The sequence below is a fragment of the Bos indicus genome, chromosome 11 (genome assembly GCF_029378745.1).
Source record: "Bos indicus isolate NIAB-ARS_2022 breed Sahiwal x Tharparkar chromosome 11, NIAB-ARS_B.indTharparkar_mat_pri_1.0, whole genome shotgun sequence".
NCBI classification, from domain to species: domain Eukaryota; kingdom Metazoa; phylum Chordata; class Mammalia; order Artiodactyla; family Bovidae; genus Bos; species Bos indicus.
In genome coordinates, this window is record NC_091770.1 from 48,789,296 (window position 1) to 48,850,243 (window position 60,948).

The following is a 60,948-nucleotide window of genomic DNA, read 5'->3' on the forward strand; positions in this document are numbered from 1 at the left end:
AATTAAAGCAACAAGCATGTATTATCTCAGTTTCAGCAAGTCAGATCAGAGGATGCAGTCGAGGCACTGGCCAAGACCAAGGTCCTCCGAATGCCAGCTAGACCGAGGCTTAAGGATTCACTTCCAAAACGGTTCCGGCATATGACTGTTGGCAGGAAGCCTCTGGTGCTTGCCACATGGGCCACTCCATAGGGCTTCTTTTTCTAAAATTGATTTTTGGCTATACTGAGTCTTCATCGTTGCGTATGGGCATTCTCTGGTTGCAGCAAGTGGGGGCCACTCTCTAGTTGCGGTGCGCAGGGTTCTCATTGTGGTGGTTTCTCTTGTTACAGAGCACGGTCTGTAGGGTGCATAGGCTCAGCAGTTGTTGCAATGCGAGCTTTCTAGAGTGCGGGCTTAGCTGCCCTGAGCATGTGGGGACCAGGGATGGAACTCATGCCCCTTGCATTGGAAGGCAGATTCTTAACTATTAGACCACCAGGAAAGTTCCATAGTGCTTCTTGATTGTCCTCACGATTTGGCAGTTGGCTTCCCCATTGCACTTATTACAAGAGAGAACAAGGAGGAAGCCCTCTGCCTCCTCAACTCATATGTCACACACAACAACTTCTGCCATATTCTACCCTTTAGAAGCAAGTCACTAATTCAAAAAGATATCTGCCCCCCATTATTCATAGAAGCAATACTTACAATTGCCAAGGTGTGGAAGCAATCCAAATGTCCATCAACAGATGAATGGATAAAGAAGATGTGGTACATGTGTACAATAGATTGTTGAAAGTGAAATTATTAGTTGCTCAGTCGTGTCCAACTCTTTGCCACCCAGGCTTTGTAGCTCACCAGGCTCCTCTGTCCATGGGATTCTCCAGGCAAGAATATTGGGGTGGGTTGCCATTCCATTCTGCAGGGAATTCTCCCAACCCAGGGATTGGACACAGGTTTCCTGCATTGTAGGTGGATTCTTTTCTGTTTGAGCCACCAGGGAACTCAGCCATAAAAAAAAAAGAAGAGCAAATGCCATTTGCAGCAATGTGGACGGACCCAGAGATTACCATACTCAGTGAATTAAGTCAGAAAGAGCAAGACAAACACTATATCACATCACACATACGTGGAATCTAAACTATGGCGCAAGTGAACCTATCTACAAAACAGAAACAAACACACAGAGATCAGATTTGTGGTTGCCAAGGGGGAGCGGGGGGAGGGAGAAGGAGGGACTGGGAGTTTGGGGTTGGTAGATGTTTATTATTACATTTAGAATAGATAAACAACCAGGTCCTACCGTATAGCACAGGGAGCTATATCAAAGTCTCCGGAGATAAACCACATGGAAAAGAATATTAAGAAAAGAACATCTGTAAGTGTATAACTGAGTCAATTTGCAGTACAGCAGAGACTGGGACATTATAAATCAATAAAGAAATTTCTTTATTGTACTTCAATAACAAAAAATAAAATAAATCTAAAATGCAGTGAATATATATGTGTGTGTTATATATATATATATATATATATATATATATGCACACACAGATAGGACACACACTCAACCATAAAAAAAGGATGAAATTTTGCCATTTGCAGCAACACAGATGGACTTGGAAGGCCTTTTGCTAAGTGCAACAAGTCAGACACAGAAAGACATGAATACTATATGATATTGCTTATATGTAGAAACTAAAAAATACGACAAACTGATAAATATAACAAAAAGGAAGCAGACTCACAAATGTAGAGAACAAATTAGTGGTTACCAGTGGGGAAAAGAAGAGGGGAAGGGCAGTATAGGGGTAGGGGGAAAAAGGGTTATTATGGGATTATATGAAATCATGTGTGTGAAACTTTTGAAAATTGTAAAGCACTATAGAATTCAAACAATCTTCCATTCAATTAAAAATTTTTTAGGGAAAAAAAGACACAAGTTCCTAAGTGTAGCATATATCTAAGGGAGGGGTGGGAATTAGGCTTCACCTTAATGAAATGAATGTGAAAGAATTTGTGAACACATGTAAAACTGCCACAGGACACATCCAGAAAGTTGCACATACTCCTCTTCTCCTCACCCCCTGTTGGCTAGAACTCAGTCACATGACCACACACAGTCAAGGGGAGCTGGGATGTATCGTTTTTGTTGTAGTGGCTGGACATCCAACCAAAAATGGGTGGTCTGTTACTATGGGAGGGAAATGGTGCAGGAGTAAAGTTTCTGCCTCCAAAGAAGCAAATGCGCAGATACGCTGGTGGGGGAAAAAAGAACGCTGTGGAATATAATTTACGTTCTTGGAAAAAGGAAAACATGTTTCTCATCATTGGCATCCTTGAAAATGCTCATGACAGATGGATGAGTGAAAAACACAGGTCGAATAACAGCATGAATTCATTCAAGACAGTTGATAGACGCAGATCTTAATGGGCGCGGAGGCTGAGAGGTGATTGAAAGGATATTTGCCAGCCCAGTCATTGTGGTTTTCTCCAGGTGATTGAATTACTGGTAGTCATTTCATACATTTCTGTCATTTTTCTATATCATTTACTGTTTTTCCCCAAACAGAAAAAGGAAAAAAAAAAAACCATACACAGTATTTCTTGCTATCCTTTCTAATCAACTCACCTCCCCAAGCTGGTCTAGAAAGAATGTTGGTGAGAAATTCCTGGGTGTCCTGCAATGAGACTTGCTGGGTAATCTATCAGATCAGAGGCAAGCCAAGCACAGGGTAGCAGGAGGGCAGGGCCAGAGGTCTGGTTAGACAGTGAGGATGGGCCAGTCGTCATAGTACCAGGGCTGGAAATCGCAGCTGAGTAGGGGGTGGGGGGCATGCCTTTAGAACAGAAGTCAAAACAAAGAGTCAGTCCAAAAGTGGAAACAGCCAAGGTGTGGTGCCCAAGGGGATGTGCCAGGATGTGGGCAAAGCATCTAAGTGTCCATGCTGAGGACAGTGTTCACAGTTCCAATGAGTCCAAGGGAACAAGGGGAAAAGAGATTTCAGAAAGTGATGCTTGGTATCAGTGATGGGTTGAAAACCAATTCAAGTTGTAAAGACCCCAGGAACCTCATTCAGGACATTTTTGAAGAGGTACAGCCAACCAGACTGCAGCCATGATGGAACCAGGAGGACACGGGGGAGCATGTTACTGCCCCAGCAAGAGTGCCTTTGCAGGGCTGATGCTGACGGCACTGGACAAGGATGGGCAAGTGGGTGTAATCTGCCTGCAAGCTCTGATCTACGACTAGTCCCTCCCTGGACTCTTGCATTGAGAAAAGTTCTAAGGCTGAGTCTGGGCTTGGGAGGAACCACTGAAGCAATGATTAGTGATGTCTCCCAAGGCCCAGGGGAGAGTGCTGTAAACCAAGTACCATGATTTCAACAGCTTATTCTTCTCCGCTAGGGACTCACTACCACCCCGTTTCCCCTCACTTGCCTGTCTCCCATAGTAGGGAAAAATTATTCATAATCCCACCCTTTTCACTTTGGCTGATTCACTGCTACAGTTTCTATATACAGAGAGCCTTTTTTTGTAGCTGCCATCAAAAGTACATCCTAATTGTAAATGTTTTTTCCACTTGGCATTACAACACAAGGATTTTCCTATGATCCTTTGTTAATATCTTTTTTTAAACTAACACAAGTACATTGTAGAAGAGACAAAAAAAAATCAACAAGAAAAAAAAAAATCTTTAAAACATCTTTAATTCCAAAATGCACAGGGGAACTGTGCTGTGTGTCAGGGAGTGGCAAACCAGGAGGATGGTCACTCTAGAACAATTGCTCCAACACTTCCATAAGTATCAGAATTGTATGGGATTTTCTTTTAAGAAATGAGAGTTCCCTCTGCAAACTCATTAGAAAAGGTAAATCTCCCCCACCTCCAACAACAACAACAAAACAAGGGCAAAGGTTATAAACAAGAAAAGTCACAAGTAAATAATTAAGAAGCATGTTCTTCTCTAATCAGTCAGGAAAATGAAAATTAAAACAATGAGGTGATTTTCCCCTCCCTCAGCATACTGGCATGAAGTCAAGTGCAATGGGCTTAAACTGCTATAGCCTCTTGGGAAAGTAATCTAGAGTTGTTTATGAAAATTAAAAATACTCTGTGTGTACATTTGTCAGAACAACCCTACTTCCAGGACCTTCTCTATAAAAGTTTAAAAAAAAACAAAACACAGAACACGAAGACATACATACAAGGACATCTAATGAAATACCCACTCATTTATTCAATGAATATTTGTTGATTAACTACTATGTGCCAAACACAGGAATATAGTGACTAAAACAAAAAAAATCCCTGATTCCATGGAGTTTACCTTTCAGAGGGAGGAGATAATAAAAAACAAAGGAAACCAACCCCCCCCCCCCAGATACACTTAAAAGACGTAGCATGGAGAAAAACACAACAGGGAAGAAAGACGGAGAAAATGCCAGGGGAAGTAGAGTGTGTGGGGGGTGGGGGAAGGGTTCTATTTCACTTTGAATTAGAACAATCAGGGAAGGCCTCACTGAGAAGGTGGCATTTGATCAAAGAACTGAAGAAGGGGAGGAAACAAGTCATGGGGCTATTTAGGAGTGGAGCATTCCAGGTAAGGAAACAGCTGATGCCAAGGCCAAGGGGCAGACAGGGTCCGTTGTGTCAGAGAAGCAGAGTGAAGTCAGGGAGGTAATGGGGCAGGTGGGCCAGTTGGAGGTCACTGCAAGGACCTGGCTTCACTCTGAGTGGGATCTTGCCATCTCGGGGATGCAAACAAGAATTAGGAAGTCAACAACCTACAAGGGTCATGCAGTCTTGAGGGTGGGAGGGAGGGAGATAACAGGAACTGAGGACCAGACCCCAGGGCATCCCAACCAGCAAAGGAGGCTAAGGAGGAGTAGCCAGAGAGGTAGGGGGCAACCCAGGGAGATTTGGCTGTGTTTCACAGGGGGACGGATGGGCTGTGTCCAGTGTGCTGGCTGACAGGTCAAGTCTGATGAGAACTAAGGACCAACATCCTGAAGGAGATGGGTTGGCCCAACCCTGGCCGAGGACTTCTGTCACGGAGGGTGGGCACTCGTACAAGCCCCTCGGGCAGGGAAGTGGAAAGAACCACAAGAGCAAAGAGAACCCGGAGGACAGCAGCTGATGAGCCCGACAAGCCGTTGCATGGAGCAGCTGGCTGTCTCTGGAGAACAATAGAGGGCCCTGTGTCCTTGAGTTCCAAGGAGGCCGCCTCTCACCCAGGGCTGGGCGGCTAGGAGGAAAGCGGATCCCTGCGTTAATTAAGTCCCATCAACAGCAAGTCGGTGCTTGCCAAGCTGCCGGGTGGGGCCTGATCTCAGTCCTGCCTCTGAGGAAGCTTCCAGGACGCTGGGACTGGTGTTGGCTCCTCGGAAAAGTGCTAAGGCAGGGAGGAGGAAATGAGTCCCTGACGAGGGCCAGGCCAGAGGAAGGCCACAGCCCTGTGAGGAGCCGGGGTGGTGGGGGTGGGTGGGACGGGGGTTGCTGGGGAGAGGCCAGCGGAGGTCTGTCCTGAGTGAGAAAAGCAGATGCTATGAAATGCCTCTTCCTTCCTGCTGTGGGTGATGCCTGGAGGGACAGGGCAGGCTAAAAATGGTGAATTTCAAACAGAAATGAAACAGATTTTCAGCTCACCCTGGGGCTGAGTGACATTTTCTGGACAGAGAATTATCTAGCTGGAAGAGGCCTAAGTCATCATGTCCATGAACCACGTATTTTATAAATGGAGGAACTGAGGCTCAGACAGTGGGAGGTGTTTGCCATGGGTCAAGCATCCAGTGAGCAGCAGGGCTGAGAAGTAGCATCAGGACCCCTGGCACCTGTGCGTGCCGAGGGGGTGCCTGGGAAACGGCGCTGCCTCCTGAATCCACGGACTGAGGAAACCAGGCTGGGGAGGGGAAAGCAGGAGACACCAGAAGCCAGTGGGCTCTCACAGGAGAGAGAGGCCTGGCTTCTGGCAGAGTAGACTCCTCCTGATCATGAGGAGGGGCCTTGAGGTCTGAGAGCGTGGGTCTCAGTGGGCTCAGGACCTGGAGGAAGCGGCACACAGGCCCTGGGAGGAACGAAAGCCCGCACCTTGGCCTGTGGGTGTGACCATTTCACTTAAACCCTCTGAACTGAACTCAGATCCTCAGTTTCCCTTCCCTGTGGGTTCCATCCGGCTCCCGCTCATTATTCATTTCCTGCTAAGAACTCGCACGGTGTTAAGACTTCCTCCCTGGCCTGCATCTCTGTGGGGGTCTGCCAGACATCCTGGGCTGGAGTGGAATGGGCAGGGCCCTTGGGGCTCACCCGGTAGCTTCTCACCAGGGCAAAGAGACCCCAAGGAGCCCTCCCAACCCAGGCTGTACATTGAGGCCTCAGGGCCTAGGACTGTCCTGCAATGTGGTGACAGACAGACCTATTCTCTGCCTTCCAGGAGCCCACAGTCGAGCCAGCAAGATGGTTGGAGGGACAAGCCACAGAGCCACGAGGGGACAAGGAGGTGTCCCAACAGGCCCAAGGCAAGGCATGTGGAATCTGGATAAAGGTGAAAGGACCTTTCGCTGAGGGGCAGGTCAAGAGTCAGGGGAGGTGACCTCTACTCAGATCAAAAGGACAGCCACTCATTTATTTGTAATTTCTCTAAAGATGCTCTGTTGGTGTTTGTTTTGATTAATGACTGTGGAAGCTATCGGCTTCTTCCAGTTATTCCCTGGTTCAAAAGAATCCCTCAGGAGGAGAAATAAAGCTTTTCTAGCAAGAAGGAGGCAAGACCTCAGGCTCCATGTGGTGGGAAAGCCCATGTGGGCTGTAATCTGAGCCTTGAATTCAGGCATGCAGGCAGTTTGGGACCCAGGTTGGAAATGGGCTGCGAGCAACCTTGGAGGTCACAGAGCCACTGTCTACTTGTACTCAAGACGGGTCACTCAGGGAGCTGAGGGTCTGGCCAAGCTGGACCCCAGGCCTCTGGGTTCCCAGAGGGCCATGTTCTCCCTCAGTTATAGGGCACTTGGTTCTGGGCAGTTCCTTACTTGCTTTTCCCACATCCCTGTGCTTGGGAGAGGAGAGCACAGGAGAAAGCCCACTGGAAAGGGGGGTTGAGCCCAGCGGGTCTGCCTGTGGGAAGTGCTGACGAGAGGGGCAATGGTTCGGAACAGTCCGTCCAAGCTCCCTGAGGAGCAGGACAGGGTGCACCTATGAGGCTGCCAAAAGGGGGCTGGGGCCTCTCAGGCAACTGCTCCCCTCAAGCTTGGCTCCCATCCAGTCCTGTCATCAAAGCCAAGGGAGGCCGCCCTGACAGATGTCACCAGCACGGAGCTGTCAGTCATCCCAGCAGGTCCCCACAGCACCCCCTCCACCGTCCTGTGAGGGCTGGAGAACAAGGCTCTCCAGTGTGTAACCCCCTGAGAGCTGACGGCTGAGCCCCCTCTCCTAAGTCCTCTCATGGCTGTAGCCTCTGCCTTCAGTTTGGAGACTCAGCTGGTCAGAGACCCTCTGGCAGTGCCTGGGGCAACCACATGGGTAAGCAAATCCTAGCTTATCCCAAAGCCGAACGTTCTAGTGGCCCTGATACCAGCAGTCTCCAAACTGTGTTCCATGGCCCTCGGCCTGCCGGTGGTGTCCAGTGAGATGCGTGTGTGAGTGCTCAGTCGTGTCCAGTGCTTTGTGAACCCATGGACAGTAGCCCGCCAGGCTCCTCTGTCCATGGGATTTCCCAGGCAAGAATACTGGAGTGGGTTGCCATTTCCTTTTCCAGGGGATCTTCCAGATCCAGGGATCAAACCTGCATCTCTTGTGTCTCCTGCATTGCAGGCAGATTCTTTACCACTGAGCCACTGGGGGCAGAGCAGGGGGAAGCTCATCCTGTGAGAGGGGCATGAAATAAAGAATAAATGCAGTCTATCAGCAGATGAACGGAGAAACGAAATGTAGCATACATGTATAGTGGAACATTATATAGCCATAAATAGGAACATGCTCAACATGGATAGATCTGGTTTTTAATATTTATTTTTATTTATTTGACTGCACCAGGTCTTAGTTGTAGCATGTAGGATCTTTGATCTTCATTGTGGCATGCAGGATCTAATTCCTTAATCAGTGATCAAACCTGGGTCCCCTGCATTGGGAGCGCAGAGTCTCAGCCATTGGACTACTAGGGAAGTCCCAATATGGACAGACTTTGAAAATTTATGTTTATTGAAATAAGCCCAACCAGAAAGGACAAATATTGTATTCCACTTAAATGAGGAATAGGCAAATTTATAGAGATAGAAAGTAGGATAGAGGTTGCAAGGGGTGGGGGTCAGAGGAGGTGGGAAGAGGGAAGTTATTATTTAATGGGTACAGAGTTTTTCTTAGAGATGATGAAAAAATCTGCAATACAGTTAGTGGTTACGGTTTCACAGCATCATATCTTATTTAGGGCACTTCAAATGATTTAAATGATAAATATTATGTTATACATATTTTATGGCAATAAAATTTTTTTTTAATGTACTGCTCAAACAAGTTTGGGAGACACTGAGTTCTCAAATTTAAATGCAGGGGACAAAAAAGAAAAAAAAAAACAAATAAATAGAAGGGCAGTATAGGGGTGTGGGATTAAATTTTTAAATTAAAAACCTTTTAAATTTAAATTTTTATTTATTTTTAAATAAAAATTTAATTAAATTATTTTTAAAGGGTTCGTATGGGATTAATGAAATCATGTATGTAAAACTTCTGAAAATTGTAATGTGCTATAGAATTTAAAGAATATTTCATTCAATAAAAATAAATTTAGGACTCCCTGGTGGCTCAGTGGTAAAGAATCCACCTGCCAACAGAGACACATGTTTGATCATTGGTCCAGGAAGATCGCACGTGCCACAGAGCAACTAAGCCAATGGGGCACAACTACTGAGCCTGGGAGCTACAACTACTGAGCCCACATGCCGAAACTACTGAAGCCTGCGTGCCCTAGAACCCGTGCTCCCAACAGGAGAAGCCACCACAATGAGACGCCCATGCGCAACTGAAGAGTAGCCCCTACTCATTGCAAAAGCCTGCACAGCACCAAAGACTCAGCAGAGCAAAAAAAAAAAAAAAAAAAATTTTTTTTTTTAATGGGACCTCGCAGGACTTTTCAGAGCCTTTATGATGGGGAAATATTAGCTACAGTTCCCAGTGGAGAGGATCATTGAACTCTTTGTTCTTAAAAATCCTAGTCCTGTTCATCTTGGGGCTGACCCCAAATTATAGCATTTGACTTCCTTGGCTGCCTCTCACACCTGGAAGAGGCACTAAAGTTTTTGTTAAACCCCTTACCCTGATTTTTATTTAGAAAATAAAGGTCAGCATAGCTATCCCACTGTGTACCAAACTTTCTTCTATTTTCTCCAAAAATGGTGATTTATTTCCTGGGACTTGGAAGGATTTTGAGTTCTTTACTTAAAATTAAAAAAAAAAGGGGGGGGTGTGAGTTGCATACATATGTGTGCATGCAAGAGGAAAATTCTAGAAACTTCTGGTTGTGGAAATGAAATCCCAGAGGAGGAACGCATGTTGTCTGTGGACCAGATGTCTTTGAAGGTGGTTTGGGGTATAGCCTTGGCACCCGGCTAAACTCAGGGCTCCACTTGCCTCTTGGGGCAGGGGCAGGCTCTGTCCTGTCCCCTCCTCCCCATGGTGCTGCCAGTCAGCTGCCTCTGGACAAGCCTCGGTTATAGGAGAGCCTAGGGAGAGGAATGTGGCTGGTCTAGGCCCTGCATCACTTCTCCCAGAGGCAAGACCTGGATGCCTGCTCAGCTGAGTGTGGGTGAGAGGCCCGGCCAGCTGTCGTATTTGCGTATGACCTTTCCACTGGGCATCGTATTTTATAGTCTCCTGTTTTCAGGCTGGGATTTGGTGGTGACCTGGGGTCGGGTAGGGAGATGTTAAATTGAAGAAAAAAGACTGGATTCAAGCCCCAGCTGTGGGACAACTTCAGTGAGTCACAGAGCAGAAATGTGGTGTCAGAGAGAGAAGCCAGAGGGGAAAATATTTATAACTGCTGGAAACATGATGAACCTGTCAAAAATACATGCAATCAGCTAAAGAAATTGGGGAGAAATAGGCAAGGTCTTGTTTGGTTTTCTGGGAGTGTAAACATTTTTTAAAAAATCATCAGGAGAGAGAAAAATATTAATAATTCCTCTATACACAACTGCCTTGTGTGAGTGATGTTTTGGGGAGATCAAGGGAAAGTGCCTGAGTTCCCTAAACTGAAGCAGTATAGAGAGAAGGGATCAGCCATAGGAAGTGATTGAGAGAGAGATAATTAGATTGGAGAGACAGAAACATGGGTTTCCCTAGTGGCTCAGTTGGTGAAGAATCTGCCTGCAATGCAGGAGACCTGGGTTCGATCTCTGGGACGATCCCCTGGAGAAGGACATGGCTACCCACTCCAGTATTCTTGCCTGGAGAATTCCACAGACAGAGGAGCCTGGCAGGCTACAATCCATGGGGGTCACAAAGAGTCAGACACAACTGGGCAAGTAACAAAGATAACTCTCAGTTCTCAAGAGATAACCATGGGGATGTAAGCTCTTTGAGAATCCTCAGAGATCTGGAGCAATAATGGGCTTCTTAATATAGATGGAGCAAAGCAATGTTCTGATTTACATATGAACAGGAAAGATGAGCCTTAGGATGGGGGGACACGAACCCAGGCCATTGCTGTTGGGTTAAGCAGGGCCTCTCTGTCTGCCCAGGTTCTGGAGTTGAGAGAATTAGACTTCCTTCTGGGGAATCAGGGGTCTTGATGGATTAGATACAGAAGAAAGTTAGATTAAAAAAGAACTGTCTCTGGGACTTCCCCAGCTGTTCAGTGGTTAAAACTGCATTTCCACTTCAGGAAGCATGAGTTCAATCCGTGGTTGGGGAACTAAGGTCCTGCATGCTGCGAGGTACGGCCAAAACAAACAAAAAGGAACAGTTTCCAGAGCAGTAAACAGCAGCGTCCAGAAAGAATCGTGTTTTGGGGGCAGCCAGAAGAAAGGGCACTGAGGCATGGCTAAGAAAGAGGGGCTGTTAACACCTGGGGACGGGATTCAGCCACGTTCCCAGATGACCAAACTATGTGTCACTGAGTCTAGGGAGACACTGGAGTCACTGGAGGAGGGGATGGGACCATCTGTGACAAGTCCTATGGGCCACTAAGGAGACTGGACTTTGCCTAGAGGTGACGGGACCAGGGGAGGAACTTTAGCAACACACCTCCAGTTAGCAGTAGTGGAGTAAGGGTCAGCAAAGAACAGATCAGAGAGAGGAGGCCAGTCATGGAGTGGCCACATAGCCCCGTGGACATAACCAAGGTGACCTTCTAACATGTCCTCCATCATGTCATCCCAATGGTACCCCAGGAGCCTGGCCTGAGGGGTTCCCACCCATAGTTCACTCCAGAATGGCCCTAAGACTGGGATGACCAAGAAAGCACATCTCTCCAATTGGTTAATAGTGACTGCCTGGAGCACTGTCTTGAACTCGGACAGCTTCAGACCGCCCCACCAGACAAAGAGCCACAGTTGATTAGTGATATCTGAGGAGGGGTGTGGGGGTGGGGCTGCATTCATTCATTCATCCACACACCTTGATAAACATTTATTCAGCACCTCCTGAGGGCCAGGCACATGTGCAATGAAGCTCTCCTCTTTGTAGGAGTGTGCAAAGGCTCAGCCACAGAAAGAGTAAAAAGCCTCAAGTCTGGGCTCCCCTCTGCTCTGGAGCTTCTCCCTTTGAGCCTGTTTAAAAGTGAAAGTGTTAGTCGCTCAGTCGAGTCCTGTTCTTTGCTACTGCATGGACTGTAGCCCGCCAGCCTCCTCTGTCCATGGAATTTCCCAGGCAAGAATAGTGGAGTGTGTTGCCATATCCTTCTCCAGGGCCAACCTAGGGATTGAACCAGGGTCTCCTCTACTGCAGCAGATTCTTTACCATCTGAGCCACCAGGGAAGCTTCCTGAGCTTCTTTGAGTCCTTGGTAAAGGCCTGTGCCCTGTTCTCTTGGGTCTTAACAAATTAGCTGCTTGGTAGTTATTTGTGGAAGGAGGAAAATAAACGCGTGAATTACCATATTTTTCATATTTTATCCATTCATTCAACAAAGAAACCAATATATACATTGTACAAAGCCTTTTCAAGGATTTGGAGACGTGATTGACCTAATCTCTGCCCTCTAGGAATTCACAGTGCCATGTGGAGATTAGACATATGCCCAAATAGTTGCAAAACAAAGTCGTTATTTATTAAGCCAGGTTCCTTGGGGTCCCTGGCTTCAGGGAGGCAGACACAGCTTGTCTGGGGTCCAGGAGACCAGAGGAGACTGTGAGAAGGTAGGATCCTTGGGGCAAAGGGCAAAGCCAGCCACTCCCTCCCCTCCCCACCTCGCTCAGGTGGGGCCCCCTCCAGCCTCCCTGTCCTCCTGGAGCCTGAAAACAGCAAGCATCTGTGTAGGTGGCAGAGAGTCAGAAGGCTACATGAATCTGCTGAAAGACACACTTGGAGATGTCAGAGTCTTGCTTTGAGAGGGCTAGGTTATTTGTCACTTGGGCTGCTTGGCAATAGCCACTTTGTAGCTCAGGAAGCCAAGTGGAAGGTGGGAGGCAAGTGTAACCCCTACTCTAGCTCCCTAGTGGGCCCCCCGACTGACCCCCCCCCACCCAGTACAGCCCTTGTGGTGTTGTGTGTTAGCCACTCAGTTGTGTCTGACTAAGTGGACACAAAGTCACTCTTTCTGACCCCATGGAGTATATCCTGCCAGGCTCCTCTGTCCATGGGATTCTCTGGGCAAAAATGCCAGAGTGGGTTGCCATTCCATTCTCCAGGGGATCTTCCTGACCCAGGAATCAAATCCAGGTCTCTCGCATTGGAGGCAGATTCTTTACTGTCTGAGGCACCAGGGAAGCCCCAGTATAGCCCCAGCTCAGCCCAGTTAGTAGTACCCAACTCTCTGCCCCGTATCTTGGGCACAAAGGAGCCCTGTCTGCACCTTTGCTCCCTAGGCAGTCCCTGCTCATAGCTCTGCTACCCAGTTCCCTGCCCCTGGGACCTACTAGCTCTTGTATCTCACTGACTTGTGAGGAAGGGGAGACGAGTGGGAGGGTTAATCAGGAAAAGAAATGGGACATGATGAAGTGGAGGGGATTTGGGGAGGTCCAGGACCACGTGGTGGGCCATAGGGATGGGAGGAAGGACGGTGTGGGGAGATGGAATCCACAGGGGCCCTGGCCATGCTATGACCCCAGAAAGTGGCCCAGGGACTTGTAGAACCCTTCCCCAGAATTTACACCTCTCTTCTGGGACCATCTGAGGTCGGAACCAAGAAGGAGCATGCAGCCTGTGTGCATGTTGTTTTTGAAGAGCCTGCTGACGCTCAGCCTTGAGCTTGGGGGGATCTCCGACTTCCAGAGCTCTTCTTTGTGGTTTTGCCCTTTGGAGAGCAAGAAGCACGTGTGCTGCAGGAACCAAGCATGAACCAGAGGTACACACATGGACATGGTGTGTACACACATGGCCTCCTACATGGGTACACGCCCGCCGTGACTGAGCCACCCCCAGTGTGTGGAGCCAGGACCCAGAGCAAACAACGGAGCATGGAGGGTATGTGTGTAAACGAATCTGCAGGGGCCCTGTGACCACACTCTCAGCTGAAACAGGACAAGTGCTCTCAAGGCTCCAGGAAGGCGGCTCTTTATCACTTTTATTTTGGTGAGGGTCTTTTTGCACGGTTATTTACACAAACTGTTGAGAAGGCTGCCAATGAAATGTGAATCCATGGGAAATGGATTTTTCTTCCCTGGGGATGTACACGGTGGATATCTGGGCATGCATGTGCGTTCAAGAAGGAGTGTGTGTGTGTGTGTGTGTGTGTGCGCGCGTGCATGCAAAAGAATCAAAGCTGCTGTATTGGGAGAGAAGCTAGAAAAGAAAAACATGGAACTTCTTGTCACTCATATGTGTGTATACATTCATACAGTCATCTGATGGTATCACAATTATTTGCTTGTATATTTACACACACACACACACGTCCACATTTTTAGCACAGCCTGTATTTCACATCAGTGATTTTAAATCACTTTTTTTGTCAGTGATCTAACCCCACTTAATCCAGTAACTCTCAACCATACCTACACATTGGAATCACTTGGGGAGCTTTTAAAAGTTCCAAGTGCCCAGACCAATACAGCAGAATTTCTGAAGATGGAACTTTGGCATTAACACTTTATGTCAATATTTAATAACCTCCTTAGGTGATTCTAATCTCTTTTGAGGGCTGAAGACTTCTCTGCATAGAAAGTTCTTCTTCCATTCCTCTGCTCAGAAAACTCCTATTCATCCTTCAAGACCTCTGCCCCTCCTACAGCCCTCCACACTGACATTCCTTTCAGAGTTCTTTTCTTATTACCCCTCCCCCATCCCCAGGAGGGCTTCCCTGGTGACTCAGTTTGTAAACAATCCAATCCACCTGCAATGCAGGAGACCACCTGCAGCACAGGAGACCAGGGTTTGATCCCTAGGTCGGGAAGTTCCCCTGGAGAAGGAAATGGCAACCCACTCTAGTATTCTTGCCTGGAGAGAGGAGCAAGAGAGAAAGGAGCAATTCCATGGAGAGAGGAGCCTGGTGAGCTAGAGCCCATGGGGTCACAAGAATTGGAAACGTCTGAGCAACTAAACCACAACCCAACCACCCCTGCTGGGCTATTCTGTCCCATTCAAGGCCCACTGCAGCGCACGGATGGGACAAAGCCATGCCAAGACCTTGAGCCGGAACTGGCTTATAGGGCTGGAAAGGTGTTAACAGCACAGGCTTTGGAGTGAGGCCACCGTGTGAGACCTGGCTTTGTCACTGACCTGCCCTTCTCCTTCTGTATTCAGGTTCCTCATCTGTACAACAGGATAAAAAATTCAGTCCCCACCTTATAAACTCACGGTATGGAGTAAATACGGTACAAGCAGAGAAAGCTCCTCACGTGTTCCTGACCTGGCCTCCTGGTCACTAGTCTAGGCCAAGGCCATGGCGAAGGTCCCACCCCACCCCGTCACACACACACACACACACACACACACACACACACACACACACACATTCATTCACACACTGTTCATTTCTGAAGCACTCTCAACCTCTTTCCTCCCCCTGACTGACCGGCCAAAGTCCTGGTCACCCACAGAGTCCATCAACACAAGCAAGTGTTTTCTTTACACATTGGGGCTTTTACTTCAATTTGAAGCAGATGGTTGAGCACAGATGTGAACAGCTTTGGCCTTGTGAGCACAAGGAAAGAACAGGCCTTGGCTTTGAACATGCCTTCCTCCCCACGTTACTGGCCCATTCCCCTGGTCCCTTCCTCTCCTCTGCCCCCCTGCACAACCGTCACAGACCACTGGCCTCCAGGCAGGGCACTCTCTCATGTGTCCTGTCAGGAGGGCGGGCCCCTGGCAAGGAGTGGCTGGCCAGGCCAGCTGGGGGCAGGTCACCTCGAGGCAAGTCCCGGGGGTGGGGTATGGGTGCTGCTCCCCCTACATACTCACTTCTCATGATGCTGAGGGCCCAAGAAGGAGCCTGGGCCCAGGGAACATGGAAAATCAAGGTCAGAGGCCTGGGCAGCCAGTGGGAGGGAGAGAGGGGCTGGGATCTCAGATCCCACTCCCCACAGGCACCCCAGCCTCCCTCTCACAGCCCCTAGAAGATGTATCTTGGGTCCAGCCAGCTCAGGGCCAAGTGGAGAAAGACAGTTCCGGATCATGTCTGAAGTCACCAAACATCCATCTCTTCCATGAGTTCCTAGTGGAAATGTTGACTTGTCTTTGGCCTGAGATGGGACCCGGGCAACACGAGGAGCAAAGGTCACAGAGCCACAGTGTGGCTTTTCACCATGGGGTCCTCTCACCCCCAGTTTGTTCAGTGTCCCTGTTGAATCTTTGGCAATGAATTTCTGCAGCCAGAAGGACGGTGGGCCTCAGGCCCGGGCAAGGCGAAGACTTTGCTCTCCCCACCCCACCGGGCAGACAGCAAAGTGCAAAGTCACCGTAGAGTGGCTGGGGGTGGGGGTGTGGGAGAGGGTGAGAGGGAGGCAGGCTAGCTCTTGTCCTGAGAGGAGGTGGTCTGAGCATCCGGTGGCATCTTAGAGAGGAAGACGAGGCTGGACTTGGCAAGCTCACCTTCTCCTCAAGCTTGACTTGGAAAGAGGGCCCACAGCAGCATCCTCAGGCGAGCCCATGGCTGGTCACTCCTGAAGGAATCAGCCAATGGGAGAAAAGGGATAAATTAGGAGGATAGGATTAACATATATGCACCATATATAAAACAGATAATCAACAAGGACCTACTGTATAGCACAGGGAACTCTACTCAGTACTCTGTAATAACCTATATGGAAAATGAATCTGAAAAAGAATAGGTATATGTATATGTATAATTAATCACTTTGCTGCACACCTGAAACTAACACAGGAGGCAGTCTCTTGCACTGCAGGCAGATTCTTCACCAGCTGAGCCACCAGGGAAGCCCCCAAATCAAACACACTCCAATACAAAAAAAAAAAGCTAAGAAACAAACAAAAAATAAAATAGCTAAGCTAAAAGGATATATTGTATGGTGCAGGAAATATAGCCAATATTTTTTAATAACTTTAAATGGAATATAATCTATAAAATTTTTGATTCACTATATTATACAACTGAAAATAATATAGTATTTTAAATCAACTATACCTCAACAAACAAAAAGAAACAACCAACGGGGATGTCCTGGTGGTCCAGTGGCTGAGACTCCTTGCTCCCAGTGCAAGGGGCCCAGGTTCCATCCCTGATCAGGGAACTGGATACCACATGCCACAACTAAAGGTCCCACGTGCTGCAACCGAGACCTGGCACAGCCAAATAAACAAACTTTTAAAAAAAGAAAAGAAGCAACCAATGGTCAGAAGCACCCCCCACACACACACTGGTCCTAACTCCAGAAGGCCAGCCTGCACCGGGTGCCAGCGCCCGCGGCACCTGCTCTTACTTACCCTCACGGCTGCTCCAGGAAGGACCCATATGGCTCAGGCAGGGGCTGCATCTTGAAGGGTTCAGTAAGGGATGGAGCCACCACTTGGACCCAGGACTGGCTGCCACCAGAGCCCACAGTGTCCCCTTACTCCCCACCCCACCCCCACTGCATTTTAGAAACACTGCTGATTGAGCTGGGCTTCCCAGGTGGCGCCAGTGGTAAAGAACCCACCTGCCAATGCAGGAGACACAGGAGACATAGGTTTGATCCCTGGGTCGGGAAGATCCCCTGGAGGAGGGCATGGCAACCCACTCCAGTATTCTTGCCTAGAGAATGCCATGGACAGAGGAGCTTGGTGGGCTACAGTCCATGGGGTCACAGAGCGTAAGACAAGATTGAATTGACTCAGCACACATGCTGATTTAGTAGGTTTGGGGGATTGGAGGGGGTGTAGCAGGTAGAAGGAGCTCAGGGACCCCTGGTCCTGATACCCAGGTGTGACCTACAATCCCCAGGTCACACCTCCAAGGAATGTTAGAGTCAGCCCTGCCCCTGCCCACAGGAACGGCATCCTCACCTCCTTCTCCCCACATCCTTCAGACAAGATACTATACCAGCAGCCAGGAGGCCGACTCTAGGTGCAGCCCATCCCCCCACCAGCTAGGCCTCAGTGTTCTTATCTATAAAATGACAGTGTCTTCATCTAGTGGAAATAAGTGAATTCTGACCTTGAAATTCTAATGTAGAAAACAGATGAGCATGGTTCTGGTCTATTTGAATCAGGAGAGGGTGCGGGACACAGAGAGAAGGGGACCCAGAGTCTACAGTATTGCTTCCAACGTGGAGCCTGGTGAAGACTCTGAGAACTCGGGTGCTTCGGGGCAAATTGGAAAACCCTTAACTTAGACCATCTTTCAGTCCCTTGCAATCCTGACCTTCAGAAACTTCTCTCTGGCCACTGAACTTGCTGTTGCTCATGAGAAAACTGACCAAAGGGTAGGATTTGCTATAGGAAGGGATAGGAGATGGGGAGAGGTCATAGGGGCTGCCAGGGCTTTAGCTTTGGAGGGAGATCAGAGCTGATGGGGAGGCTCTTCGGGGCTCCAAGTCCACCTAAGAACACTCAGGAGAACAACCATCCCTTAACTGGGCACGCAAACCCCTAGCAAAGCAGTGCCAAATACCTCTCTCTTGCTTCTTGCAACAACCCTGAACAAACAGCTAAGCACTTATTTTTGGAACAGAACAGCTGTCAGGCACCTCCGACGTGCCAGGGAACCTTCTCACATCCCCCATCTCAGAGGTAAGTGCTACCTACGAGTTGGCGGCACCAGCATTTGAACCCTGATCAGTGCTGTTTATCCTAACACACGAAGGCAACTCCTGCTGAAAGGGAGGCTTGGGGAGCCAGGCTGGAGCCAAACCACGAGGCTGGAGGGGCTGCTAACCACAGGCCCCGGTGAGCCTCAGGCCTGGGCGGCCGATGGGCAGGCGGCCAAGGTAGAGGCTGGGGCAAGGCTGGAAGAGGGGTCCAGGGAGGGCGAGGGACCTCCGCCAGGAGGAGGGAGTATCCTCCGGCTAATACAGGCTAAGACAGGGGTAAAAGGAAAAGTGAGAGGAGGGAGCATCTTGATGTGGTGAGTTCGGGCTCACATTCTCCGAGCCCATGGTGTGTGCTGGCCCCAGCAGGAATCTGCTTTTTGTTACTGAGTCTGAAGAGGAGGATTAAGAAGCGGAAAGGAAACCCGTGGGGATGGCACTGGGTCTGTGGTCCACGTGGTGATTTACAGCCGCGTCATCCCGGCGCTGGCTGCCTGGGCGGGCCGGCCGAGGACTGGCCCCAAGTTCCTCCCTTGCTCAGTCCGCCTGCGGTCAGAAAAGGCGCGCGAGGCTGGGGCAGCTGGAGCCGGCCCACTGGCTGCTCTGTCAAGGCACGGCTGCCCAGCCGGGCTCTGCCCCAAGCCATCAGTAGGGCTCTCAGACTCCACGGAAGCCATGGCTACCACCAGCCCAAGGCCTGACCTTCAGTTCTCAACCCCACCCTTTCCCTCGCGTCTATACTGAACCTGCCTTCCACCACCCACCTTGGACCAGGAATCCCACACATCATAACATCATCCATCCAAGGAAGCCTTATGTCAACTGGGGCGTGGCGGGAGAAACAATGGGAAGTCTTAGGTGCCAAGACCTTTTCTGCAAATAACCAGCTGTGTGACCTTGGGAAGCTGACGCTCCCTGTCTATGATTTAATTCCTTCACCTGTATGGCAAGTACAAGTCCATGCATGTGGATAAGCACTCCCCAAAGGGTTGTTCTGCAGAGAATGAGCCAGGTGAGGCATATCCCATGAGTCTTGGAAACATCACAGACCTTGGCCCCATCTTGGAAGTCACTGTATGGGCTTCCCTGGTGTCTCAGCTGATAAAGAGTCTGCCTGCAATGCAGGAGACCCAGGTTCGATCCCTGGGTCAGGAAGATCCCCTGGAGAAAGTCACAGTATATATGGACATATTAAAAGCTCTGAAAAATCCTGCAGTCAAGAAATGTGTATGGTTTTATTTACCCAGCATTTTCTTTTGATTGTGTGATTGTGACTGCATTGAGAGGAGAAGAAACTCATTCCAATCTTTCCATTATTCAAGGCTACCCAAGGGGCTTCCCTGTGGTTCAGTGGTAAAGAATCTGCCCACCAATGCAGGAGACATGAGTTTGATACTTGGGTTGGGAAGATCCCCTGGAGGAGGAAATGGCAACCCACTCTAGTATTCTTGCCTGGGAAATCCCATGGAAGAATCCCATGGAGAAGTCTGATGGGCTAAAGTCCATTGGGTCCCAAAGAGTCTGACATGACTTAGCGGCTAAACAACAATGAAAGGGCATTTCAGGGAGGCTGGAGGAAAGTCTCAGGAAAGCTTGCAAACCTCAAGGGGCAATCTATGCCCCTTCCCTCCAGGTGCCCTGCCAACCACATCATTCGGCCACATCCAGGCCCTGCTTCTTTACTGCCTGTCTCACCATCGACCCAGTCTCTCAACATCCCCACCCCAAATGCCCAGTGAAGGCAGGCAATTGGTCCAGCCTCAGTCAGATTTCTTACCATGGACCCATCAGCTGTGGCTGAAAGATAGAAGACAAATCTACCTATGCCATCCCTCCAGAAGAGGCAAGGTGTGTGTATAGGTGTGTGTACACATGTACACATGCAAGCATAATTGCAAATACATAGGAGAGGGTTGGGCTTACTCTCCACTGTGACAACCACACCACAGACTCCTTCTTACGTAACCCCTGGCCACATCCTGCTCCAGGTGAGAAATACAGCTTGCATCCCATCCAGCTCTGGACTTTTTGTGAGTGGTTGTTTCCACTGCAGCCAAGGCTCTGGGTGTGGCTGGGTAAGGGTTTCGTGGTCCTGAGGAGCCCCCTACATGGTCCCTCAACAAGGAAGATGCCCTTTAAATACAGGTTCTGCCTCTCACTAACATTGTTGTTCAGTTGCTCAGTCATGTTTGACTCTTTGCAACTCTGGTCTGCAGCACGCCAGGCCTCCCTGTCTTTCACTGTCTCCTGGAGTTTGTTCAAACTCATGTCCATTGAGTCGATGGTACCATCCAACTATCTCATCCTCTGTCACTCCTTCTCTTGCCCTCAATCTTGCCCAGCATCAAGGTCTTTTCCAATGAGTTGGCTCTTCACATCAGGTGGCCAAAGTATTGGAGCTTCAGCATCAGTCCTTTCAATGAATATTCAGGGTTTATGTCCTTTAGGATTGACTGGTTTGACCTCCTGGCTATCCAAGGGACTCTGAAGAGTCTTCTCCAACACTACAGTTCAAAAGCATCAAAAAGTCTTACTATCGTAAACTTTAAAAATGACTAGACAAGATCCCTCCCAGGTCCCTTTCAGCAGGTCTGATGTGTGGAGTCCGATTGAGGTGATTTGGTCAGTGTGACAAAGTGGCTGTGTTTATCACATTCAGGAATCACCTTTTTTTTTTTTTTTTTGGCCACACCACACAGCTTGTAGGATCTTAGTTCTCTAAGCAAGGATAGAACCTGCAACCTCAGAGGTGAAAGTGCAGAGTCCTAACCACTGGACTGCCAGGGAAGTTCCAGAAATCATCTTTTGATTGTTCACTCATTTGTGGTCGGAACATCAGCTCCACAGGGCCAGGGATGTGGTCTGTTTTGTTGGCGGTTGTAGCCTCAGGGCCTAAAACAGTCTGGACACACAGTAGCATCTCAATAAATATTTGCTATTTGTTGACCACGTGAGTAAATATTTCCAATCACTGCCTTTTTATTTAATGTAGCGATTATGTGCCACAGGTAGGTTTCCTATTTCAAATGTGTCACTGGACATTTTGGCTAACTGTGCCTATAACCGTTGTGAATTCAGGAACTGTATTGCATCTTTCTGCTTTTGTTCACTTCCAATTTTTAAATTTCTAATTATACTCCTCTGCTTACTAAGTTTGTCTCTGGCTTTAAGTGGATTGGTTTCCTCAGAGTAATTTTATCACTGTAGGCCATTTAAAAAAATTATTATTTCTGCCTGTAAGTTGTTTTACCTTTCAAGTTCATTTTCAGTCACTTTACTTACTTAACCATGTTTCACTGTTTTCAAATTACACAATTTTTCTATAGATAAGCAATGTGGATACAGCCTTTTATAAGCAGAAAAAGGCATCAAATGGTAATGAAATCCTGAGGTTTTTTTTTTTTTTTTTTATGGTTTGTCCTTAAAGGAGCAGTCAGATTGCAAGTGTTATTTTAACACTAAAATATGAAAGACAGGGACTTCCCTGACAGTCCATGCTTCTAACGCAGGGGGAGTGGGTTCAATCCCTGGTTGGGGGACTAAGATCCCACAGGCTGCATGGTGCAGCCAAAACATGAAAAAAAAAAAAGAAGAATGAGGCTTCCCTGGTGACTCAGTGGTAAAGAATCCACCTCCCAATGTCCCAATGTAGGAGACATGGGTTCTATCACTGCTCTGGGAAGATTGCATATGCTGTGGAGCAACTAAGCCCATGAAGCACAACTCTCAAGCCTGTGCTCTAGAGCCACGCTCTGCAACAGCGGAAGGCACTGCAGTGAGAAGCCTGGGCACGGAGACTAGAGAGTGGCCCCCACTTGCCACAACTAGAAAAAGCCCAAACATAGCCACAAAGACCCAGGGCAAGCAAAAACTTTTCAAATTTATTAACTAATTTTTAAAAAATACTAAAAAATATTGAGACAAACGAGGGGCATCAGAGATGTATTTTGCAAGACCCACACTATCAGGCATTATTTTACTTTCATCTTTTTTTGGTGGGGGTGGGGGGTGCCAGGGAAAGCTGAGCTACACAGCTTGTGGGATCTTAGTTCTCTGACCAGGGATTGAACCCAGCCCTTGGCAGTGAAAGTGCCAAGTCCTAACCACTGGACTGCCAGGAAATTCCCTATCTTTCACTTTTATGTAAACCAATATGTAGGCTAAAAGCGGATTTTGTGTTTGGTTCTAAATGCTGAATGCTAGGTTTCGTCTTGGCCTTAAAGTCAGTGGGGCTCTGGGGCCATGGGCAGGCTGGTTGATCTCTCAAAGTCTCAGTTTACCCATCTTTAAAATGGGCACAGTAATAGTACCCACCTTTAGGTCAGTTGCAAAGAATCAATGGGACAAGGGAGCCACATGTGCCCAACAGGGTCTGACCCACAACTGAAGCACCAGTTCCCTACAAAGAGCTGGGTCCTTGGGGTGACTCACTGGTGTTTGAAAACATAAAATGGTATCATAGGCTGAAAAGTCTCAAAACAAGTAACCAGAAATAGTCACAAGGAACCAACTGCCATCTTGGCCAGAAACATCCAGAACAGGAAGCAATAAATCCATCCGTGCATGCTTAGACGCTTCAGTCAAGTCCAACTCTGCAACCCTATGGACTACAGCCTGCCAGGCTCCTCTGTCCATGGGATTCTCCAGGCAAGAATTCTGGAGTGGGTTGCCATTCCATTCTCCACAGTATCTTCCTGATTCAGGGATCAAACCCACGTCTCTTATGTCTCCTGCATTGGTAGGTGGGTTCTTTACTTACTAGCACCACCCAGGAATCCCAAGATGGTGTGTGTGCTAAGTTGCTTCAATAAGCACAATTTTTAAATTACCGAGATCACATTCACAATGAATAAACAAGTGAAATGTGGTATATTCATACAAAAGAATATTACTCAGCCATAAAAAGGCAGGAAGTACTGACACGTGACAGAACGTGGGTAAACCTTGAAAACAGTACACTAGGTGAAAGGATCCAGACACAGATGTTCAAGTATTATATGATTCCATGCACACGAAATGTCCATAACAGGGAAATCTATAGATCTGTGGTTGCCCAGAACTGGGAAGGAGACAGGGACCGCCAAAGCTTATGGGGTCTCTTCTGGAGCTGATAAAAATGGTCTAAATTGGGGGTTTCCATGCAGATGTGAGAGTTGGACTGTGAAGAAGGCTGAGTGCCAAAGAATTGATGCTTTTGAACTGTGGTGTTGGAGAAGACTCTTGAGAGTCCCTTGGACTGCAAGAAGATCCAACCAGTCCATTCTGAAGGAGATCAGCCCTGGGAGTTCTTTGGAAGGAATGATGCTAAAGCTGAAACTCCAGTACTTTGGCCACCTCATGCGAAGAGTTGACTCATTGGAAAAGACTCTGCTGCTGGGAGGGATTGGGGGCAGGAGGAGAAGGGGACGACAGAGGATGAGATGGCTGGATGGCATCACTGACTCGATGGACGTGAGTCTGAGTGAACTCTGGGAGTTGGTGATGGACAGGGAGGCCTGGCGTGCTGCGATTCATGGGGTCACAAAGAGTCGGACACGACTGAGCGACTGATCTGATCTGATCTGATCTGATGGTGGTCCAGTGGTTAAGACTCCACACTGCCAACGCAGGGGGCCCTGGGAGTTCTACTCCTGGTCAGGGAACTAGATCCCACATGCCACAACTAAAGATGCTGAAAGTGAAAAAGTGAAGTTGCTCAGTCGTGTCCGACTCTTTGAGACCCCGTGGACTGTAACCCACCAGGCTTCTCCGTCCATGGGAAAAGATGCTGAGGCCGCACTAAAAAGAAAAAAGATCCCACATGCTGCAAAGCACATGGTAATAAATATCCAGCGGGCTGCAACGAAGAGCCAGTGCAACCAAATATTAAAAGAAAAAAGGGGGCAAGAAAGAAAATGCTCTGAATCGGTTGTGTTGATGGCCACATTTTAGTGAATATCCTAGAATCTATTGGATTGTAAGCTTTAAATGGGTAAAGTATAATCTCAATAAAACCATTAAAACTTCCGTACATGCATAGATAGTACAGGTTAATTGTAGAAAACTTAAAAAACACAGGCAACTAAACAGAAGAAAACCACTGAAATCACCTCCCCCTCTCCACCCAGAGAAACCATGCTAGCTATAGGTGATTGCTCTTTCACACGCTTTTCCTTTTCTTTTCCTGGCTTTTTTTTTTTTCTTACTATTTCCATTTAAATTTTATTTATTTCTTTTATTTTTGTCTACCCTGGATCTTCGTTGCTGCATGGGCTACTCTCTGGTTGTGCTGCATGGGCTTCCCTTTATGGTCGCTTCTCTTGTTGTGGGGCACAAGCTTTAGGGTTGTGACACCCAGGCTTAGCCACCCTGAGGCAGGTGGAATCTTCCCAGACCAGGAATAGAATCTATATCCCCTGCATCGCAAGGTGGATTCTGAACCACGGGACAACCAGGGAAGTCTTAAGGTGGCTCAGTGGTAAAGAATCCGCCTGCCAAGCAGGAGACACAAGTTCGATTCATGGATCAGGAAATCCCCTGGAGGAGGAAATGGCAACCCACTCCAGTATTCCCGCCTGGGAAATCCTATGGACAGAGGCGCCTGGCAGGCTACAGTCCGTGGGGTTGCAAAGAGTTGGTCACGACTTAGTGACTAAACCACCACCACCACAGTTGATTTACAATGTTGTATTAATTTCAGGTATACAGCAAAGTGATTCATATATATATATATATATATATATATATATACACACATATATATTCTTTTTCAGATTCTTTTCCATTGTAGATTATTACAAGATATTGAATATAGTTCTCTGTGCTATATGTCCTTACTATTTATTGCATACAGCAGTGTGTATATGTTAATTCCAAACTCCCAATTTATCCCTTCCCATTGTTTTCCCTGTTAGTGGCCATAAGCTTGCTTTCTATGTCTGTGAGTCTGTTTCTGTTTTGTAAATAACTTCGCTTGTATCACTTTTGGATTCCACCTATAAGTGATATTATATGATATTTGTCTTTCCCTGTCTAACTTACTTCACTCAGTATGATACTCTCTAGGTCCACACATCCACACACTTTTCCTGTGCTTAGGCAGACCTGTATCAGATTTCTTGGGAGTGAAATCAGCTTGCACAAGCTGTACCGCAAGCGGGTGTTTGTGTTTTCTCGAACATTCCAGCCCATTCATCTTTGCATTTGGCAGACCTGCTTCCACATCTCCAAGGGGCCTGGCTCTGCTGAGGTTATTCTGGGCACATGCAGAGGCCTGGGCTTCTGGCCTCCAAATTTCCCAGGGAACTGGAAGCAGGTATGGCTCAGCCCACCCCTAGCGCCTCCTGCCTCGCCTGGCCTGGGCGCCACGGGTGACAGGCAGGAAATTTATGAGCAGTTGGAGCTGGCTGCTGTTTGCTGAGGGCGGGAACATGGTGTGAATCAAGGATCACACTGTGTCCTGGCTGGGAGGACTCTCAAGGTCTTAGAGCTGCAAAGTGATGGCCAGAGCCCCTTGTGAGCCGGAGGACTCCACCTAGGGACCGTGAACTGGGGGAGGAAATCCACTTACTCAACAAAGATTTATTGAGTTCCTTCTGAGTGTCAGCTCTGTGACAGGCACTGGAGTTAGAGGCCCTGCCCTGGGGCAGCTTATAATCTAACCCCAGGGCAAAGCTGAAACCACCTCTGGTTTAGTCGCTAAGTCATGTTCGACTCTTGGAGACCCCGTAAACTGTAGCCTGCCAGGCTTCTCTGTCTGTGGGATTTTCCAGGCAAGAATACTGGAATGGGTTGCCATGTCCTTCTCCAGGGGAATCTTCCCCACCCAGGGATCAAACCTAGGTCTCCGGCGTTGCAGGTGGATTCTTTACCAACTGAGCTATCAGGGAAGCCCACTTGAAACCACTGTTGCTGGTAAATGCTGTCTAGGCACCTTTCCCCTGTCCCACCAAGCTGCTCACCAGAGGAGTGAACTCAATTGTCAGGGGCCCTGGGCTGTAGGATGCTGTGACTGCCTGTGATACAAGGAGGCCAGGTCCGGAGCATGGCTCGGTCCAGAAGTCCAAACTCCTTGCTGCTGGGACTTTTCCTGGTGGTCCAGTGGCTAAGACACAGTGCTCCCATGCAGAGGCCCTGGGTTCAATCCCCGGTCAGGGAATTGGATTCCATATGTCGCAACTGAAAGTTCACATGTCACAACTAAAGGTCCTGCCTGCTGCGATGAAGATAAAAGATCCTGGTGCCTCAACTAAGACCCAGCACAGCCAAATAAATAGATACATATTTAAAAAAATAAATAAGCCTCTTCGGATTGAGGCTAATGGATGTGTTCAGACCTCAGGGTCAGTCAAGCACATACGGAAGAACTTTCCTAGTGGTAAGAAACAACAAGGGTTACTGTGCTAAGTACAGAGGATCCCTCCTGGGCTAAGATGCTAGAGGTGGAACTGGGACGCAGGTACCAGGACCAGCTCTGAGACATCCCCATGCAGTCCCCCAGTCCCCTGTTCTGGTTACAGCCTAGCTTCCAGTTATTCCTGCCCACAGAAACAGAGACTCCAGGAAGGTGGGGTTCTGCTGGTCGCTGTGTCCCCAGTTCAGACAATGCGGGCTCCAGATCCACCTCACTGCAGGCTGGGGACATGTGTTTCCCTTTGAAGCCTCCAAGAGCTTCATGCCGACTTCTTCTCTCTCCTCTGTGCTCAACTTATGGTTGGCGCAACTGCCATCGCCTGCCCACTCACCCCACACAGTGCCACCATGAGCTCCTGAAAGAGGGGGCCAGGTCGTCCTCGGCTCCCTGTCCCCTCAGAGCTAGGGACAGAAGTCAGTGAATCCATTGACAGAGGCCTCGTCTGGAGCCCACTACACTCCTTTGCTGTTGTACGGCCCTTGGGAGGTGGCTGTTGTTGTTCCCATTTTGCAGATAGGAAAATGGAGGCCCTAGGTCACACGCTAGGATGCAGCAGAGCAAAGCAGAGCCCTAAGCCCCTACAAGGTTCAGCTTCTTCACCAGCAAAAAGGACTAGAAAGTCCCCAAGCCATCCACCCAGCTGCTACCTCCCTGGTTCTAAGGAAATCTCAGCCTTCATTTACTGGGGCCTAAGTGAAGGTGGCTGACCGTGGGAGGCCTGGCACTCCCAGAGTCAGGCCAGTGCTAGGAGGGAGCCCATGGTCCTTCAGGGAACCGGCAGGGAGACCAGGCCCCACCATGCCAATCCCTTCTTGTGCTGCAGACCACTCTCTCTGGTGACCAGGCTCTGCCTCTGTCTCCATACTCGGCCTGTGTGTCTCTGTGCCAACTCTCTCTTGACCGCCCCTCTGTCTCTCTCTCCAAGTCCCTCAGCCTGTCTGTCTTTCTTGGCCCCCATCCCACCCCACCCCACAGTACAGGGCGAGGGTCAAGCTGGCCTGGGTGAGGCCTGAGCCCCAGCTGCTGCAGCCTCCCATCTGCTTCCCATCCTGGGAGAGTGTCCAGCCAACTCCACTTGGCTGCACACTGCTCTTCCAGACCCCAGAAGCACAAGGAGCCCCTGACCTTGCCCCACAGACAGGCTGGAGGGGAGCAGACAGCTGGGCAGACAGGTGGCCCAGCCAGGTGAGGAAGGTCCTGCTCCCTGGAAGCTTCCCATGGGCCCTGACTCATGACTCCCACACAATCCACCATCAACACTACACTCACACACACACACACACACACACACACACACATATACACACACACACACATACATCCCCAACCACAGTGTCAGGGATCCCCAGGGCTTAAGATCGCTCCCCACCACCCTTCTGCACATCTCCGGTCTCCCCTCCCCAATCCTTATAGCAAATTGACAGCAGGAGTGATAGGGCACCAGCCAGACAAGCCAATGCATGCCAAAGTGCCAGCCTGCAAACCTTTGCAAAGCCCACAGCCTGCAAGCCTTTGCAAAGCCCACAGCATGTCTTCAGGAGACCCTCGGTAAGAGTCTAGCTGTTTCAGGATGCGTGAAGGCAATAATGGGGTGGCTGGGAGAAGCCATGAGGCCCCGGACAACCCAAATAACCAAATGATTTCTGTAAAAACAGTGTCCAAACCCATCCTCTGGCCTTTCCCATTGTCCCTAAGCCCCTTATATCTAGACTCTGAAGCTACCATGGGATCCAGGGAGTGTTGGGGCAGCTCTGATCAGGGCCCTTTACTCACCACCACCTTGACTATCAGTGACACCACAGAGGTTCCAGGAAGAAAAATGAATGTTTCACCCACACATGTACACACACACACTTAAATGCACACAGCGACACTCCCGAACGCACACCCACCCCCATTGAGAGGCAAGGCAGCACGGCGGTTAAATGTTCCGGCTATGGCATCAGACGGACCCTGTGTGAAGCCTTACTTCCCCATTCTACCAGCTGTGTGAATCTGAGCAGTTACTTAACCTCTCTGTGCCTCTGTTTCTCCACCTATAAAAGGGTAATAATAGTAGTCTACAGTCTGAGGTTGAAGAGAGGATTAAAGAACACAATGGCTGGACTTCCTTGGTGATCCAGCAGTTAAGAATCTGCCTCCCAGTGCAGGGCACACAGGTTCAATCCCTGGTCCAGGAAGATCCCATGTGCCTTGGGGCAACTAAGCCCATGCGGCACAATTACTGAAGCCCGTGTGCCTAGAGCCTGTGCTCCGAAACAAGAGAAGCCACTGCAGTGAGAAGCCCGTGGACCACGGCAAAGAGTAGCCCCGCTTGCTGCAGCTAGAGAAAGCCAGTGTGCAGCAATGAAGACTCACCCAGCACAGCCAAAAATTAATTACTTTTAAAAAAAGAACACAATGGCTGGGAAGCCAAGCCCTTAGCGCCAGGCAGCCACGTGTCAGTGCGCACATGTGTGTATGCATGTGTCTCCCCCATTTGCACGCCAGTTGACCACAACAGGAACTGTGTCTCCCCATCAGGTGACCAGGGCTCCACTGGGGGCACCAAGGAGATGCCCATGGGACATCGTGGAGGACTGCTGGAAACAGCTCACTTGCTTGGACTTCCACACTTCTATTCATTTGGGGAACACTTATTGAGTGTTCAGACCATGCCAGGCTCCATTCAGAGCACGTGAGTGTCCCGCAGTGAGCAAAACAGACAAGGACCACCCCCCTCACCCACCCAGGAGAAGCAGCCCCCGAGCTGAAGTGAGTTTCCCTAGAGAAAGGAAGCGCGTGTTTTCTGTGCCCGAATGGCTTGGACAGGTCCCAGTTCTTGATAATTGATGCACTTCCCTGCATTCTCCGTCCGATGCTACTGGATGTACTTTGGCTTCCTCTTGACAACTCAAGGTCAAGCCCGGGGAACATCAGCCTACAGAAGACCCTCCAGGTCCCGGAGGCTTCTGGGCTCTTTACCCTGACACTGAATGGCTCCATGCCTCCTGGCTCTTCTGAGCCTCTGGTGTTGCTCTTTTTGTTCTTCTGTTTCTTCCCACGCCATCAGACCACTGGCTGTGGTTCTGGGGGCTCTCACTGCACCTGCTCCAGAGCTGGCCTCCCAGCCGTTTCTGCCCAGCTGCTCTGACCTGGGACACCAGGGAGTCATGCTTATAAGAGCTGTGCGCAGACAGCACAGTGGGCTTAGAAGCAGGGCTCCCCTGTGAACTTTCCTGTCTGGCCTCTGTGTCACTTACCCCGAGCTCCAAAGGGTGGGGTCTTTGTCAGTTTTGTCCCCCAAAGTAACCCAGTACCTAGGACAATTCCTAGCACATAGTAGGAATTCATTTGTTCTTGAAGGAGAAAGAGGGATGATTTGAAAGAATAGCATTGAAACATATAAGTACCATATGCAAAATAGATGACCAGTGTGAGTTTGATGTATGAAGCAGGGCACCCAAAGCCAGTGCTCTGGGACAACCTAGAGGGATGGGGTGGGGAGGGAGGCGGGAGGGGTGTTCAGGATTGGGGGGACACATGCATATCTGTAGTCAATTCAAGTTAATGTATGGCAAAAACCATCACAATATCGTGAAGTAATTATCTTCCAATTTAAATAAATAAAATTTTAAAAACTATTTATTTTTAAATGAATGTAAAGGGTCCTTCAAGCTTGCTTCATCTTTTTGTCCCCATATACAGATACAATAAATGACGAACCACAAATGGACACCACAAATGTATGTGTATAGCTGAGTCCCTTCTCTGTTGACCACAAACTCTCACAATGCTGTTAATGGGCTATACCCCAATACAAAATAAAAAGGTTAAAGTTTGAAGAAAAATAAAAGAACTACTGCATGTAGTGGGTTGGCCAAAAAGTTTGCTCAGGTTTTTCTCCACGATCTTACAGGAAAACTGCTGAACTTTTTGGTCAACCCAATGATTGCAGAGGAGGAGGGTTCTGCCCCTGGGTGCACAGGGCTAAACCTTTGCAAATAAGCACACTGGCTGCCACCCACAGCCTCTGTGTGTGTGGTGTGGTGTGGTGCTGGTGGGGAAGGATGTCAGGAATGCCTCGCTGTCCTGAGGGCGGAAGCAGAGTAGTTCTCAGTAACACCTTGTCAGTGCTCCCCGGGCTGTGGGTGGGGTCACTGGGCTGCCCCTGTGCGCCCAGCTGCCTGGCTCTACCCTGCCTGCTACAATGGAACCCCCTCTAAGGCTCCTGATCCCTCGGGAAAAGGGGGAGATTTGAAACCTATAAGTTCCAGGCATCTCCCCAGTGCCGGAACTCAGCCTACCACGTGTGAGGCCCTCCATCTGATTCTGGCAGATAGTGACTACTTATGCCCAGCAAACCTGTGCATGTGTGCACACACAGCAGAGGGGCAGACCTGGTGTCCACTGCCTAGCAACCCAGGGTAAGTCACCGGATGGGGAGGGGACATGTGGGCTCCCTCTGCCCACCTCTGTAATGGACAGCAGTGACCTCTAGGAACACCAGTGACTAACAAGCTCATCCAGCTGAGAGGCCCTCTCATGGCCATCATTACCTTGAACCCTCCTCACCCGTGGACATCTCTAGCCATGTCTTACAAAGAAAGCGAAGCTTGGAGAGCCCGAGGCGACAGAGCTCCCAAGTGGCTGGGCTGAGACTCAGACCCCAGCCCCCCAGCATGGGGCCCTGCACTGCCAGACCTCTCACCTTGGGAGAATAGGGGCCACTGATGGTCTAGACTCAGGAGTGCCTGTTTCACAGAAGTGGATGAGCCTTCCTAAGTCTTGCCCGGCCACCCAGCTGGATAGCCCTTGGTGACTTCACCCCCCTAAGTCCCAGCCTCCTCATCTAGCTCCGTTAGAAATGTGGGTTTCAGGAGGTCACCGCAGGACTAAAGAGGAAAAGGAGTGTGAGAGGCTCTGCACAATGAAAAGCACTTGCAGACTGATGAGGCCACCAGTGGCCTGGCCCAGCCACCTGGGCTCTCTGGGCCTCAGTGCTGCGCAGTGGAAATGGGGCTGCTTCCATGCTCAGTCGCTTCAGTCATGCCCAGCTCTTTGCGACCCCATGCAGTGTAGCCAGCCAGGCTCCTCTGTCCACAGTATTCTCCAGACAAGAATACTGGAATGGGTTGCCATTTCCTTCTCCAGGGGATCTTCCCGGTCCAGGGATTGAACCTGCATCTCCTGCATTGGCAGGCAGGTTCTTTACCACTAGCACCACCTGGGCTACCGGCCCTCAATTTGGGGAGCTGCAGTGAGGAATGGTAAATTCATAGAGATGAGGTTCTGGTACTGTGGTTAAGGTTATGACACTGTTTAGCCTCACTGGGAAGAAAATCACTCTGTCAGAACTCCAGGATCAACTTTTGAGAAATTAGCCACGTGGCTGTTGACCTGGCTGCCCTCCCAACTGAGAGGACCTGATGTCCTCCTCTGTTTCAGGGAGAGCACTCCCTGTTTCAGCCTGGGTAAGGGATGTCCGGGAAGGATTGACTGAACTGGTGAGGAGGCAAAAGCTCTTACTGGCAAGGTCCTGCCCTGCCTTGGATGTAGTGTGTGGATGAAGTACTCAGTGCTGTGGCAGCCATTGTGTAGCCATGAGGTACAGACCAAAAATGAAGCCTGAGGTCTTAGCATCACTGGATCCTGGGATCCAGGGAATAGTTACATCCCTTCACCTTTCCTAAGTGTGAGAAACAGGAGCCCTGTTAGTTTAAACTGCTGCTTGAGGAGTTTTTGTGATCTAAAATACAAAGCTTTTCTTACTGATTCAAGCCAACAAGAGCCAGAATTCTCCAAACAGGAGCCTGGGAGGAGCCCAGGGGCACTTCTGTGTCTGTGTCTTGAAACCCCTAGTTCATTCTTCCTAGAGTCTTAGCCTTCAGCCCAGGAACATTCAGGCCCAGATGTGTGGATTTTCATGGAAGGAATGCTGTGCATTATTTAGTGGCTTCCTATGGGGCTTCCCTGGTGGCTCAGATGTTAAAGAACCTGCCTTTAATATGGGAAATCTGGGTTTGATCCCTGGGTTGGGAAGATCTCCTGGAGAAGGGAATGGCAACCCACCCCATATTCTTGCATGGAGAATTCCATGGACAGAGGAGCTTAGCAGGCTACAGTCCATGGGGTTGCAAAAAATCAGACATGACTGAGCGACTAACACACACACACATATGTGCCAGGAGCTGGGACACAAAGATGAAAGGGCTCACAGTCTAGCTAGAGAGGTACATTAAACATACACTGTGTAATGTAATGTAGTACAGAGTTTTTGTTTTTTTTTTTAATTGGGGTAAAATCGCTTTACAATGTTGTGTCAGTTTCTGCTATACAATGAAGTGAGCCAGCTATATGTATACATATATCCTCTCCCTCTTGAACTTCCCTTCCACACCACCCCTATCCCACCCCTCTAGGTCGTCACGGAGTACCGAGCTGAGCTCCCTGTTATATAGCAGCTTCCCATTAGCTGTCTACTTTACACATGGTAGTGTCTATATGTCAATCCACAGTATAGAGCTTTAATATCACATAATTTATCAGGTAACAAATTATGTAAAATACAATATAATGACAAAAAATGAGCTCTAAAATATTACATAATAGAGGATCACATAATATAATATGTTCTATCATAACTTCATAGTGTATCACAGGATGCTTGCCTGAATTAGACTCTACTCACCCCTATGTAAGGGCATGGAAGTGGCCGTGCTGCTTTGGGGCCCTGAGGAGGCTGTGGTGGGGGTCAGAGAGGGCTTCCAGGAGGAGCTGAGCCTTCCAGCACGAGCAGGAGGTAGCCAGACAGACAGCAGAGAAGGGCATTCCAGGCAGAAGGGACAGTATGAGCACAGAGGCCAAAAATAGCCCCTCTGGGTGAGGAGTTCCATGTGGCTAGAGTGTAAATTGGGATACCCAGAGTGACCGGCTGGAGCCAGGTCACTTGGGGGGAGGGGCAGGTGCCTGTGGGAAGCCCCCGAAGGGTCTCAAGTGGAACAGGGAGGCTCTCTCCCAAGCGGAACACACCTGGCTCTCAGCAGAGCTGCAGGGAGGGGCTCAGGTGGGAATGAATCGAGCCAGGGAGGAGCTGGGCAGTGGGGCCCCAGGTAGCCGTGAAGTCTGGGCAGAGAATGAACACCTTGAAGGTGTGAGAGGCTCCCTACTTCACCCTCTAGAAACATTTACACCAGGAGGTCAAGGAAGGCAGCGATCTATACTTTGCCCTAGAACAGGTCTGCCTCCGGTCTGTGGGGGCAGGAAGAAAAAGAATGACCAGCTTGAGGACAGGTGGGGAACCAGGGCCTGCTGGCACTCCCTGTGCCTGGCTGTCCATCATATCAGGGGCAGGGGCTCAAGGCTGGGCAGTGGGCAGGACAGGCCTGGTCACTCCAGTGGGAGGGCAGTCTTGCCCCCCTGCCCCCTGCCTGTCCCTGGTCCTCTCGAAGCCCCTGGGCTAGAAAGCAGGCTCTGGTCACTGGACAGACCCCACATCATCACCAGAGGCCTGGGGCCAATGGCCACCAGTCCTTCCCTCGTCCCTCCTCAACTTCGGCCCCACAAAGACCAGGAGACACAGGAGGAAAGGCAGAGTTCACAAAATAATTTCACATCCTTTGTGCCACTGATCCCTGGAAAGATAGGGAGGCAGGCTGGCATCTCCCGGATAAGACAATGGAGCTAAGCCACCAGTCGCACAGCCCCCAGCGCAAAGCTGAGACCAGCCTCAGCGTCCAGACCACACACCTCAGGCCTCAGCAGAGATGGGGGAAATCAGCCCACACCTAGCCCTTCGGATCAGGAGATCAACTGCCCTGACATTGTGATAAATCTCAATATTTTGTCCTGCAGAGCTGCCATCTCTCCAAGTGAAAATGGGCAGAGAGGAGAAAGGTGTGAAGTACCGACCTGAGGAAAGTGCAGATGAGAGAAAAGTGAAAGTGTGGTCACTCGGTCGGGTCCGACTCTTTGCTACCCCATAGACTGTAGCCTGCCAGGCTTTGCTGTCCATGGGATTCTCCACCAAGAATCCTGGAGTGAGGAACCATTCCCTTCTCCAGATCTTCCTGAGCCAGAGATTGAACCTGTGTCTCCTGCATTGGCAGGCGGGTTCTTTTACTGTCTTAGCCCAAGTGCAGATGAAATGCCCTCCAGAGCCAGAGCCTCAGCTGTTGTAGGAAGAGCCGACAACCCATAGCAGTATGGAAGACAGGTTTTTTCCACTGCTGGGGTGAGGGGTGGCTGAGTTTCTGGGTCTCGCGGAATAGGGTGGGGGGCAGGCAAGGAATAAAGGTTGGTAGGACTTGAGAGAGGAAAGAGGAAGCCCCCAGTTCCCTGCCCCTGACCTGTGACACCCCCATGCCATCACCAGCATCTGACACCTGGGGAGGGGTCCCTGTCCCCACCTCCACCTGGAACCCTGGGCCTGACTCTCAGCTACTCCTCAAGGGTCCAGAGGGGTCTGAGGGAGGCAGACAGGCCTTGCCCTCTCCTCTCCTCCCCAGTGCTGGCCTCCCAGTGGCCAGTACTCCCCCAGCACCCCAAGGGCCCCTGATGACCCTCCCAGGAGGCGCCCAAATTCCAGGCAGACATCTCCCAGAAGTTTCTGGCAGCGGCAGCAGTTCTTAAAAAAGGCTTCATGTCATACTGCAATCAGCCAAGGAGCCCAGCACTGGGCGTTTCATTAACGCCACGCTTCTCCCTAAGCGTCTCCTTCTGATGAGCTGGTGGGGGTCTCTGCACCCTCTCTGCCCTCCACCCTTCCTCCAGTTTACGATTTTCCCCTGCACCATGCCCTCCAGGGCACCTTCTTCCTGCCCTGTCTCCTCCAGCCAAGGTTTTACAAAAACAGTCACTTCTAACCATCCCTAATTTTAACAGCTTAGAGAACAGGGAAAAAAAAAAAAAAACAGTCGGGCATCGTCCAGGAGACTTAATGAGGTGGCCTTCAGGCACCTCCGAGGAGCAAGAAAAGTCACAACTGGTGCAAGAAGAGGAAGAAACAACATTAAAAGCAAACAAGGGGAAACGAAATAAAAAGCAGAGATAAAGAGTCGGGAGAAAACAGCGGCGCCTGAGAAACAGGGATTCCAGCCGCCAACTTTTACGGCGTCCAGCCCTGTTATTCATAAGCGAGTTTCCTCTCTCACAAAGGACCTTTTGCACGGTTTTCCCTGCTGCCTCCAAACCAGCTGCTCGCGCTGTTGTATCGTGAGTGATGATGAGGCTCTGAAAGGGTTTTTTGGGAACAGATGGCCAGGGGAGAGCTGGGGAATGTGCCAGCAGAGGGCTGGGCGGGCTGCCAAGCCCTGCGGTGACTGAGTGCTTGGGCTTCCAGCTCGCGTGCTTTCCCTGCCCTCTGCCCTCCGTGGCGCCAGCAGGCCTTCCCAGCGAGCGCTCGGAACATCTGGAGTCTGGGGCTGCCAGGAGGGGGGGCCGCGGCGGCCGGGCGGGGGACCCTGTGTTCCAGCGGAGCTCCCAGGGCTTCGCCACCAGGCCTGCCTCGCGGAACAGCTAATCAAAACCACAGCGCCCGAATGGGAACCAGGCGCGCTCCCAGCTGCAGCCAGAGGCCGCCGGGCGACTTAACCCGGTGTCAGGCCTCGCTGGCGGCGGCGGCGCTGGGGGGCGCGGGGAGGGTGGGGGTGGATCGGGGCTGCTGACACCCCCACCCCCAGACCAACCCACCCCCCTTCACCCCCAGCGGCGGAGGGCTATTGGCTCCCTGAGGCTAAATGGAGTTTACACGCGCTGCAGTTGCAGCCGGGCTGCTTACATAAGAGCTCTTGCTCCCCTCACCCACACCACAAGGTCCTGTACCCCCATTTGCTGGGGGTCTCCCGGGGCATGGGCCACCCTGCTGGGCAGTACGTGGACTTTAGGGCCCTGCTGTCCGCAGGAGCTGAATGAAACCCTAGGAGATTGGAATCAAAGAAACAAAGCGGCTCCACTGCTTCTAGCGCAAGACCTTGGGCAAGTTACCGCACTTCTCGGGGCCTCAGTTTCCCCTCCGTGCAACGGGGGAAGTGGTGCCAAAGTGCAAGGTTAGCAAAAGGGGTAGAGATAAAGTATGGGAGGTGCTTGGCACCCAATGGGAACTCTCCACGCAGTCAGTGTGGTCTTTGGTATTGATGGTGGTGTTGTTCAGTCACTCAGTCATGTCCAACTCTTTTGTGACCCCCATATTCTGTAGCCCACCAGGCTCCTCTGTCCGTGGAAATTCCCAGACAAGAATACTGGAGTGGGTTGCCATTTCCTTCTCCAGGGGATCTTCCCGACTCAGGGATCGAACCTACATCTCCTGCTTGGCAGGCGGGTACTTTTACTGCTGAGCCACCAGAGTGAGTCTGTTTAATAGCATTGCTGCTGCTAAGTTGCTTCAGTCATGTCCGACTCTGTGAGACTCCATAGACAGCAGCCCACCAGGCTCCTCTGTCCATGGGATTCTCCAGGCAAGAACACTGGAGTGGGTTGCCATTTCCTCCTCCAATGCATGAAAGTGAAAAGTGAAAGTGTAGTCGCTCAGTCGTGTCCAACTCTTAGCGACCCCATGGACTGCAGCCTACCAGGCTCCTCCGTCCATGGGATTTTCCAGGCAAGAGTACTGGAGTGGGGTGCCATTGCCTTCTCCATTATTGCTTGTTCTTTGGTATGAACCCATGAACTTTGAAAGCCCATGAGTTTCTGGGCTGGTGAGATGCTCACCCCTTTTAAGGACGCAGGGCCAGAGCTCTGCCCTGAGCGCTGGACAAACAGGAATCCCCCATTTAAAACGATTTGCCCTCGGCTACCTTGGGCTGGTCATTCATCCATTCTCGGCACTGCCTGTTCCTGAGATGATCCTTCCTGGGGTTCCATATGAAGCTGTTACCTTGGAGCTGTAAATTCATGAGATTTCCTTCCTGGCACTGAGAAAAGGCCAGCCCTTTCTCCCATGGGATGTTGTTGAAGCCTTCCAGCAAGGCGGCAAGGAAGGTATGGAAGCTCTCTCTTTACACATGTGAGAACGGGGGCTCAGAGAAGTTAGGTAACACACCCAAGGTCACACAGGTAGAAAGTACCAGCGGCAGGACTCGAACCCAGGTCTGCAGAGCCAAAGCCTACTCTTCGCTTACTTCGTGGTCTTGCCAAGGATCTCCCTGTTGTATGTGCCTTAAGGTTAATGACAGCAGCACAGAAACTTAAAAGAACTGTAGGGTTCTCTCAACTGAACCCCCACCTATAGCATCCTGAACGGGGGACCACCAAGTCTTTCAAGGGGTTTCCAGGGTGTACCCTGGATCAAAGCGGTGCTCCAGGGGCTTCTCTGAGAGGTAGTGGCTTAAGCATCAGAGGGGACTTTCCGCGGTCTCTGTGATTTTCTGAGTGGGAGACTTTGCTTCTTTCTCACCGTCAGAGACCCTGAGTTTTCATTCGCACACAGTGTAGTGGGGAGGAGGGTAGGGGTCTGTGAGTGAGGGGAGAGGAGGGGAGGAAGTGAAGGGAGTGTGAAAGGAGAGGGGAAAGCAGCGCCCCAGCCTCTCCCCTACCTCGGGACCACCCAGGGAACATCAGACGGCCACGTCCTGCGTTCCAGGGCAGCCAGCTCCAGCCTAACCTGGGAGGCTCCCTGCCCAAACGAGCCCTCCAGCCCAGTGCCTGCCAGCCCTGTAGACTCACGGTGTCAAATGTGAGAGGGGAAACAGCAGCTGAGAGAATGCTCCACGTTAGAACAAACAGCTGGCGACAAACGTCTATGTAATTGGAATGCCAGAAAAAATAAATTGCATCCATTTTTATGACAAGAAGGGAATTTGATGGTGGTTTCCCACCCACCCCCCTTCTTTCTCAGCAGAGAGGGGCTCCATGGACTTTCAAAGCACATGGTATTTAACTCAGTAACATGGCCCAGAGGATGTAGAAATAGAACCTCCTCTCACCACCCCATTTCCATGCAGGGGGCAGGACAGGGAAGGGGCAGGGGGCCCCCCCGGGCACCTCTTACTGGCCAGTTCCTTAGGCCTCTGAGCCTCGGATTCATTGTTCCTGGGACAACACCAGGCTTCCCAGATAGCACTAATGGTAAAGAACCTGACTGCCGATGCAGGAGACATAAGAGATGTGGGTTCGATCCCTGGGCTGGGAAGATGCCTTGGAGGAGGGCATGGCAACCCATTCCAATATTCTTGCCTGGAGAATCCCATAGACAGAGGAGCCTGGTGGGCTACAGTCCACAGGGTTGCAAAGAGTTGGACATGACTGAAGCGACAGCATTCACGCGCAGGGGACAACACCAGTCTCCACCTTGAAGGGATGGGGGGAGGGAGGAGTCAATGGGGTGATCCGTCGGAAGTACTAAACACCCAGCACTACGCTTAGCGTGTGAAACAGGCTCTAAGAATGTCAGGTATTGTCAGTATTCTTGTGGTGCACTGGGGTCCCAACAGTCTCTGTGAGTGATTTTCAAATCTGTGTGAAATGCCTGTGATGGGCAGAGGGGATGGGAGCAAAACACATTTAGTCATTTAGATAGTCAAGGGGCTGAAGCGACCTCAGCTCGGCAAGTCTGACCAGAAAGGACCATAGCAATCACTTCCGGGGTCAACTCACCTTGGAGAAGTAGAAGCCAAAGCCCCAGTGAGGGTGACCGTATATGCGATGGGGGGACAGAGCTCGGACAACACCGCTCAGTGGGCACTCTGGGGACACAGGAGGCACAGAAATTGTGGAGTTGCTGTCTCCCACACTTCAAGGCTCAGGAACAGTCCACAGAAACAGCAGGTCCCTCCAGGTCTGAGGCCTGGGCTCAGACACCAGACAGAGAACACTCTCGGCTCCCACTGACCTTCTAACCCCAAAACCAATGTGCCAACTCAGCTTGCCCCCAGCACCAAAACACAGAAGTCTGCGCTTGAGATGTCCTTCCAAAGAGGAGTGCAACTACCCTCCAACCTGCCATCACCACCAAAAGCACCCCCTGCCCAGAAAGCAGCAGCAGAAGGGGGACAACGAGGATCTGATGGAGCCACACCAGCCTTTGGCGCCTCCTCTGGCTGAAGACCGCCCACAGGTGAGGAGCAGCCTCTAGAATTGCAGAGCCCACCTTTCCGGTCCGGCTGGCACTGATGGCTACAGTCTCAGCCTGGGGTCACCAATCATTGCCCCGAGCTCAGCACACCATGACTAACTTTTCTCTCTGTGTGTGTCCATGGGGATTCTCCAGGCAAGAATACTGGAGTGGGTTGCCATTTCCTTCTCTGGGTGATTCTCCCAATTCAGGGGTCAAACCTAAGTCTCCTGCATTAGTAGGCAGATTCTTTACCACTGAGTCACTGGGGAACAGCCCCGAGGCCTGTGAGCAACTTGGTGGGGGATAAGAACTTACTGGCCATTTATCACCAGGGCTTAAACTATACCATCAACGTTAGTAGCTGCTGCTGCTGCTATTGCTTTTGTTGTTGCTATTATTGTTGTTGTTATTGTTGCTATTATTTTATTCAATAGCTTCAGATCACTGGAAGGCAGTGCCCTAGATCGTGGGAAACTGGTCCTCTCCTATTCTGAGGTCCAGCAATGCCGATCCAGCCCAGGTGTGGAACAGCTCTGCTGCTCTTTCTTCCCCTCCTCCAAAGAAGCTCCCAGGAGTCGCTGCTTTTAAAACAGGAGCTGCGGAAACATGGCCCAGAGCCAGGTGCTTAAGGCGCGTTATCTCTGGCTGCGGCCAGAGTCGGAGCTGAGCTCTGCGGAGCCCTTCCACTCCTCGCACCTGTCTCTCAGCTGGGCAGCCTCCGATGGGCCTCTCTGCATGACTGGGGCTTCCAGATGGACCCTGGATCCTCAGAGTCACATCCTGTGAGGCCCAGAGATGGAGGACTCACCAGTCAAGGGATATAGGTGCCCACCCCCAGCAAGGCAAGGCTGGGATGGGCAAAAGGATGAGCTTGGGGCCCAGAGGGTAAGTCAAGTTCACTTTAAATCCCGTTCTTAACACAGGCCTGGAGGCAGCTTATCAGTGGACACAGAGCATAATCTCTCAAGGAGGAGTCCTGGAAAAGGGTCACCCAGCCCCTGGGGCACATGAACTGTGAGGGAGCCACCCTTGAGTGGGACAGCTCAGGGTGCCATCGACAGGATTGTTGGTGATTATTTATGGAGGACTTCCTTTCAGTTGGTCACTTACATCAGAATGTTTTTTAGTTTCTTCCTTTCTTTATCCTTCATTAGAATGTAAGCCTGACTCACTTGCATCCCCAAACCCTCAGGTCACCCTGAGTGGCTGCAGGGGATGGGTAACAGGGGTTTCATCTGAAACCCCCACCCTCTGACGCCCCGCTGCATCCACATACTCTGTCCACAGAGATTGTGTGTGTGTGTGTGTGTGTGTGTGTGTGTGTGTGTGTATGCTAAGTCACTTCAGTCGTGTCTGACTCTTTGCGACCCTATGGACTGTAACTCTTCTGTCCATGGGGATTCTCCAGGCAAGAATACTGGAGTAAGTCACCCTGCCCTCCTCCAGGGGATCTTCTCAACCCAGGGATAGAACCAGCGTCTCCTGCATTTTCTGCATTGCAAGCAGATTCTTTACTGCTGGGCCATGGGGGAAGCCCATCTACAGAGACTTGGGAGGCTCAAATCTCTTTGCTAACACCCATCATGGCACCCATGTGCTCAGGTTGGGATTTCCCAACAAACAACTCACTGCCAGTGCTTGATAAACATTGAATGAATCAATAAATGGATGAACAAATAAAGGGATGTATTTCCAGGGGTTCTGATTAACAAAACAGTAGCCAATTCAAGCCACTCAGGGTCACTTGGCGGTCACTGAAGACCATCCTGAGGACACCTTGAAACTTACCTACCTGCCTGGTGACAGAGATGCAGGAAGGCACACACAGCAGGAATGGGGTGATGCTGTGATCAGCCAATCTACCAGCACAGCAGTGGGGCCTGAAGATGTCCCAACAGCTCCAGGACCCTGTCCCATGCCTCCCTCTAAGTCCTCTTGGTAATGGTGGTTGTCCAGGCATGGTCCTCTGGAGATGGCAGCCTCAGGACACCCCACTGGCAGGAGGGGCTACAGGATGCCAGGGTCCCCTTACCCTTCAGAGGTGAGGCAGGATCTCTACTTGGAAATCAGACTGCAAACAGCCTTGGAAATCACCGATGCTTCCACATCCCCATTGACTGAGGAGAAAACTGAGGCAAGAAGCAGTTAAAAAATGGGTCCAAAATGACACAGCTAGTAGGTGGTGAACCAGGCCTTGAACTCAGGGCTGTTTTATGCTCTTAAAAGTGAAGTGTTAGTCACTCAGTCATGTCTGACTCTTTGCAACCCCATGGACAGTAACCTGCCAGGCTTCTCTGTCCATAGGATTCTCTAGGCAAGAATACTGGAGTGGGTTGCCATTTCCTTCTCTGGGGGATCTTCCCAACCCAGGGATTGAATCCAGGTCTCCTGCATTGCAGGCAGATTCTTTTACTGTCTAAGCCACTAGAGAAGCCTGTTCGATGCTCTAACCCACCATCTAACACCTGTTTCCCAATCTGGACAATGCGGAGGCTGGACCAGATGGGCTCTAAGGTGTCTTAGATTTGGGCTGATTTCAGGGGAAGCCAAAAACTCATCTCTGCTGGCCATCGTCACCCCACTCCCCTTTCTTCTCCTCTCACCTTCCAAGCGTCTCTCCTCTTCCCCAGCCCAGGACACTCTGCTCCACAGAACAGGGAAGGAGGGGCAGCACTCTGGCCTTTGGTGGGTGAGGGGAGGACTTGGGGTGGGGGTGGGGACGAGAGGCATAAATGGGGGAAATGGGGCCTGCCCACCCTGCCCATCCACACCTCCGACCGCCCAAATGCCAGGGGAAGTTCACCCAGAGTTTACAACCCTCCTTTGTCACAGAGCACTGCATGGAGCCATCAATCACGCCCTTAATTTATCCGTGTCACTTTCCAGAGGAAAGCTGCCCTGCGAGCAGCCAGTGGTACTTCCTTTCTCACCCACTAGATGAAGATTTCACCTAATTGGTCCACGTTAAATCACTCCCAGGATTGCAATGTGCCATCAACACAGCAGTGGCTGGTGGTGCGGATGTGCTGGGCTCCTCCCTGCTGTGGGCAGGAGAGTCCACAAGGGTCTCTCTGCCTGGAAGCCTCTTGAAGGGGCCTTTGGAAGGCCTGGAGAACCCAGAGAAGGGCCTCCTTGTAAGGGGGGTTGGGGCTCAGGGATGGGGAGAGGGCGGGCCAGGAAGGAAGGAGGAGGTGGAAGGAAGGAACAGATGGAGGGTGATAGAGTCACCTGCCCCCAACCCCGCCGCTCTCCCCATCCCTGCATGCCCAGGGGAGTCAGGCATCTCTAACCACCTCCACCCTTCTTATGGGTACGGACTGGGTCCCAGCCTGTCTCTCTCCCTGTAGCTTCGTGTGTACAGAGATCCAGAGGGCTGCATCACAAGCCCTGCTCTTCATTCCTGGCAATGACCCTCAACTGGAAATGCTGGAAGCCAAGCCACGTGGGAAGCAAAGCTGTGACCAACGCCTTTCCTCCTGCCCATATTTCTCCAAACACATTAGGCTTTGTACACACTGTTCCCTCTGTTTCCAATGCTGTTCCTGCTTCATCTGCTCAGTGACCTCCTGGTTGTCCTGCTGGTCCCAGCTCAAACACCACTTACACAAAGGTGATCTTTCTAACTCCTTTGGGCAGGAAAGGCACCCTGTCCCTCCTCTGCCTGCCTGGCCTTCCCATACCCCAGCAAAGGCCTCTGGGACCTCCTGTCTATATTCTCCTGCCCTTATCCAGATACAAGAGGGTCTCTGAGCATCCTGTGAGCTGTGGAGGTGCTAGGACCACATGTTTATCATTTTTATACTCCTGCCCAGCAGGTTCAGCAAACGGCTGGGGCTCTATGAATCTCTTCAGAATGAATGAATGAATGAACATGATTTGCCTTAATGCATGGCCTCAGGTAACCCACAGGCCAAGTCATAGTCCCAAAACATACCAAAGGGCTCTCTTGGGCAGTTACCAGCCCATGAGATCTCCCCCTAATATGATGTTAATCAAGGGCTGAGTGGGGAACTCAGCACCAGAATGTGTAAGACCAGAAAGAGCTTCAGAGATAAGCTGTCCTCATTTAAGTGATGAGCAAACACAGGCCCAAGGGGACTGTCCCCGGTACCCAGGAGCCCCGTTACCAGTGTGCTGTGTGCTAAGTTTCTCAGTTGTGCCTGACTCTTTCCCACCCCATGGACTGTAGCCCACCAGCCTCTTCTGTTCTTGGGATTCTCCAGGCAGGAATACTGGAGTGGGTTGTCATGCCCTCCTCTAGGGATCTTCCCAACCCAGGGATCGAACCCATGTCTCTCACATCTCCTGCATTGGTAGGCGGGTTCTTTACCACCAGCACCACCTGGTAAGCCCCAGGAATAGAGTCACACACAATCCCAGGGGCCTGAGGAGCCCTGAAACTGAAGTGAATCCCAGAAAGCCTCCAAGAGGCTGGTCTCGCTGGTCCCTTTGGAAGCCTCTGGATGCGAGTAAGAGGCGCCCTGGATTCCGATCATTACCTCCCCATCCTCCCCAGAGGCTGCTGCCCGCATAGCTGGCGCGTACCTTGCGCTTCTTGGCGCGGCCCTCGGCCTGCAGGGTGCGGGTGCAACGCTGCACGCACTCAGAGAAGCTGAGGTTGCTGTGGTCGGCGCTGTAGTCGAGGTCGGCCAGCCGCGCCAGGGACAGGATGTAGTTGCAGGCGATCCTCAGGATGGCCAGCTTGGACAGCTTCTGCCCGTATGAGTAACACGGCACCTGGTGGGGGAGAAGGCGTCAGCAGGGGCTGCCCGGTCTCTGCTGAGAACCGGCCCAGGGGGCACCTTGGCCAGGAAGGTGTGGGGCCATTCATGCCGCTGCTGGGGAGGGAATGGTCGGGCAGCAGAGGTGGTTTGTCTGATCTCTCCACCTGGATTTTATTCCCTGTTCTAATCACCTGCTGTTTACACCCACACACAACCCCTGGGGGGCATCCACGTTCCCAGGCTGTACAGGAGGAAAGCCAGGCTTGGCTCTTGCCCGAATGTCAGTAATCATGGAGCACAGTGCGCTTCCCCCTGGGACAGAGCTCCATCCCCTGTGTTCCTGAGAAGGAATCTTGGACAGATGTTTTTTGCTCTGAGAGTCTGTTCTCTCATTCGTGACACCTGTCTTGCTGGACACTTGGGGTCTGACAACAGACAATAACTGGATTCTACCGTCAGAGGACTTACACTCAAGACTGAGGTTATGGACCTCGGGGGTGGTGCAGTGGCTAAGAATCCACCTGCCAAAGCAGGGAATGTGGGTTTCATCTTTGGTCAGGGAAGATCCCACATGCCATGGAGCAAATAAGCCCGTGTACCGCAACTACCGAGCCTCAGCTCTAGGGCCGGTGAGCCACAACCACTGAAGCCTGAGTGCCGAGAGTCTGTGCTCTGCAACAAGAGAAGCCACCGCAATGAGAAGCCCATGTACTGCAACTAGAGAGTAGCCCCTGCTCGCTGCAACTAGAGAAAGCCAGCTCACAGCAACAAAGACCTAGACAGCCAAAAATTAACTAACTAATTAATTTTTTAAAAGAGTGGTGCTTTAACATCAAAGCAGAGCTAAGCACCCAGACTCTCAGAACAGATCAGAGGAAAGTGACAATGCTCAGCTGGGAGGCCCACACATGATTGGATTATGCTTTTCTCTTTTTCTTTCTGACCTCAGGACCTGGGAAGCTGCTGGGCATACAACAGGTGCCTAATAAGTACAGCTCCAACCAGACTTGACATCCTTGACATTCATCACTGACTTGTTGTTCAGTCACTCAGTTCAGTCGTGTCTGACTCTTTCGACCTCATGGACTGCAGCGTGCCAGGCTTCCCTGTCCTTCACTATCTCTGGGAGTTTGCTCGAACTCATGTCCTTTGAGTTGGTGATGCCACCCAACCATCTCATCCTCTGTCTCCCCCTTCTCCTCCTGCCCTCAATGTTTCCCAGCATGAAGGTCTTTTCCAGTGAGTCAGCTCTTCACATCAGGTGGTGAGTGGACAGTCACAAATGGCACAGCGATTTGTATCAGGTAAAGAGATGGAGTCTCTAACATCATCCACCCTTGTCTCCACTGCTTGAGCAAAAAGCTACATGGACTGCAGCACAGATCTGTGTCCAAACATGGAGCATGCATGCTACATTGTTTCAGTCACATCAAACTCTTTTCCACCCCATGTACTGTAGCCCACCAGGCTCCTCCATCCATACGATTCTCCAGGCAAGAATACTGGAGTGGGTTGCCATGCCCTCCTCCAGGGGATCTTCCCAACCCAGGGATCGAAACTGAGTCTCTTTCATCTCCTGCATTGGCAGGCAGGTTCTTTACCACTAGTGGCATGTGGGAAGCCCCCGTAAAGTGGGGACATCACTGCAAAGTCCACCTGTCAGTTAGACACGGGCTAACCGATAGAGCTGCTCTGATGCGTTGTTCACCTAAATGGCTAATTGTGCATACCCAGCAACCAAGGCTGGGCGTCCTCCTCCCTATGGCTCTCCAGGAGCTATATGCAACATCCATCCCCAACACGATACCTGGTACTGACTAACCCTTATCGCACAGTGAGTGGGGCCCCCATGGCAGGATCACTCAACACACACGAGGCACTGTTCTGGACCAGTGGTTCTCGATAATATCATCCCTCAGCAGCAGTTGGCAATGTCTGCAGATGTTTTTTAGTTTTATTTATCTATTTTTGGCTGTGCTGGGTCTTCATTGCTGCCTGGGCTTTTTCTCTAGATGCAGTGAGCAGGGGCTACTCTAGTTGCTGTGCACGGGCTTCTCATTGCAGTGGCTTCTCTTGCAGAGGAGCATGGGCTCTAGGGCACACGGGGTTCATTAGTTGCAGCATGTGGGCTCAGTAATTACAGCTCCCGGGCTCTAGAGCACAGGCTCCGTAGTTGTGGCACTTGGGCTTAGTGGCTCCAATGGCATGTGGAATCATCTTGGACCAGGGATCAAACCTGTGTATGCTGCATCAGCAGGTGGATTCTTTACTACTGAGCCACCAGGGAAGCCCTGCAGACACTCTTGATCATCACTAGTGGGTAGAGACCAGGCATGCTGCTGAATGTCCTACAGTGCTCAGAATCCTACAATGCGGCCACAACAAAGAATGACCTGGCCCCAATGTCGACAGTGCTGTGATCAAGACAGCATAAACAAGAGAGCTGCTTCAGGGACTTCCCTGGTGATCCAGTGGTTAAGAATTCACCTTGTGATGCGGGGGACATGGGTTCGATCCCTGGTTGGGGAATGAAGATCCCTCTTGCCTTGGAGCGAGTGAGCCCTCATGCTGCAGCTAGAGAGTCCATGCACCACAACAAAAGATCCTGCAGGACGAAACTAAGACCTGACACAACCTAATTAATTAATTTTTTAAAAGACAGAGTTGCTTCAGGTGAGAACTTTAAATGCATCCACAAATGGAGCCCATGTTAAAGCTTACTGTGTCCAGGAGCTTTCCATGACCTGGCCCCCAGCCCTACACCAGAGGCTATGGGTGCCTGCCCTTGATGGTGCTCTAATCACCCCATCTGTTCTTAACGCCTAATGACTGTGACTCATTTAATGGTCAGTCTCCTTGTGAGCTGTTGGGGGAAAGTCTGTATGCAGAGCCTAACACAGATCCTGCCCATCACTGGCCTCCAAAGGATCTGTCGAATGAGGGAGTCAATGAACAAATGAATGCTCTCATCTGTTTTTTGTGAGGAGGGCAAATTTGTGGCTTAAGGGAATTTAGTTCCCCACCCAGAGATCAAACCCATGCTCTTGGCAGTACAAGCTCAGAGTCCTAACCACTGGACCACCAGGGAATTCTCCAAAACTGTTCTCTGAGGACGACAATTTAGGTGTTTGGTGTGGAGTGAAGCTTGTACATCCTTTGGTCACCTGGGCTAACTCCTGGTCTAGCCACAAACCCCAGGCAAGAGACATGATCATTCTGGGCCTGGCCGCACAGGGTGGGAAGGACTAAAGGAGATGGCGCATGCGCTACACTGCCCGTCAGGGGCATTATGTCCATGGGTGTGGCACAGTGTCTCCTAAGAAGGGCTCCAGAGAGGATGAGAAGCAGGAGATCTGGAGCCAGGAAGTAGCATCTGCTCATCCCTTACCTGCACCCCCCCCACCCCCGCCCCGGGGTCCTGAGACCACAGCCCAGGGCCCAGACAAGGTTTGCAGTCACCTTTCAACATCCTCCAGCAACCAAGGACTCACCCCTCACCAGGCTAGGAAACCCAGGGAGGGGCAGGGAGGAAACAGAGGGACTGCCAACTCCCCCAACTCCCGTACATTGCCCCCCACCCACAAGCTCTGACCACACCACCAAATCCAAATCCATCTGAAAAAAAAGCCTGTAGAACAATGCACTTTGCCTGTTCTCAACCAGAGCCCAGAGAATCCTGCTTATCAGCCTGAACAAATAAACAAGGTCCGTGGAACAAAAAGTGTCCTGGGGGTCCTAGGACAGCGGCAGGGGTCTCAGGAGCAGCCCAGCGCCCCCCTCCTCTGCACCCGGGAAGGGAGGGCCTGTCTGTGGAGGCTCTGGACAGCAGGCACAGCTATGTGACACAAGGCTCTAGGGCGCTGTCACCCAGGGGCCACTCCAGGAGTTGCCTGGCAGGCTCCAGTCCATAGGGTTGCAAGGAGTTGGACATGACTGAAGCAACTTAGCATGTACGCACATCTGCCAGTCGGGAGCAGGGCTCTCAGAAGGGATCTGCTCCTGGGGATCCGGGGTCATTGTGGGACCACAGAGCAACAGATGAGGTCAAGGCCAACCTAGGAGCTCCTGTGCCAAGTTCTGAGCCAGTTTCGTCCCAGATTTGTCACTCTGCCCCACTGCTTCTCTCAAAGTCCAGGTCTAACAAGAAAACCATTTATTGAGCTCTGATTGTTTACCTGGCCCTGTGGTCACTATTCATAGGTAGTTTTAGCCCATTGAAACATTCCCCCAAATAAAGACCATTACCCCATCTGCACACAAGGAAACAGAGAGGAGACATATTGGGCCCCAGGTCACTCATCTAAGACCTGATTGCAGCTACAAGCTTGTGTGTCTGTCACTCAAGGAAAGCACATGGCCACCAGGCTCTCTGAGCTCCTGCTGCCCGAGGTGGCCGTATATGGCACACCAAGAATCCCTTTTGGCAGCTCACTCTGACTCCTCCTGCTCTCCAGGGCGGGTGTTCCTCAGCTCACCTGGTTAATTCCAGGTCCTTCTCATACCCATGCCCCAGGATGCAGCAACCAGGCCACCGCAAAAACCCAGCTCAGAGCACCCTGGCCTAATGCAGATCTGATTCTAGGAGGTCAAGGTAAGGCAGAAAGAGTTGATCTGAATCCCAAACAGTAGGATGTGACTTTGAACAGGTACCTTCACTACTCCGAGCCTCAGTTTTCTTATCTGGAAGGTGGGAATAACATCTGTGTACCCTCCATGGCTGTTGGAACCAGGTCACCCCCTGCTGTTTCTTGCAATCTACTAAGGCCAGGCAAAGGATGGCTGTTGTGAGAGGTATTTAATGGCCCGGGAGTTTAAGCACTTCCAGTATCTCTCAGCTGATGAAAGACGAGCTGGGTTTTGAACTCACACCTTAGCTGAGCTCTTTCCAATTAGCCAGAAGCAACTGCTTGGGGATGTGGATGTATCTGCATGTGTGCATGCTAAGTCGCTTTAGTCACGTGCGACTCTCTGTGACACTATGGGCTGTAGCCTGCCAGGCTCCTCTGTCCATAGGATTCTCAAGGCAAGAATACTGCAGTGGGTTCCCATGCCCTTCTCCAGTGGATGTATCTTGTTGTTGTTCAGTCACTAAGTCATGTCTGACTCTGGAACCCCATGGATGGCAGCACGCCAGGCTTCCCTGTCCTTCACTATTTTCCAGTTTGCTCAAACTTATGTCCACTGTGTCAGTGATGTCATCCAACCATCTCATCCTCTTTCGCCCCCTTCTCCTCTTGCCTTCAATCTTTCCCAGCATCAAGGTCTATTCCAATGAGTTAGCTCTGCACCATTACGTGGCCAAAATATTGGAGCTTCAGCATCAGTCTTTCCAATGAATATTCGGGGTTGATTTCCTTTAGGATTGACTGGTTTGATCTTGCTGTCCAAGGGACTCTTAAAAGGCTTCTCCAGCACCACAGTTGGAAAGCATCAATTCTTTGGCGCTCAGCCTTCTTTATGGTCCAACTCTCACATCCATACATGACTACTGGAAAAACCACAGCTTTGACAAGATGGACCTTTGTTGGCAAAGTGGTGTCTGTGCTTTTTTAAAGTGGATGTATCTATATGGTGTGGAGGTGGGCAGCCCACCCTTCTGAGTAAGGGCTGGAGAGTTCTGGACTTCGTGGGACCCCGGCCTTAGTGAATACCTCTCTGAGCATCCACATAAGGCCCAGAGCCCAGCCACCACACCACCTGCAGGAAAGCCCACAGTGGTCATCCGTTCAGCTTGCTCAGAGGACAGAGGCCAAAGGAGGCAGCAGGGTCAGTTGGCTCCAACTCCTGAGGCAGCAAAACTTCCAAGAAAGTAAAAGTACCTGCCTGATGCTCAACGCACAAGAACTGTTAAGCTTCAGGACTTCCCTGGTGGTCCAGTGATTAAGAATCCACCCGCCAACGCAGGGGACAAGGGTTCGATCCCTGGTCCGGGAAGATCCCACATGCCTCAGGGCAACTAAGCCCACGGGCCGCGATTATTGAGCCTGTGTTTTAGAGCCTGTGCTCCACAACAAGAGAAGCCACCGCAATGAGAAGCCAGAGCACCACAACTAGACAGTAGCCCTGACTCACCGCAACCAGAGAAAGTCCATGCACAGCAACGAAGACCCCGCACAGCGAAAAATGAAAAATAAAAAGATTGTTAAGCTTCAGAGCAGCACGTGTGGGGATTTTCTCAAGGTCCCATATGCCTCTAAGAGATTCCATCCTACTTACTTACCAGACCCTCTTCTGGCTCCAACAAGGGGGAGAAAGCAGGAAGGATCCTGGCCTGAGATGCTGAGGACCTAACTCTACTCCGGGCCATCCACATGACCTTAGGCAGGGCCACAAGCTTAGGGGACTCAGTTTCCTCACCGATAAATGGACGTGAGAACACCTGCTGCCTCAGAATGGAATCACCATGGACACATGTAGGGAGGGGCTGCGGCTGTAAGTGAGTGTTAGTCTCTTAATCATGCCCGACTCTTTGAGACCCCATGGACTGCAGCCCACCAGGCTCCTCTGACCATGGGATTTCCCAGGCAATCATACTGGAGTGGGCTGCCATTTCCTTCGGAGGGGCAACAGAGAAGCACAGCCAGGAACCAACCAGCCAATGCAGGGGAGGCCTGGAAGCCCTCTTGCCTCTGTGCCAGCTCCTACCCACTCCTCAGACCCATCCTCAGATGCCCACCAGGGCTTCTAGATCCACAGAGCTCCAGCATCACTGTGTCCTCGACAGTCGAGCACCTGATTCATTTGAAATTATTCCCTGATCGTCTCACATCAGGGAGTGCTGACTTCCTGGGGTGAAGTCTCTCCATACAGAGTCATTCGAGGTCCTTGTCAAGTTCTGTCTAAACAAAATCCCAACCTGACTCCCAGCAATGAGGCTGAACCCTGAAAACCTGGGCTTAAGTCTTTATGAGCCCTGGCCCAGAGCCAGACGGGACAAAGCCTGGTCACTAGTTCCACCTCTGTAAGTGTCCTCACCTGTGAAGTGGGAAGGTGGGCTACATATGCGTGACCACAGGGCCAGGTAAGGTACTTCACCCCCTGCAAAGAAGTTCAAAAGGCAGCCGTGCTGGTGACTGGATGAGAGGGGCCGGAGAGAGGCTTCTGTCATTCCTGTCCCCTCTGGACCCAAGCAGGCCTGTCCCTCATTCCCTGAGGAGTGGGGCACAGGCTGCCACGGCCCCCTGGCATCCTATGGGGTCTGAGGTTGAGGAAGGTGCGGGCCTGGGGGCGCCATTCTCATGCCCCATTCTGGGCCACCCTGAGTTTACTTGTGGAGGATTCCCCGGGAGACCATGGCACCTTCCCTGGTGGCTCAGACAGTAAAGACTCTACCTGCAATGTAGGAGACCTGGGTTCGATCCCTGGGTCAGGAAGGTTCCCCTGGAAAGGGGAATGGCAGCCCACTCCAGGACTCTTGCCTGGAGAATCCCATGGACAGAGGAACCTGGCAGGTTACAGTCCATGGGGTCGAAGAGAGTCGGACACGACTGAGGGACTAACACTTTCACTTATGAAGATGTACTTCAGCAGGTCCTGCGGGCTTTGCCCTGCTGATCCAGGTGTCTGCCTAGCCAGACTGCCATTCTTCCAGTGCTGAGGGGCTTAACACTCCTCTGGGAGAGAGGAAATCTTGCAAGCACACCAGATGCCCTGTGGGCAAGCACAGCCTGTGAGCCAGAAGGTTCTGTCAGGGAAGGCCGTGGCCCATGGGCTCAGGCCCCTCCCTTCCCCCCACCCAGCAACACCAGGCTTTCCTTGAACCCCCTCCCACCTGGCCCGGAGCAGCCCCGCACATGGGCCGGCCCCAGCTGTACACACATGGCCTTCACATGAGGCGGCGGGGAAGGCCCCACGCAGCTGGGCTGGTGGCATGTGGCCTGACCATCTGCCCTGCATACCCACCCCCCACCCTCCTGCCAGGGGGCCTCTCTCTCCCCCACCTGCACTTCTATGGCCAGGCAGCCTCCTACCCCATTCCTTGCCTGGTTGAGAATATGGTGGGTTGGACAAAACAGGAGACTGTCGAGCTTCCCTGTGCTGGGGGTGGACAGCTCCTGGGTGATCACCAGGCTGTTAGGAATCTGAGCCTTGGAGCGACTCACTGACTGATTTGAATCCAGATTCTGCAATGAGAGTGGCACGTGCACCCTGGAGCCTAGTGAATGGCAAGTCAGGGAGATGAGCAGTGCAAAACCCATGAGGCCTGGTGCGGCAGCCAAAGGCTGGGAGACTGCCACCAATTTACAGAAGCTCTCTGAACCTCAGTCTCACCATCTGTTAAATGGGGGTGGAACAGGAGTGGGTTGGGACAACACCTATTTCATTAAATAAACTAATATACATAACACACTTAGCCCAGGACCCAGTACAAAGGATAGCAAGGAGATCAAACCAGTCAATCTTAAAGGAAATCAACCTTAAGTATTCATTGGAAAGACTGATGCTGAAGCTGAAGCTCTAATATTTTACTCCCAGAGATAGTAAAGGACAGGGAAGCCTGGCATGCTACAGTTCATGGGGTCACAAAGAGTCGGACATGACTGAGTGACTGAACCCAGTTGCTTTGATTGCTGCCACAGATTGATGGCAGTTTCTATGATTGTTAAGAAAAATGATTATAGAGTTCGTATTTCTACATTTGTCACGGCCTTTGCCCAGCATTGAGGATATTGTGGATGTTCAAGAAAGGTTCATTCCTCCTACGCCCTCCCTTCCTTTCTTCACTCGATGTTTGCAAAGAAGCTGTGTATGAGGTAAGCTTTATCACCATTTTCCAGTTTCATTAACTGAGGCTCAGAGAGAAAATGACTTGTCCAAGGTCACACAAGAGGCATACAGCAGAGACGGGCCTCAAATGCTGGCCTCCAGGCTCCCTGCTCATATTCTTTTCACTGTACCAGGAAGTTGCCCGGGGAAACAGAACTCCAGACCAGAGTTACAGTCCCACCACAAACCTCAGCGCCGCAATGGCCAAGGTCTCATTTCAGGCAGAACCAGACTCTTACCTTTTGCATCTTTTGCAGGAGCCCATTTCAGATAGTCAAGCCTGAGCCTAGATCCAAGGGCTTCCCTGGTAGCTCAGTTGGTAAAGAATCTGCCTGCACTGCAGGAGACCTGGGTTTGATCCCTGGGTTGGGAAGATTCCCTGGAGAAGGAAATGGCAAGCCACTCCAATATTCTTGCCTGGAGAATCCCATGGACAGAGGAGCCTGGAGGGGTACTGCCAATGGGGTCGCAACAGTCGGGCACGACTTAGTGACTAAACCACCACCATCAAGTCTAAATCCAGAGGCACAGCCTGTCTGGACAGGGGTACGCACGTGGGGGGGGTGGTGTGTGTATACACATGCACACCTTCTACAGGAGGGAAACTGAGGTCCAGAGGAGGGAGTGCCTCCAGGACACAGGACTTTCTCCATCGGACAGGGGCTGTGGATGTGGTGAGTGTGGCCTGGGCCCTGGGCTCTGGGGACCAGAAGTGCCCTAGCAATTTCTTTTGCTCCCAGATAACAGACAGGTGCCCACCAGCAGCCTTTCTGGGGAAAGGACAAATGCTTTGGGCCAGGAGGGCAACAAACAGGAGCAGATGTTTCTGTCCAAGCACTTGGCGTGCGCTTAAGAGCACAGGTACTGATTGTGTGTATACACACAGCTGTGTGTACTTGTGTGTGTGCATGCACTCTCTCCCTGAATTTGTCCCTTTTATACAGAACTTTCCCGCAAGAAGGACAGAAGTGAAATGAAACCAGGATTAACAATCCTGTCTCAGAGAGTCAGGCTTGTGTCTGCCCACCTTCCAAATATAAATGACACTGTAAGTCCGGGTGGGGGGCCCATGACACGGATACAGCTAACACTGTGAGAAGCATTTGGCCAGGCGGGCATTCTAGAAACTTCTATCATCTTTCTTAACCCACTAGGTGATTTGGGAAGAGTACCCTTCCTTCTTTCTCTGGGCCCCAGTTTTACATTCCATTAAGTCGCTTACTCCTTGGAAGGAAAGTTATGTCCAACCTAGATAACATATTCAAAAGCAGAGACATTACTTTTCCAACAAAGGTCTGTCTAGTCAAGGCTATGGTTTTTCCTGTGGTCATGTATGGATGTGAGAGTTGGACTGTGAAGAAGGCTGAGCGCCGAAGAATTGATGCTTTTGAACTGTGGTGTTGGAGAAGACTCTTGAGAGTCCCTTGGACTGCAAGGAGATCCAACCAGTCCATTCTAAAAGAGATCAGCCCTGGGATTTCTTTGGAAGGAATGATGCTAAAGCTGAAACTCCAGTACTTTGGCCACCTTATGCAAAGAGTTGACTCACTGGAAAAGACTCTGATGCTGGGAGGGACTGGGGGGCAGGAGGAGAAGGGGACGACAGAGGATGAGATGGCTGGATGGCATCACTGACTCGATGGACGTGAGTCTGAGTGTACTCCAGGAGTTGGTGATGGACAGGGAGGCCTGGCGTGCTGGGATTCATGGGGTCGCAAAGAGTCAGACACGGCTGAGCGACTGAACTGAACTGAACTGAAGTGGAAAGCTAATTCAACTGACAGGGATGTTAAGATCAGGTAAGATGGAATTTATTACTAAAAGAAGTTAAAGCCACTGGACAAATAAGATGCAGTTGAGCACACAGAGACTATGAATATTTTCTCAGCATCGAAAGAGGCAGCTGGAGGAGTAAAAAGAACCTGGAACTGACAGTCAGAGGACCTGGGTGCCAGCCCTGGCCTGCTGCTCACCAGCTGTGATGCTCTGGGCATGTGACCTCCCCAATCTGAGGGGGTTTTCCTAGCTTCCAGGTGAGCAGGTGGACAGGCATCTCTTTGTCATCTCAGCCTTCCATCCTGAGGGGCAGGTAGCAGGCTGCTACCTGAAAGTGAGACTGAATTCTCCACTTGGCCCACTGCCCAGGGTCCCAACTGTCTGTGACTGCTATCTGACCCGTCCACGCCACTCTACTTCACTGACCAATCAGCTCACCCATTCCCAAGTGAGACACTTTGGCTCAAAAGTCATAGAGCCTCTTTTCCCCAGGAGTTCAATTTCTCTCCCAGGGATGAACACAGGCACTGCCCGACCCACTCACGGGAGGAGGCAGAGAGAGTGTGATAAAAAAATATCATATTTTCTGAAATCCTTTGTTACTGGCTAAAGCCTAGAGAGGGTGAATAACTTTCCTGAAGTCACACAGGAAGTCAGCTGCAGAGCAGGCAGAAATCCTGACCATTCAAAACAGTCACATCCACCCATCCCCTCAACCTTCCCCATGCCCTGTGTGGAGTGGAGGCAGATGGCACTTACCACACACTTCTTAGATCTCTGTTTGCTCTATGAAAATGAACAGCCTAGAACTCCTGAGCAGTCTCAATCTTGTCTAAGTGGAATTGTAAAACTGCCACTCCCCACTACAGGGAATTCTTGGACAACTATTCCTCCCCATCCTCCCAAGAAGACAGTGTCTGGTGAGGACAGCTGCCACCTGCCCTAAACTAAGAAGCTCCTAACCCATTCCAGAACTAGTTTCTGAAGATCCCCTATCAACCAGTTCCTGCTCAGCAGACCTGCCTCTTCCATGTGCGCTGAAGGTCAGCAGTAAGGGGAATCTCCAGGAAAGACTCTCTCCAGCCAATTCCTGGGGAAGGGTTATAGCCAGGGTCCTTAAGGGCACCGAGTGGGGGAGGGAGGGTGCAGAGTGTGTAAGCAACCTGAGGGCAGGGACAACCCTGCTGGGAGGCGGGGGCTGAGAAGGGGTCGACAGGCTCCCCCGGAAGACGGAACACTTATATTCTGGCAAAACCAGGACCACCCCTCAGCAGCATTCCGGGTCTGCCAGAAGGGTAAGGGTCTTCGCCCTTACCCACCGGAGACAGATTCCCACATTTCCCCTCTCCACTCCTCACTGCGCCCAAGGGACTCCGGGAGACAAATATTCGCTGCCATAAAAGTGAACTATGAGGGCTGAAGTCAGACTCGCAGACAGGGTCACCCCAAAGGGGATGGAAGTGGCAGTAAAGAGGGCCAGAGATCTCTAACCTTCATCCTCACTTTGCAAACTAAGACCCATACCAAAGTGTGGCAAAGGTCGCTGCCCCAGGCGGTCCCATACCTGTCTCGGCGCTGGGACCGACCAGGCGGGGATTACTTGCCCTTTTATCCACACCCTCATCCTCCTTAAAGTCACCCCACCCCGCCCGCCCTACCACTTGCCCACCCAGCCTCTGGCCCACCCACTCCCGCAGCCATCCCCAAGCGCAGTGAGGGTGTGTGGCTGGGAGCCGGTACCTGCTTCCTGAGCGCCTCGAAGGCTGCGCTGATGGTGTGCACTCGCGTCCGCTCCCTGGCGTTCGCCAGGAGCCTCCGGGTCTGCTGCAGGGCTTTGATCTCCGAGGAGGCGGCGGTGGCTTCGCCCGGCCGTTTCCTAGGCGACGCGGAGGAATCCGGGTGGTTATTGTAAATTACGTGTGAAATTGACGAGTAAGAACTTTCCCCAGGGCGCGTGGGGGGCGCGGGGCGCACCGAGGGCTCTGGGGGCGCCGGGGGCGCCGACGGCGTGGGGCGTGCTGGCGGTGCGCACAGCAAGATGCGGGGACGCAGGCCCGGCTCCCGGAAAGGCTGTGTCTCGGGACCCCCAGGTACCTGGCCCTGGGGCGCAGGAGGCGGCGGCGGCGGAGGCGGCGTGGGGAGTCCCGGCCCCACTGCGCCCAGGGCGAAGCCGCGTTTCCGCGGGTCCAAGACCTCCGGCGCCCGGGCGCCCCCGCGCTCCCCGGCCGTGTCCGCGCCCCCACCTGAGGGAACGGCCGGCGCCACCCGGGCTGGCACCGGGGTCGGGACTGGCTGCAGCCGCTGGGTTCTGTCCCGCAGCCCGTTGGTGGCGGTGGCGCCGTGCTCGGGCGCTTCCAAGTCCAATCGGAAAGTTTTATAGCCGTTCGCGCGCCGCGCCGGCTCCTTGCCTTTCCTCTTGAGCTTCTTGAGGCCGTTCAGCTCCTTCACGCACACGGTCTTCCAGGGCCCATCCTGGAGAACCGGGATGTGCTTCATGGCGCGGGTAGCGCGCGAGGCAGGGGCGTGGGGCTGCCCGGGAAGCGCGCCCACCGCGCTCGCTCTGCCCGGGCGGCCGCCGCGCTCAGCGCCTCGGAGTCGCCAGCTCTCCCCCTGCTCGCTCGCTCGCTCCCTCCCTCCCTCCCTTTCTCCCCCTCGCCCCGGGGCAGCTGCGCCGCCGGGCTGTCCGTTCCCGGAGCGCTCAGAGTGTCATCTGAAGTCGCTGCCGCCGTGCCAGCGTTTCTGGAGAACGCCCGCTGCGCTCCATCTGTGTTTGTTTAGCCTCAGTTTACACAGAAGCCCGGTTCCCCAGATCAGTCAGCGCCGCCGCCTCCCCAGCCCCGGCCGCCCGAGCCGCGAGCGCCTTTAAAGAAACAGGAAGCATTTTTCAAAACAGCTGGGCTGCCGGCCGCCTCCTTTGTCCGCGTCCTCTCTGCCTCCCCCCACCCCCAGCCCTTCTGCCCAGAACCTGCCTCCTCCGATTCTCCCTCCTCGCCCCCTCCTCGAGTCCCGGGCGCTTCTCTTTTCCCGCAGGACAGTCTGCTCCCGAGCACATGGCTTCTGGGCCCTTGGGCCCTTCCCCAAATCGGAGCTAGGCCTTCTCTCGGTGACCTTCCGCACCCAGCACCTCCACGTCCAGCCCTCCCCCCAACCCTACCCCAGCTTGCCAGGCGAGAAAGAAACTGTACGGCGACTTCTCCTGGAAGAGGGTGAGGTCATTGGGGGCTGAGGGGAGGAGGAAGGCTCTGGGGTTGCCCAGGACCCTCAGGACCCCTGCACCGCAGTCCCATTCGCTGGGTCACTCGCTGGAGCAAAGGGGAACTAGGAGCAGAAAGCCTAAGCGACAGGGAAACTGAGGCTCCAAAAAGGAATGGGCTTTTCCCACGGTCACGCAGCGAGTTTAAAGAGGCCCATCATGGTGGAAGCTTCGGATTTCGACGCAGCATCTGTGAGAGTCTGAAGTCACCTCACCCCAGGCTGCCCGTTAAGCCCGGATTTACTCATCTATGAAATGAGAAATTCGGAGAACATCAACGCCTAAATCACAGCGTGGCTGTGAGAAATTAAGCCCCAGGCACATGGGAGGGACCAGTCCAATGGAAGCTTTGGTTATTATTACTATTAATAACAGAGGCAGAATAGCTCCTAGAGGCAGATTTCCTGGCCGGCTCTGCCACTTACAGACTGAGTAACACTGGGCAAGTCACTGAACCTCCCTGTGCTTCCCTTTCCTCGTCTGTAAAATGGAAGTAACAGTTGTATCTCCAGGACTGTTGCGAGGGTTAACTGACCCTGTATGTACAAAGCGTTCAGAGCAACCTGGTGCAAAGTGAGAGCTTTGCAGGTGCCTGCCGTTACTGGCAGGGGGCAGAGAGTGACTTCCCAGACCCTTGATCCTCAGTGCCATCCTACTGGAGATTCTGGGGAGGGGAGTGGGAAGGTCAAGCTAGTTGGCCCTCACTAAGCCCTCCCCAGCCCCCCCACTCCCCCACCCCAGAGGCTGCCCCAAGGACCTGCACTTACTCCTCAAAGGCCTTTCTCTGTAGCAGTTTCTCCTTAAGGTGGTGATGGGTGCTTTAAGTAGTTTGGGAAAAGATCGACCTTGGCCTGGGGCTCTGACCTCTGCAACCACTGGAATCCTTATCTTTCTGGTTTCAGTCCTTCACTCCCACCCCCTACACCCACCAAACCCAGTGGGGGTTTTCTTCAGGGTTCATCTGGAGTGCCTTCTTTCTCTCTCTCTGTCTCCTCTTGTCTAGGGGAGAATGACCTAAGGGTTTGAGGAGGTAGATAACTCAGTAGCCTGTGCCTTGCAGTGTCCTGGAAGGTAGGAGAGGGGTCCAGGCAGAAAGTTCAGGGGCAGGAGCATAGATTGTGCTTGGCTTTTCAATTCTCAAGGCCTGTGACCCTGGACAAGACAGTTCATCCCACTGGAGTTCTGAATCTGTCCTTGAGGGTGACATTTCTGTGCAGCCAACCTCTCAAGGTGGTTAGGGAAATAAAAAGAGATCACAGATTTAAGAGGACTTTGACATCAAACATACCCTCATATGTCTGCATACACATAGGAACACACACACGAAAGCATGCAATTTTCTGACTATGTGCTTAGTCGTGTCCGACTCTTTGCCACCCCATGGACTGTAGACTGCCAGGCTCCTCTGTCCATGGGATTCTCCAGGCAGGAATACCAGAGTGGGTTGCCATTTCCTCCTCAAGGATGTCTTCCGAACCCCAGGGATCGAACCCCTTGTCTCTTCTGTCTCCTGCATTGGCAGGTGGGTTCTTTACCACTAGCGCCACCTGGCAATAGTAAATGCAAAACCTCATTTTTTTCCCACGGGGGGAATCGGTCCCAGCATGATACAGTGATTGCTTCCTGAGGCACCCACTTCCCTGGACACCCAGCATCTTCCCATACCTTACCTCTCTCCTGAAGACCAAGGGTAAACCCCAGACAGGAGCCCCTATTCTCCTGCTTTTTCCCCACCAGCCCCAGGCCCTTTGAAGAGAACATTCTTCTCGCTCTTGGATGATTGGCTTCAGTCTCCTCTCTCTGTAAGCCTTGGCTGGTCATCACAGCGCCCTGTCACTCTTGCTGGCCTCTGCTCACTCCCAAGAATTGCTTCAGCTTGTCCTTCACTGAGGTCCTGTCTGAACCCCTAGGTTTGTGAGGTCCTGAAACACTGCTGTTTCTGGGACTTCTCTGATGGTCCAGTGGTTAGGACCCTGTGCTTTCACTGCAGGGGGGCCTGAGTTCCATCCCTGATCAGGGAACTAAGATCCACAAGCTGCTCTTTCCTTCCTCCCTGTCTCCCAGGAAACCTTTGCTGAAGCCCTCACTTCAGTATTCTTGTCTGGAGAATCTCATGGACAGAGGAGCCTGGAGGGTTACAGTCCATGGGGTCGCAAAGAGTTGGACCTGATTGAATGACTAACACTATCTTTCACTTTCATGCCCTTTATATTTGCCAGCTCCCAAACAGAGTCTGAGACCCCAGCTAGCCCACTCCTCACACATCTAGCCAGTCAGTAGCAGAGATGGGGGGAAAGCCAAGTCCTCCTCCCCAGAACTGCTGAGTTCCTCTCTGAACCTCAGTTTCCTCCTCTGTAAAATGGGGATCATAGTATCGTCTCCCAGAACTGGCATGAGGTTGGGGTGAGACTGCATGTACAACACTAAGCTGGAGTGACAGTGGCCTCAGGCCTCTGGGTTGGCACAGCTGCCCAGACTCCTTGCATCGCAGCATCTGCCTCCGGTCTCGGAGTGCGCTTGCAGGCTGGAGGTGTCCACAGCTAGTTGGAGCATGTGGAAGTCTTGTAGCAGGACTGAAAACTGTCCCTAAAGAGGCCAGCATGGGCTCCAGGAAAATCACCTGTCTTTGTTGAGTATCGAGAGCTCCACTCATACTGATCCTGAGCCTGTCACCAACTCTCTCAAAACAGTGGA

General features: G+C 51.4%; 1 protein-coding gene across 2 annotated transcripts; it reads right to left on the reverse strand.

The window, feature by feature from the left end:
- Positions 1-15,189: 15,189 nt before the first annotated feature.
- ATOH8 (atonal bHLH transcription factor 8) lies at positions 15,190-57,625 on the reverse strand. Of its 2 annotated transcripts, XR_011569283.1 has the most exons (4): positions 56,742-57,625; positions 44,281-44,472; positions 41,768-41,864; positions 15,190-16,231 (listed from the first exon to the last, which is right to left on the reverse strand). XR_011569283.1 is itself a non-coding variant. In XM_019970316.2 (3 exons), exons 1-3 carry the CDS (start codon positions 57,495-57,497, stop codon positions 16,226-16,228), a joined length of 954 nt encoding a protein of 317 aa, XP_019825875.2. In that variant the 5' UTR covers positions 57,498-57,623; the 3' UTR covers positions 15,190-16,225. The 2 variants fall into 2 exon arrangements, 1 of the variants encoding a protein (XP_019825875.2); XM_019970316.2 differs by lacking the exon at positions 41,768-41,864 and having other exon boundaries at positions 56,742-57,623.
- Positions 57,626-60,948: the final 3,323 nt, after the last annotated feature.

Excerpts from the sequence above, each read along its gene's own strand:
- ATOH8 (XM_019970316.2), bottom strand. The coding sequence starts at position 57,497 with ATGAAGCACATCCCGGTTCTCCAGGATGGGCCCTGGAAGACCGTGTGC. Across the intron at positions 44,473-56,741 it reads TCGAGGCGCTCAGGAAGCAG|GTGCCGTGTTACTCATACGG; the intron begins GTACCGGCTCCC and ends CTCCCCCACCAG.